Source organism: Nicotiana tabacum, chromosome 14 (assembly GCF_000715075.1).
Source record: "Nicotiana tabacum cultivar K326 chromosome 14, ASM71507v2, whole genome shotgun sequence".
Classification (NCBI taxonomy): Eukaryota; Viridiplantae; Streptophyta; class Magnoliopsida; order Solanales; family Solanaceae; genus Nicotiana; species Nicotiana tabacum.
This window is the reverse complement of record NC_134093.1, coordinates 5,017,679-5,089,767: the sequence shown is the minus strand read 5'-3', so window position 1 is coordinate 5,089,767 and position 72,089 is coordinate 5,017,679. Positions and strand designations below refer to the sequence as shown.

The window sequence follows — 72,089 nt, the reverse complement described above, 5'->3', positions numbered from 1 at the left end:
ACTTCTTTGCTAATATCCCTTTAATAAATGACGTATTCCCTCCTGTGTCTATACATTGTGATTGCCAAGCGGCAATAGCTATAGCAAAGAATAAATCTTATAATTATAAAAGTAGAAAGATGAAATTAAGACATGATGTCATAAAACAGCTGTTGAGAGATGGAATAATTTCCATTAACTATGTGAAGTCAGAGATAAATTTGCCCGATCCTCTGACTAAACCTGTGAGAAGAAAATTAATTCTTCAAACCTCAAAAGAGATGGGGTTAAGGCCGACATATTGTCAATAGAGATGGTAACCCAACCTATGTGATTGGATATCCCATGAGGTAGGTTCATATGGGTAATAACAAGTCGATATTGGCACTGAAGTACTAAAAGAGAGTGCTTGACTACTACTAATTGAGAGGCTGAATTATAACTCTTAATGAAATTCATTGTCCTTATGGATGGTATATTTAAAAGCAGTATACACTTGATGAATTTTCCTATATGAGAGTGGAGTGGGCCACTCCTATAAGATTTTGGCCTAGTCTCCAGAGCTCTCATAAATAACCAGGCACGCGCATGGCCTAAGTGGCGCAAAATCGCGTTAAACAGCAAAATTGTGAGGGTCGAATTGTGATTAATAAAATCTCTTACAATAAGAATTATTGGTTCATAGAAATATTATATTTCACCAGTAATTCTGTAAGTTATGTTTTATTGGTCTATATTTGGTTCATAGTCCAAAAGACACCAAACCTATTACATTTGGACCATACAAATCCAGCAAGTTTATTTTTAAAGGTCTGTACAATAGTGGGAGACTGTGGCAATATTTTAAAGACTTTTTATCACGACCCAAAATTCAACTAGTCGTGATGACACCTAACCCAACCCGCTAGGTACGCCAATTAATAATTATCCAATTCCAATAATATTAATAAAATAATTAAACAAAAGAAATTATCTGAATCTTATACATTTTTCAAGGACTGATAGTACAAATCATGAGCTTCTAAGAATAAAGTTTACAAAGCTGAAATGAAGTAAATACATCATCTGTTTGAAAAATACATTAACAGAGTTTTATAGATCTAAGGCTACCATGAACAAGAGACAGCTACAATCGGGACGCAGGTAAATCTTCAAATCCAGCTCCCATCGAACACAGCAATATCAGCAGCCAACATCTGCACACAAGGTGCAGAAGTGTAGTATGAGTACAACCGACCCCATGTACTCAATAAGTAACAAAACTAACCTTAGGTTGAATAGTGACGAGCTAACACTAAGGTCGGGTCTAGCACCAATATTCCACAACAGTTCATAAAAGCATAGTACAAGTAACAAAAGAGATATCTCAGAAATAAAATGCTCAGTTCGTTCACAGTTCCAGAAAAATAGGCATTGCTTTTCAAGTATTTCAGTGAAAACCCAAATCTTTTACCAAAAATTCCAAAATACGAGTAAGTTTGAAAACTGTGATTTTTTCCAAAAAATAATCGTTTCAATAATCAATAAGATGTATCATTTTCCTATCAGATAGCAAGTGTAAAATATCTCTCTATGACCATATGTCAAAATGTATGAGAAGTCATAAATGATGTGATACTATACAGAATGAGGAAAGATGCATCTCTATGCCTGTATGTCAAGTGTGCATGCCAAATGCGATGCAAGTCAGTGATAAACACCATATGGATACTCTCAGAGTATTAATTCACTCAGTCCTCCTTGTCACTCAGTCCTCCCAATCACTCAGTCCTCACAGTCACTCAGTCTTCCCAATCACTCGGCACTTGGCACTCGACACTCGCACTCAGTAGGTACCTGCACTCACTGGGAGTGTGTACAGACACCGGAGGGGCTCCTACAGCCCAAGCACTATAATCTGCACGGGCAACTCACTTGCTATAGTATCAATATCTGGATCCGCACGGACAACGCACGTGATATAGTATCAACATCTGCATCCGCACGGACAACTCATGTGCTATAATAAGCCAATCTGGCCTGCTGTGGCGTGCATCCCGATCCCATAATTATCCTCAAAATCAGGCCCTCGGCCTCACTCAGTCATCAATGTGTCCAGTCTGTCGGGCTCTCAGTGTCATGAAAAGAATCACCCCAAAAATAATTATGTGATGTATTAATAAATGGTAACAGAGACTGAGATATGAAATGCATATGAATACGTATGACTGAGTATGTAAATGCAATGTAAGCAGATAACTCAACAATAGAAATGACCTCAGTGGGTCTCAGCAGAAGAGGCACGTAGCCTAAACATGGTTTCTAACATGGATCGCAACTCAATAACTCTAGTACGTAGAGATTTCATGGTTACAGATAAGACCAGGTAATTACACAGTACCACATAAGTAATATTTTATAATTCCCATGGTGCACACCCACACACCCGTCATCTAGCATGTGCGGCACCTCCAAATAATTCACATAACACATACAATCAGAGTTCATACCCTCAGCTCAAAGATTAGAGATGTTACTTACTTCGAACAAGCCAATTCCAACACCGAGCAAGCCAAGCGATGCTTCACAATGCCATCCCGCGCGTTCCGACCTCCGAACGGCTCGAAACTAACCAAAAGTAACTCAAATACATCAAATGAAGCCCAAGGAAACAATTCCAAGTGATAAAGATCGAATCCTTAATCAAAATCCAAAATTGGCCAAAATCCCAACCCGGCCCCGCACCTCAGAACCCTACAAAATTTACAAAATCCAATAACCCATTCAATTACGAGTCCAACCATACTAGTTTTACTCAAATTCGACTCCAAATCGATGTTCAAAACTCAAAAATTCACATTATGATACTTTAGGCTAAAACTCCCAATTTCACTTTAAGATTTATCAACCAATAGCCAAAAATGAAGATAGATTCATGGAATAAGATCAAAACCAAGTGTAGAACACTTATCCCAATTTTTGTGATTAAAATTTCTCCAAAAGTCGCCTCAATCCGAGCTTGGAAATGTTAAAATGAAGCCCAAATCGCGAACCCTTGTATTTATCATTCTTCCGAGCACTTTCGCATATGCAGTTAAAATGTTGTATCTGCGACCTTCGCTTTTGCGAAAAAATTTCACTTCTGCGAAAAATAGCCTTGCCTAGCAACCCCCGCCCCTGCGATATTAAACTCCGCATCTGCAAAGACCCTCGCACCTACGCTTCCACTCGACGCACCTGCGCCCCTTTCTCCGCTCCTATGGGCATCCTCATCCAGCTCTCATCCCGCTTCTGTGATGGCATTGTTGCTTCTGTGACCATCGCACATGCGCAAACCAGCCGCATGTGCGATCACACCAGAACCAACAGCTTAGCAATTCTCCAAAAATGTAACGAAATAATCTGAACCTCGTCCGAAACTCACCCGAGCCCCTCGGAACCCCGTCCAAACATGCCAATAAGTTTCATAACAAAATACGGACCTACTCGAGGCCTCAAAACATGCATAACAACATCAAAATAACGAATCACATCTCAAATCGAAATCCATGAATTTTGAACTTTAAAATTCAATAACTTGTGCCGAAACATAGCAAATCAATACGGAATGACTTCAAATTTTGCACACAAGTCCTAAATGATATAACGGAGCTATTCCAATTTCCATAATCGGATTCCGACCCCGATATCAAAAAGTCAACCACCCGGTCAAACTTTCCAAAAATTCAACTTTAGCCATTTCAAGCCTAATTTCACTACGGACCTCCAAATAATTTTCCGGACACGCTGCTAAGTCCAAAATTACCATATAGTGCTATTGGAATCATCAGAATTCAAATGCGAGGTAGTTTACACATAAGTCAATATCTGATCAATATTTTCAGCTTAAGTTTTCAATTATGATCATTTCACTCCAAAATCCTTCCGAACCCGAACCAATTATCCCGGCAAGTCACACAATAACTGTAAAGCATAAAGTGAACAGTAAATAAAAAAACGAGACTTTAATACTCAAAACGACCAGTCGGGTCATTACATTTTTGGACAAATGTCTTAGCCCTTCTATAAGGCTATGTTAAGTGACAAAAGAAGGGTAAAAAGTGGCAAATCCTCTGCCACGTTTTTGCCATGCAAAAACAAAGTTCCATGCAATTACAACTATAAATAGCCACCATTGGTTACATAATTCTCCATCATGAGAAACAAAAAGCTCTTTCTACTTAGCTTTCTTCTCTTTCTCCCCTGGCTTCTCTTATTTCCAATTTTATTTATAAATTTTCTTTTTCCTTATTCTCTTTTCAATCTTGTTGGATTATTGTAATATAAATATTTTGCTGATTCCTGTATTCTCTAAATAAATAGAGGTAAGCTTGTTTAATCATGGAAAAATATTTCACACTGCTGAAATAGTTTCGTAGGACAGTGCCCAGCACGACTCAAGTTAATTCGTGTAACTGCTCACAAATAATATTATCGCAGCATTGTTGTAATTTTTCGGTGTCATTTCTCTACAGAATGCTTGACATAACTCCAAGATTATGTCTATGGTATAATTTGGTATGACGTTTATTATGTCTACGGAATAATTTGGTATTACGTAAGTGACACATTGAGATTTAGAGTCACTATACACCTCGTTTACACATTTGCTAATGTTTTCAACAAAATGTTCACCTTCCTGCTACACAGACATTATTTTTTTCTTATGCGATCAACTAAATATGCATTATTTGATTAATTGAAATTTTATGTTGAACTTTGTGTTTATGCAATCAGTCAACTCCTAACATCATGAAACCACAATAACAATAACACAGTGAAATTTTATAAGTGGGATTTTAGGAGGGTAATATATATGTATATTTTACCCTTACTTCGGAGAATAGAGAAGTTGTTTCCGATAGACTCACGACCCAAGAAGATGAAAAGGAAAGATCGTGAAACAAAAGAAAAGAGTTCATTCTCTTGTCATGTTGTGCAAACGTATTTCTCGTCTTAAATGCTGTAGATACTATTGTCATTGCTTATTAATTAATTTTAGGCTAGTTGAGAGAAAGAAATATTATACCACATTGATGCTTTATATATGTTTGATTCATAGTATTAGAAGTTTAATTTAAAATAAATATTGATTTTAAACTGAATATATAAACTCTTGTTTCAATTGTATAACATTAGGAATACTAATATATATATATATATATATATATATATATACTCCCTCCGTTTCAATTTATGTGAACCTGTTTAACTGGGCGCAGAGTTTAAGAAAAAATGAAGACTTTTGAAATTTGTGGTCCTAAACAAGTCAAAAAGGGATCTAGAGTATTTGTGTGGTTATAAAAGCTTCTCATTAAGGATAGAATTGGAAGTTTAAGCTAAATTGTTTCCAAATCTAGAAAGGAGTCATTTTTTTTGGAACGGACCAAAAAGAAAATAGGTTCACATAAACTGGAACAAAAGTTATATATATATATATATATATATATATATATATATATATATATATTGCAGTTGGATCTTTTTATCCAAGTATAACTAATTATATTATTATTATTATCACAGATTGAATGTGGAATAAAATAATATAACGATTCTTGTACAAAATAATACATATATTGACCATATATTAAGTGGCAACCAAATAATGTATAAAAGAATACTCTTTTGTAACGAGATTACTTTACCCGATATTGGTAACCAAACGTGTCCTAAGACTCCTATTATAGAAATACAAAAAGGAAAAAGTTTCTTTTGCATTTATCTTTTCACGAAAAACAAAAGTGATGAACACTCAGTGTTATGTTTTCCTCTTTTTTTTTTTTTCCTGTTTCGTTATCAACTCATATTAAAGAAGACTTTTCTTGAGCGATATAAAGCAAATGAAGAGAGTTGTCTTGTGCCTATAAGAATTGTGGTAGAGTTATAAATAATTATTTATTTTTAATCAGATATCTCAAATTCGAATTCGAAATATGAATTTGCCTTCATTAGAAAGCGGTGAAATGCTTTATCTGTCAAAGTAGAAATTTTCAGTGTAAATTTAAATTTAATCGGGCTCAAATACGCGTATAGAACACTAAGTGATAAATCTGAAAGACAAGTTGTCCTTCTTGTTTGACTTGAAACATAGTCATTGGGTACGTCATTTAAGCCTATGCGTATTGAACAGATCAAAAGAGTATATATGCACCACTATTTCAAGATATTTTAGGATAAGGTAGTCCTACAAGTTGAGCAAACTTAAAAATTCTTTATTGCGTGATTTTCCAGTAATATATCAATATTCAATATATTATGATATTATCATCCCACAAGTTCTGTCGTCTCCCCTGATGCCTTTGTGTTTAATTTAGATATCTTTGTTTACACGTAAAACGATATAATTGAATTTGTTGCGAGGTTCATAGATAAGCGAACTGATTTGATCCAAAATAATAAATAAAATAAATTAAAATAAGATTTAGCGTTAAAATCAAAGGAAATGGCAAGCCTCGCTCCGGGAGCAATGCTTTCGAGGACAGCAGTAAGAATAATATCAGGCAAAAAGTAAAGTTGTATTATTTAGCTTGAGAATAAAGTATGACATTAGGTTTATCATAGATTTCGTGTCTTATAATGGTTGTTGAAGCCACTATTTATAGCTATACCTAGTGAGCAACATCCTAGGATCAAACCTCTCTTAAATGACAATAAAGGGGGTCATTGATGAATATGTAATGGCAGACCATGAATGCCAAAGTTCTCTACAACGGGTGCATATTTAATACTGAGGAATATTCTTCATTAAATGCCATATGGTGACAAACATTCGTTTGCTTCCGTTGACTGTGTTTCCTTTGGGATCTACCCGGTACCAATAGAAGTTGTTGTCCTTGGTCTTGGTTTCCACTCAGTTTATCTTCTGTCTGTCTTCGGTTCCACCTGTCAGGCAATCATTTGAACATTTAATATAAATCAATTTTACCCTATACAATCTTACGCTTGAATTATTATATACCTATAACCAATAAGGGTCATGGTAGAATGATCGGTAATTATTTTTTCATTCTTACTTAAGCGTTTTAGTTCGAATTCTAAATATAAAGTAGTCTTTATTAAAGAATATTTTCAATGTATAACTTTTCGGCGCAAATTTGATTTTAATCAAGCCCAATAAGTACTAAATACTGGGTGTACATTACCCCCAAAGGAAGATACCTTCACGTTTTATTTTAATTTAATATTCTTTGATATAGTTACGTACCATACATCTTTTTTTTTTTAGTTTGGTTTGTAGGTCGGTGTACGTAAGCCACTTGGTCATACTAAATGGTTAACCATTAATATGGATTATGGACCCACAAAAATAAGGTTGAGAAGTGTTTTGCAGTTTGAGATTCTATACAGGTTGGATTTTATACAACTTGGGGTATTTGTGACTAATATGTATGTCACGACCCAAAATCTAACCCGTTGTAATGGTGCTTATCGTGATACTACGCAAGCCGACATTTTCAAAACACTTTCAACATTGAACAGAAATAAATTAAGACATTTAAAATAATCGGAGTTTTTCATAAAAACGGAGTAAAATCCAAAACATAAGTGCGGAAAAATAGCCCGACATCGGGATGTCACTGAGTACATGAGCATCTCTACCAGAAGCAGTCTAATACAACATTTAAGGAATAAGAACTGAAATGCGAATAAGATAATGAAGGAGAGACAAGGCGTGCGAACGCCATGCAGCTATCTTGATAGTCTCCGGAATTAGCTGCTCAATATCAATACCCACTAAGACCGGGAACACCTGGATCTGCACATAGAGTGCAAGGTGTAGCGTGAGTATAACCAACTCAGTAAGTAACAAAAATAAATAAGGAACTGAGAAGGTAGTGACGAGCTATACAAATATAATTCATTTTCAATAATTCCAGCAAAGAATAGACATGCTTTCAAATCTGGTAGTTTAAGTCAAATCAGTTTTTATACAGTTAAAGTTCAGGTAATACGGATATAGAATCTTTCAGAAATTTCACAACAATAACAGATAGCAACTAAGTGCATCAACAAATGAATAGCAAGTACAACCTCTCAGGGCAACGGTTACTCAACTCGTCACAATAACTTAATCACTCGGCTCTCAGCCCTCAGTACTCACACTCAATAGGTACATGTGCTCACTGGGAGTGTACAGACTCCGGAGGGGCTCTTTTCAACCCAAGCGCTACATCGCTGCGGCGTGCGTCCCGACCCAATCATATAAGTAACCATAAGGCTCGTTGCGGTGCGCAACCCGATCCATATACCTCACATAGCTCACAGCTCGGCACTCAGGCCCAATCTCAGTCACTACCCTCTACAGCCCTCTCGGGCTTTCATAAATCATACAAATCAGCCAAAAGTGATAATAACAAGTATCAACAAGAAAATAAGAGGAAATAGAGATATGACATGCAAGTAAAACTGTGACTAAGTTCAAGACAACAAAAAGCGGCTAATTCATCAAGAACCCGAATGCTGAGGGTCCCAACAGTGATATCATATGGCCTAAGCATGGTTTCTAACATGAATGACAGTCAAATTTCTAGATGACAGAGAAAACATGTAATTAACAATAGGCTATTCGACTCTACAGTCTCACGGGACGGACAAGGTCACAATCCCCCACGATGCACGCCCATACGCCCGTCACCTAGCATGTCTGTCACCTCTGAAATAGTCACACCATACCAAAATCGGGGGTTTCATACCCTCAGGACAGGATTTAAAACTGTTACTTACCTCAAACCGTGCAAAATCCTACTCTGAAATATCTTTGCCCCTCGCATCAATCTCCAAACGCCCCAAATCTAGTCACAAGTAGTACAATATAATTAATATAGGCTAAAAGAATCAATTCCACAAGAAAAACATGAAATTATAAGCCAAAATCCAAAATAGGCTCAAACCGCCCACGTCTCGAAATCCTACAAAAATAACAAAATGTGAACACCCATCCACTCACGAGTCTAACCATACTAAATTCTTCAAAATCCGACATCATTTGATCCTCCAAATCCCCAAAATCCACTCTCAATACTCAATCCCTAAACCCCCAAATTCCACTTCAAAATCTCGCTAATTAGGTGGGAAAATCAGTGGGGAATCAAGATTTATGATAAAAAATGAGTACTAGAAGCTTACCTCAATAATCCCTTCCAAAATCGTGAACCCTTGCTTTTAAACCTTCTGCCATGACTTTTCGCATCTACGGACCTACTGTCGCATCTGCGATGCCGCACTTGCAAAAAATCCATCACGGGTGCGGATTTCACTTAAAATCCCAGATTCCACTCCTGCGGCTACAAGACCGCATCTGTGTTTATCGCCGGTGCAGAAACCCATCGTACCTGCTGCTAAAACTCGCACCTGCGCCCAGCTGCCCGCCTTTACGACCATCGTAGGTGTAGGAAAATCTTCGCACCTGCGGCTTCTGCTCAAATCATCCTTGGCCGATTACACCAGTAACAATAGCACTTCAGCTGCCCTTTCAAATTCAAAACCAAGTCTAAATCCTCCCAAATTCCACCAGAGGCCCCCGAAACCTCAACCAAACATGCCAAAAAGTCATATAGCCCAATACGAACTTAGTTAAACCCTAAAAATCAGTCAAACAACAACAAAAACATGAATCACCCTCCAATCCAAACTTAATGAACTTTGAAATTTCAAAAATCTACAAACGATGCCGAATCATACCAACCCACGTCAGATTGACCTCAAATTTTTGCACAAAAGTCATATTCAACATTAAGGATCTACTCCAACTTTCGGAATCGGAATCCGACCCCGATATCAAAAAATCCACTTCCAATCAAAATCTCCCAAAAATTTAACTTTCACCATTTTAAGCCTAAATTAGCTTAAGACCTCAAATTGACAGTCTGGACATGCTCCTAAGCCCAAAATCACCCAACGGAGCTAACGGGACCGACAGAACTCCATTCTGAAGCCGTATTCACACAATTCCGACTACGGTAAAAATCTCGAGACTTAAACCAAAAACAAGACCTCCTGACAAGCCATATAAGCAGAAACAGATAGGGGGAAAATATTAAATAGGGGATCAAGGCTAATACACTCAAAATAACCAGACGGGTCGTTACATCCTCCCCCTTTTAAAATAATCGTTCGTCCTTGAACGAGCATAGAGACATACCTAAAGTGGTGAAAGGATAAGGTTAACGGCTACGCATATCATGCCCGGTCTCCCAAGTCGCCTCCTCGACCGGCTGACCCTTCCACTGAACCTTCACAGAAGCAATATTCTTTGACCTCAGCTTTCGAACCTGCCTATCCAAGATCGCCACCGACTCCTCAACATAAGATAAATCCTTGTCCAACTGGACTGAGCTAAAATCCAACACGTGAGACAGATCACCGTGATACTTCCGGAGCATAGAAACATGGAATACTAGGTGAACTCCCGCTAGACTGGGAGGCAAGGCAAGCTCATAAGCAACATCCCTAATAGGCCGCAACACCTCAAATGGGCTGATAAACCTCTGGGTCATCTTGCCCTTCTTTCCGAATCTCATAACACCCTTCATGGGTGACGCCTAGAGCAAGACCCACTCTCCAACCATGAATTCAACATCGCGAACCTTCTGATCCGCATAACTCTTCTGTCTTGACTGGGATGTGCGTAGTTTATCCTGAATCACCTTAACCTTTTCCAGAGCATCTTGAACCAAGTCTGTACCCTATAATCTAGCCCCGCCCTACTCGAACCAACCCACTGGAGACCTACACCGCCTACCATATAGAGCCTCAGATGGTGCCATCTGGATGCTCGACTGATAACTGTTATTGTAGGAAAACTCTACTAGTGGAAAAAACTAATCCGAGGAACCCCCAAACTCCATCACACATGCACGGAGCATATCATCAAATATCTGAATAGTGCACTCGGACTGTCCATCCGTCAGAGGGTGAAATGTTGTGCTCAACTCCACTTGAGTACCCAACTCATGTTGTATGGCCCTCTAGAACCGTGATGTAAATTGCGTACCCCAATCAGAGATGATAGATACCGGTACGCCATGAAGCCTAATGATCTCGCGGATATACACTCGAGCCAGCTGCTCGGAAGAATAGGTAGTCATCATAGGAATAAAATGAGCTGACTTGGTCAGTCGGTCCATAATTACCCAAACTGCATCAAACTTCTGCTTAGTCCGTGGAAGCCCAACAACGAAATCCATAGTGATCCTCTCCCATTTCCACTCCGAAATCTCTAACTTTTAAAGCAACCCACATGGTTCCTGATGCTCATACTTCACCTGCTGGCAATTTAGGCACCGAGCTACATACTCCACTATATCCTTCTTCATTCTCCTCCACCAGTAATGCTGTCTCAAGTCCCGATACATCTTCGCGGCACCCGGATAAATAGAATACCGCGAACTGTGAGCCTCCTGGTGAATCAACTCACGCAAACCATCTACCTTGGGCACACATAGCCTGCCATGCATCCTCAATGCACCATCATCCCCAATAGTGACCTCCTTAGAATCATCGTGCTGGGCCGTGTCCTTAAGCACAAGCAGATATGGGTCATCATACTGATGCTCCCTGATACGAACATTAAGAGAAGGCCGAGAGACCACACAAGCCAATACTTGACTCGTTTCAGAAACATCCAATCTAACAAACTGCCTAGCTAATGCCTGAAGATCCAATGCCAATGGCCTCTCTGATACTGGAAGATATGCTAAGCTCCCCAAACTCTCTGCCCGGCGACTAAAGGCATCGGCTACCACATTGGCCTTTTCGGGATGGTACAAAATGGTGATATCATAGTCCTTAAAAAGCTCCAACCACCTCCGCAAACGAAAGTTAAGATCCTTTTGTTTGAACAGATGCTGCAAACTCCGATGATCAGTGTAAACATCATAATGGACCCCGTACAAATAGTGCCACCAAATCATCAAGGCGCGAACAATAGTTGCTAACTCAAGGTCGTGGACATGATAGTTCTTCTCATGGGGCTTCAACTAGAGCGAAGCATAAGCAATCACTCTACAATCCTACATCAGAACACACCCAATGCCGATCCGCGAGGCATCACAATACACCGTGTAAGAATCAGAAGCTGATGGTAAAACTAGAACTGGAGCCGTGGTCAAAGCAATCTTGAGCTTCTGAAAGCTCTCCTCGCACTCCTACGACTACCTGAAAGGAGCACCCTTCTGGGTCAATTTACTCAAGGGTGGCATAATAGATGAGAAACCCTCCACAAAACGATGGTAATAACCAGCCAAACCGAGAAAACTTCGAATCTCCGTGGCTGAGGACAGTCTACGCCAACTCTGAACCGCCTCTATCTTCTTTGGGTCTACCTGAATACCCTCACTAGACACCATGTTCCCCAAGAACGCCACTAAACTAAGCCAAAACTCATACTTAGAGAACTTTGCATAATGTTTCTTCTCCCTTAACCGTTGTAATACAATCCTCAGATGCTAGGCATGTTATTCTTGGCTACGAGAGTACACCAGGATATCATCAATTAATATAATAACGAACAAGTCAAGATAAGGCTGAAACACATTGTTCATCAGATGCATGAACGTTGCTGGGGCGTTGGTCAGCCAAAAAGACATCACAAAGAACTCATAATGGCCATATCGGGTCCAGAAAGTTGTCTTAAGAATATCTAAGTCCCGAATCTTCAGTTGGTAATACCCTGACCTCAAATCAATCTTGGAGAACACTATCGCTCCCTGAAGACGGTCAAACAAATCATCAATATGCGGCAAAGTATACTTGTTCTTGATTGTGACCTTGTTCAACTATCTGTAATCAGTGCACATCCTCATACTACCATCCTTCTTCTTCTTCACAAATAGAACTGGTATACCTCAAGGTGACACGCTAGGCCAAATTAACCCCTTATAAAGGAGTTCCTGAAGCTTCTCCTTCAATTCCTTCTGTAACGACTCGACTGAGCGTTGACTACTTGATAAGGGGTCTATTCGTCCTAGCGTATCACGTTGGGGTGCACCAGTTCTATTTATAAAGAAGAAGGATGGTTCTATGAGGATGTGTATTGACTACAAGCAGTTGAACAAGGCCATAATCAAGAACAAGTATCCTTTGCCGCGTATTGATAATTTGTTTGACCGGCTTCAGGGAGTGAAGGTGTTCTCCAAGATTGATTTGATGTTAGGGTATCACCAACTGAAGATTCGGGACTCATATATTCTTAAGATAGCTTTCGGGACCCGATATGGCTATTATGAGTTCCTTGCGATGTCTTTTAGGCTGACCAACGCCCCAACAACGTTCATGCATCTGATGAACAGTGTGTTTTAGCCTTATCATGACTCGTTCGTTATTGTATTCATTGATGACATCATGGTGTACTCTCATAACCCGGAGGAGCATGCACAACATCTGAGGATTGTGTTACAGAGATTGAAGGAGGAGAAGCATTATGCAAAATTCTCCAAGTGTGAGTTTTGGCTCAGTTCAGTGGCGTTTTTGGGGCACGTGTTGTCCAGAGAGGGTATTCAGGTGGATCCTAAGAAGATAGAGGCGGTGCAGAGTTGGCTCAGACCATCCTCAGCCATAGAGATTAGGATCTTTCTTGGTTTGGCGGGCTATTACCGTCATTTTGTGGAGGGTTTTTCATTTATTGCATCGCCTTTGACCAAATTGACTCAAAAGGGTGCTCCATTCAGGTGGTCGGATGAGTGGGAGGTGAGCTTTCATGAGATCAAGACTGCTTTGACCGCGACTCTAGTTCTAGTTTTGCCATCAGCTTCTGGTTCCTACACAGTGTATTATGATGCCTCGTGAATCGGTATTGGGTGTTTTCTGATACAAGGGGATAGAGTGATTGCTTATGTTTTGCGTCACTTGAAGACCTATGAGAAGAACTATCCTGTCCATGATCTTGAGTTAGCAGCTATTGTTCATGCCTCGAAGATTTGGCAGCACAACTTGTACGGGGTCCATTGTGAGATCTACACTGATCATCGGAGTTTGCAGCATCTATTTAAGCAGACCGATCTTATCTTGCATCAACTAAGGTGGTTGAAGCTTCTTAAGGATTATGATATCACCATTTTATACCATCCCAGGAGGGCCAATGTAGTGGTCGATGCCTTGAGTCACCGCGTGGAGAGTTTGGGGAGCTTAGGATATCTTATAGCAGCAGAGAGGCCATTATCATTGGATGTTCAGGCCTTAGCTAGGTAGTTTGTTAGATTGGATTTTTCTGAGTCCGAGTCGAGTATTGGCTTGTGTGGTCTCTCGATCTTCTCTCTATGATCGTATCAGGGAGCGCCAGTATGATGACCCTCATCTGCTTGTCCTTAGGGACACGGTCCAACACGGTGATGCTAAGATTGTCACTATTGGGGATGATGGTCCATTGAGGATACACGGTAGGTTATGTGTGCCCAATGAAGATGGTTTGTGTGAGCTGATTCTCAAGGAGGCTCACAGTTCACAGTATTCTATTCATCCGGGTGCCGCAAAGATATATCAGGACTTGAGGCAGCATTACTGGTGGAGGAGGATGAAGAAGGACATAGTGGAGTATGTAGCTCAGTGCCTAAATTTCCAGAAGGTGAAGTATGAGCATCAGGAACCAGGTGGGTTGCTTTAGAAGTTAGAGATTTCAGAGCGGAAATGGGAGCGAATCACTATGGATTTCGTTGTTGGGCTTCCACAGACTCAGCGGAAGTTTGATGCAGTTTGGGTGATTCTGGACTAGCTGACCAAGTCAGCTCATTTTATTCCTGTGATGACTACCTATTCTTCCGAGCAGCTGGCTCGAGTGTATATCTGCGAGATCGTTAGGCTTCATGGCGTATCGGTATCTATCATCTCTGACCGGGGTACACAGTTTACATCACGGTTCTAGAGGGTCGTACAATATGAGTTGGGTACTCGAGTGGAGTTGAACACAACATTTCACCCTCCGACGGACGGACAGTGCGAGCGCACTATTCAGATATTAGATGATATGCTTCGTGCATATGTAATGGAGTTTAGGGGTTCCTCGAATTGGTGTTTGCCACTAGCAGAGTTTGCCTACAACAACAGTTATCAGTCGAGCATCCAGACTTGGTTCGAGCCGAGCGAGGCTAGATTATTGGGTACAGACTTGGTTCAGGATGCTCTGGAAAAGGTTAAGGTGATTCAACATAGATTACGCACATCCCAGTCCAGACAGAAGATTTATGCGAATTGGAAGGTTCGTGATGTTGCATTCATGGTTGGAGAGAGGGTCTTGCTCTGGGTGTCACCCATGAAGGATATTATGAGGTTCGGAAAGAAGAGCAAGATGAGCCCGATGTTTATTGGCCCATTTGAGGTGTTGCGGCGTGTTGGGGAGGTTACTTATGAGCTTGCCTTGCCTCCTAGTCTAGCGGGAGTTCACCCAGTATTCCATATTTCTATGATCCGAAAGTATCACAGCGATCCGTCTCACGTGTTGGATTTCAGCTCAGTCTAGTTGGACAAGGATTTATCTTATGTTGAGGAGTCGGTGGCAATCTTGGATAGGCAGGTTCGAAAGTTGAGGTCAAAGAATATTGCTTCTGTGAAGGTTCAGTGGAGGGGTCATCCGGTCGAGGAGGCAACTTGGGAGACCAGGCATGATATGCGCAGCCGTTATCCTTATCTTTTCACCACTTCAGGTATGTCTCTATGCTCGTTTGAGGACGAACGATTGTTTTAAGAGGAGGAGGATATAACGACCCGGTCAGTCATTTTGAGTGTATTAGCCTCGATCCCCTATTTACTATTTTCCCCGTATCTGTTTCTACTTATGTGACTTGCCGGGAGGTCTTATTTTTGGTTTCAGAGTATTTTGGGACACTTAGTCCCTAAAACGGAAGCTTAAGTCTTAGGATTTTGACCGTAGATAAAATTGTGTGAAGACGACTCCAGAATGGAGTTTCGTCGGTCCCGTTAGCTCCGTTGGGTGATTTTGGACTTAGGAGCGTGTCTAGACTGTAAATTTGAAGTCTGAAGCTAATTTAGGCTTAAAATGGCGAAAGTCAAATTTTTGGGAGATTTTGATCGGAAGTGGACTTTTTGATATCGGAGTCAGATTCCGATTCCGAAAGTTGGAGTAGATCCTTAATGATGAATATGACGTGTGTGCAAAAATTAGAGGTCAATCAAACGTGGATTGGTATGATTCGGCATCATTTGTTGAATTTGGAAATTTTGAAGTTCACTAAGTTTGGATTGGAGGGTGATTCGTGTTTTTGTTGTTGTTTGACATATTATAAGGGTTCGACTAAGTTCGTATTGGGCTATATGACATGTTGGCATGTTTGGTTGAGGTCCCGAGGTCCTCGGGTGGAATTCGGTAGGTTTCAGACTTGGTTTTGAATTTGAAAGGGCAGTTGAAGTGCTGCTGTTGCTGGTGTAATCGGCCAAGGATGAGTTGAGCAGAAGCCGCAGGTGCATCATGAGTTGGGTACTCGAGTGGAGTTGAGCACAACATTTCACCCTCAGACGGACGGACAGTCCGAGTGCACTATTCAGATATTAGAGGATATGCTCCATGCATGTGTGATGCAGTTTGGGGGTTCGTGGGATCAGTTCTTGCAACTAGCGAAGTTTGCTTGCAACAACAGTTATCAGTCGAGCATCCAGAGGGCACTGTATGAGGCTCTGTATGGTAGGTGGTGTAGGTCTCCAGTGGGTTGGTTCGAGCCGAGCGAGTCTAGATTATAAGGTACAGACTTGGTTCAGGATGCTCTGGAAAAGGTTAAGGTGATTCAGGATAGACTACGCACATCCCAGTCCAGACAAAAGAGTTATGCAGATCAGAAGGTTCGCGATGTTGCATTCATGGTTGGAGAGTGGGTCTTGCTCTGTGTGTCACCTATGAAAGGTGTTATGAGGTTCGGAAAGAAGGGCAAGATGAGATAGAGGTTTATCGGCCCATTTGAGGTGTTGCAGTGTATTGGGGAGGTTGCTTATGAGCTTGCCTTGCCTCCCAGTCTAGCAGGATTTCATCCAGTATTCTATGTTGCTATGCTCCGGAAGTATCACGGTGATTATTCTCACGTGTTGGATTTCAGCTTAGTCTATCTGGACAAAGATTTATCTTATGTTGAGGAGCCGGTGGCGATCTTAGATAGGCAGGTTCAAAAGCTGAGGTCGAAAATTATTGCTTTTGTGAATGTTCAGTGGAGGGGTTAGCCGGTCGAGGAGGCGACTTGGGAGAGCGAGAATGATATGCGCAACCGTTATTCTCATCTTTTCACCACTTCAAGTATGTCTCTATGCTCGTTTGAGGACGAACGATTATTTTAAGAGAGGGAGGATGTAACGACCTGATCGGTCATTTTAAGTGTACTAGCCCCGATCCCCTATTTACTATTTTTTCCGTATCTACTTCTGCTTATTTGGCTTGTCGGGAGGTCTTGTTTTTGGTTTAGAAGTGTTTTGGGACTCGTAGTCCCTAAAGCGGAAGCTTAAGTCTTAGGATTTTGACCGTAATTGGAACTGTGTGAAGACGACTCCGAAATGGAGTTATGTCGGTTCTGTTAGCTCTGTTGGATGATTTTGGACTTAGGAGTGTGTCCGTATTATAAATTTTAGGTCTACAACTAATTTAGGCTTGAAATGGCGAAAGTCGAATTTTTTGGAAAATTTGACCGGGGGGTTGACTTTTTGATATCGGGGTCGGATTTCGATTTTGGAAGTTGGAATAGGTCCATAATGTTGAATATGACTTGTGTGCAAAATTTAAGGTCAATTAGACGTTGTTTGGTAAGTTTCAACGTCGTTTGTGGAATTTAAAAGTTTAGAAGTTCTTTAGGCTTGAATCCGGGTGTAATTGGTGTTTTGATATTGTTTTGAGTGATTCAAAGGCTCGACTAAGTTCATATGGTATTTTAGGATTGGTTGGTATGTTTGGTTGAGAACCCAGGCACCTCGAGTGTGTTTCAGATACTTAATCGATTGAGTTTTGGACTTATGAAATTGCTGAAACCTTCTGATATCTGGTAGTTTAGCACTTGCGGTGGGGAGGCCGCAGGTGCGTACTCGCACGTGGGGAGGCCGTAGGTGCGTACTCGCACGTGTAGAGGAAGGAGCATAGAAGTGGGAGTTGAGGAGATGGTAATGGGTCGTAGGTGCTAGGGTGTTTCCGCATCTGCGAGCCCGCAAATGCGCCTGAAGCTCCGTAGATGCGGAAAGTGAATTGGAGGGGAGGATCGCAGAAGCGGACTTTGGTCCACAGGTGCGCACACGCAGGTACGACCAGTTGCACGCAGATGTAGACCCAGTCCTTTTAGTCATTTCCGCAGGTGCGGCCTCGCAGATGCGACAGAAGGACCGCAGGTGCGGAAGAACTGGGTAGGAAAATGGGATTTCGAGGGTTTGATTCGCATTTCGATTTTGGAACTTTGAGAGCTCGGTGTGAGGCGATATTTCGAGGTATCTTCAAGAAGATTGTTGGGGTAAGTGATTCTAACTCGGATTGGACTATATTTCATGAATCTATTGCTATTTTCATCATCTAATTAGGGATTTGAGTGGTAAATTTGGGGGAAAATGGGAGAAACTTCATAGGCTAAAACTTCAAGTTTTTGAAGGTGATTTGAGGTTTGATTCGAGTAATTTTATTATGGTTGGACTCGTGAGTGGATGGGTGTTCATATTTGGTGACTTTTTTCGGATTTCAAGACGTGGACCCGGGGACCGGTTTGAGCCTATTTTGTATTTTGGCTTATAATTTCGTATTTTTCTTTTGGGATTGATTCTTTTAGCTTATATTAATTATATTGTACTGCTTATGGCTAGATTCAGAGTGTTTGGAGATTGATTCGAGGGGCAAAGGCATTGCGGAATAGGAGTTTTGCACGTTTGAGGTAAGTAACAATCTTAAATCTGGTTTTGAGGGTATGAAACCCCGAGAATTGGTATGATGTGAGTGCTTAGAGGTGACGCACATGCTAGGTGACGGGCGTGTGAGCGTGCACCATGAGGGATTGTAACTTGGTCTGTCCCGTTAGACTGTAAAGTCAAATAGCCTTTGTTATTACTTGCTTTATCCTTGTCTTTGAGCAATTGACTGCCTTTCACGTTAGAAACCATGCTTAGGCCATATGATATCACTGTTAGGACCCACATCGGTCGTATACCTGTTGAATTGACTGCTAATTATTGTCTTGTACTCAGTCATAGTCTTACTTGTGTGTTATATCTCTGTTCCCTCTCATTTCTTGTTGATACTTGTTGTAATCCCTGTTTGGGCTGATTACTATGATATTCTGTGAGCCCGAGGCATATGGATCGGGTTGCATGTGGATCGGGGTATACACCACAACAATATTGAATTGGGTTGCATGCCGCAACAAGATTGGATTGGGCTGCACGCCACAACAATATAGCTCTTGGGCTGAAAGAGTCCCTCCGGAGTCTGTACACCCCCAGTGAGTGTAGGTACCTATCGAGAGTGTGTATTGAGGGCTGAGAGCCGAGAGTATGAGATGTTGAGATGAGTTAAGTGACTTCTACCTTGAGAGGTTGTACTTGCTTTTAATTTATTCCTACACTTATATTGTTTTCTGTTATTGTTATTAAACTTCTGGAAGATTCATATTTGTTTTACTCGAGCTTTAACTAATTTGACTTATACCACCGAATTTGAAAGCATGTTCACTCTTTACTGAAAACTTTTGAAATGAACTGTATTTTTATAGCTCGTCACTACTTCTCAGTTCCTTATTTAATTCTGTTACTTGCTGAGTTGGTTGTACTCATGCTACACCTTGCACTTCATGTGCAGATTCAGGTGTGTACGGTTCTGATGGTTGCTGCGTTCGTGCGCGAGCTGATTATCGGAGACTTACGAGGTATCTGCCGGCTCCGCAATCCTTGTTTCTCCTTTCTTATTATCCTTTCTCTCTTGTATTGGCATTTGGCACAGACTGTAGTAGACTCTGTTTCTAGATTGGTTATTAAATGCTCATGACTTAGTGACACCCCGATGTTGGGCTACCATTTTGCACTTGTATTTTGAGTTTTTACCCTGTTATTATGTAAACCTTCAGCTTATTTAATTGCATTAGCTCTTTTCTGTCATATATTGAAGCTTTACTGAGATAGGCGGCTTGCCTAGTTCCACGATAGGCTCCATCACGACACCTTCAACTCGGTCGGTGCCATACAGTACGGTGGAATAGAAATGGGCTGAGTGCCCGGCACCAAATCAATAACGAAATCAATATCCCTGTCGGGCGACATGCCCGGCAGGTCTGCAGGAAACACATCCGGAAACTCTCGCACCACCGGAACAAAATCAATAGCAGGGGCCTCTGCACTAACATCCCTCACAAAGGCCAGAGAAGATAGACAACCCTTCTCAACCATCCGCTGAGCTTTCAAGTATGAAATCACTCTACTGGGAACATAGTCTATAGAGCCTCTCCACCCAACCTTCGGCAACCCGGGCATCGCCAAAGTCATGATCTTAGCGTGACAATCTATAACAACATGACATGGAGACAGCCGATCCATACCCAAAATCACATCAAAATCGACCATACTAAGCAACAAGAGATCCACTCTAGTCTCCAGACTCCAAATAGTCACCACACATGACTGATATACGCGGTCCACAATAATAGTATCACTCACTGGAGTAAATACATGAACAAATGAAATTAGAGACTCACGGGGCATATCCAGATAATGAGCGAAATACGAGGACACATAAGAATAAGTGGAAACATGGTCAAATAATACAGAGGCATCTCTATGGAAAACTGAGACAATACCTGTAATTACAGCATTCGAAGCAATGGCATATGGTCTGACAGGAAGAGTATAGAAATGGGCCTGGTCGCCCCCTGATTGGCCTCCCCCTCTCGGGGCGTCTCCTAGCTGATTGGGCTCCACCCCGAGCTGGCAGATGGTGAAAAAACTGGTGCTGATGTCATAGACTGGCTCCTATGCTGGGCCGGACCTCCCGTAAAGTGGGGATAATATATCCTGATATGGAAAAACTCTCCACAACCATAGCAACTCCCCGGTTCTGGTGCTGGGGACTGAAGGGAGACCCAAGCACTGGGATAACTGGTCGAAGGACCTAGAATAGACGAGCCCTGACCCGATAGAGCACGAGACAAACTTTGAGCTGGGAGGGCGCTCAGAGATGAATGGCCATGCTGATAACTGTGTGAACCATGGTTAGATGATGCACCACGGTGAACTGGGCTAGCCGTCTGAGCATGTCTGAAAGGACGACCCCTACCGTGGTGGAACTGCCCCCAAAAGGAACACCGCTAAATCCACCCTATCCACGAGACCTTTTGGCCTCCCTCTCGACCCACTCGTGGCTGTGAACCATCTCAATCTGACGAGCAATGTCGACAACCTCATAAAAAAAGTAGCACCAGACACTTTCTCTTTAGTCATAAGCAATCGCTGTAGAAAAGTTAGGCCATCTATGAACCTCCTGACCCTCTCCCTGTCCGCGGGAACCAACCAGATAGCATGATGGGCCAACTCTGAAAATCTCATCTCATATTGTGTCACGGACATATCACCTGGACGAAGCTTCTCTAACTTCCTACACAGCTCCTATCTGCAGGACTGTGGCACGAACTTCTCCAGGAATAGATCGGAGAACTGGTGCCAGGTAAGGGGTGCTGCGCCGACTGACCTACGCCTCTCGTATGTCTCCCAACAACTGAAGGCATCCCTAGAGAACTGAAAAGTAGTGAACGAGACCCCACTGGCCTCAAGAATACCTGTTGTACTGAGTATCCTCTGACACCTGTCCAAGAAGCCCTATGCTTCATCTCCCTCGGTACCACTGAAAGATGGAGGCTGGAGTCTCCCAAACCTCTCCGATCAATGATGCTCATCATCAGGCATGACAGGAACCACATAGTCCTGAGCAGCTGCAACCAGTTAGGCTGTTGGTACCCCTGGTGTCTGGAATCCCTGTACCACCTGCTCTGGTGTGCGGGCGGCGGGAGTTTGAGCACCTCCCCCAGCCTGAGAAGTGCTGCGGCCAGAACAGAAACTGCCTGAGCAAGACTGGTACACGCGGTCAGAATCTGAGCTAAGGCCTCCTGAAGGCCTGGAATCATAATTGGCAGGGGAGGTGCCTGAGCTGGTCCCACAGTCTCGTCCACAACTGGAGCCTGCTCCTGAACTGGGGCAATTGGTGGGTCTGCAAGTGCTGCCCTAGCTGCGGTGCGAGCTACACCTCTGCCCCTACCGCGGACTCTACCGTGACCTCGGCCTCCTGTGGCCCTGACTGGTGGTACCGGTGGCTATCCATCCTGCCCCGTAGTATGCATCCTCACTATCTGTGAGAGAATTAGAAAAACAAAAATTTAGTTAATAGAATCAAAAGATTCGCATGACAAGAATTCCAGAATGTGAAATTTCTTAAGGGTTCGGCAGCCTATCGAAGATAAGTACAGACGACTCTGTACGGATCCGTAAGACTCTACTAAACCTGCTCATGACTCGTGAGACCTATATAACCAACGTTTTGATACCAACTTGTCACGGCCCAAACCCTAACCCATCGTGATGGCACCTATCATCATACTAGGCAAGCCAAAATTTCCAAAACACTTTCAACATATAACAGAAATGAATTAAGACATTTAAAATAATCGGAGTTTTTCATAAAAATGGAGTAAAATCCAAAACATAAGAGCGGAAAAATAGCCCGACATCGGGGTGTCACTGAGTACATGAGCATCTATACCAGGAGCAGTCTAATACAACATCTATGGAATAAGAACTAAAATGCGAATAAGATAATGAAGGAGAGCCAAGGCCTGAGAACGCCATACAGCTACCTCGATAGTCACCGGAATCAACTGCTCAATATCAACACCCATTACGACTAGGAATACATGGATCTGCACACGAAGTGCAGGGTGTAGCGTGAGTACAACCAATTCAGTAAGTAATAAAAATAAATAAGGAACTGAGAAAGTAGTGACGAGTTATACAAATACAGTTCATTTTCAATAATTCTAGAAAAAAATAGACATGCTTTCAAATCCAATAGTTTAAGTCAAATCAGCTTTTATACAGTTAAAGTTCAGACAATCCGGATATAGAATCTTTCAAAAATTTCACAACAATGACAGATAGCAACTAAGTGCATCAAAAGATGAATAACAAGTACAACCTCTCAGGGCAACAGTCACTCAACTCGTTAGAGCAGCTCAATTACTCGGCTCTCTGCCCTCAGTACTCACACTGAATAGGTACCTGCGCTCACTAGGGGTGTGCAAACTCCGAAGGGGTCCTTTCAGCCCAAGCACTATATCGCTACGGCGTGCAGCCTGGCCCAATCATATAAGTAGCCATAAGGTTCGTTGCGGCGTGCAAACCGATCCACAATCCATAAATATCCATAAGGCTCATTACGGCATGCAACGTGATCCATATACCCCACATAGCTCACAGCTCCACACTCAATCCCTATCTCAGTCACTACCCTCTCCAGCCCTCTCGGGCTTTCAGAAATCATGCAAATCAGCCAAAAGAGATAATAACGAGCATCAACAACAAAACAAGAGGAAATAAAGATATGACACGCAAGTAAAACCGTGACTAAGTTCAAGACAGCAAACAACGGCTAACTCAACAAGAAACCGACCGCTGAGGGTCCCAACAGTGATATCATATGGTCTAAGCATGGTTTCTAACATAAATGACAGTCAAATTTCTAGAAGACATAGAAAACAGATAATTAACAATAGGCTAATCTACTCTACAGTCTCATGGGAGGGACCAAGTCACAACCCCCCACGGTGCATGCCCACACGCCCGTCACCTAGCATGTGCGTCACCTCCAAAATAGTCACATCATACCAAAATCCGGGGTTTCATACCCTCATGACCAGATTTAAAATTGTTACTTACCATAAACTACACAAAGTCCTACTCTGAAATGCCTTTGCCCCTCTAATCAATCTCCAAACTCCTCGAATCTAGCCACAAGCATTACGATATAATTAATATAGTTTAAAAGAATCAATTCCACAAGAAAAATATAAAATTATAAGCCAAAATCTGAAATAGGCTCAAACTGGCCTCCGGGCCCACGTCTCGAAATCCGACAAAAATCACAAAATGTGAACACCCATCCACTCACGAGTCTAACCATACTAAATTCCTCAAAATTCGATATCATTTGGTCTTTCAAATCCCCAAAATTCACTCTCCAATTCACAAGCCCTAAACCCCCAAATTTCACATCAAAATCTCGCTAATTAGGTGGGGAAATTAGTGGGGAATCAAGACTTATGATAAAAAAAAAATGAGTACAAGAAGCTTACCTAAATAATCCCCTCGAAAAGCTTCTCCAAAATCATCTAAGTTCGAGTCTCAAATGGTGAAATAAGACTAAAATCGTGAACCTTTGCTTTTAAACCTTCTACCCACACTTTTCGCATGTGCGGACCCACTATCGCATCTGCGACACCGCACCTGCGAAAAATCCATCGCAAGTGCGGATTTCACTTAAAATCCCAGATTCCGCTCATGTGGCTACAAGACCGCATCTGCACCTATCGCAGGTGCGGAAACCCATCGCACCTGCAGCTAAAACTCGCACTTGCGCTCAGCTGCCCGCCTTTGCGACCATCGTAGGTGCAGGAAAATATTCGCACCAGCGGCTTCTGCTCAACTCATTCTTGGCCGCTTCTGCGAGCTCGCACCTGTAGTTCCCACTCCACAGGTGCGATTACACCAACAACATCAACACTTCAACTGCCCTTTCAAATCCAAAACCAAGTCCGAAACCTCCCGAATTCCACCCGAGGCCTCCGGGACCTCAACCAAACATGCCAACAAGTCATATATCCCAATACGAACTTAGTCGAGCCCTCAAAACACGTCAAACAACAACAAAAATATGAATCACCCTCCAATACAAACTTAATGAACTTCAAAATTTCCAAATTCTACAAATGATGCCGAATCACACCAAACCATGTCCGATTGACCTCAAATTTTTGCATACAAGTCATATTCAACATTACGGACCAACTACAACTTCTGAAATCAGAATCCGACCCCTATATCAAAAAGTTCACTTCCGGTCAAAATCTCTCAAAAATTCAACTTTCTCCATTTCAAGCCTAAATTAGCTTCGGACCTCAAATTTACAGTCTGGACACGCTCCTAAGACCAAAATCACCCAACGGAGCTAATGGGACCGACTATGGCTGTCCAAGGGGACGGGAAGGGACAAAATTAATGGAACGGGACGGGACGACATTTAGCCGGGATGGTGGCGGGACAGGACGAAACAGGACAGGACAAACAGGACGAAACGGTAGGCCCATCTGGTCCCTCTAACAAACAGGATGGGATGGGACAGGACTAGACGGGACAAACGGTAGGCCCATCCCGTCCCGCTAACAAACGGGATGGGACAGGATGAGACGGGACGGGACGGGTTCGCGAGTCTTAAGTGCCATTTTAAAAAGCATTTATTTAAGCATTAAGTTTGGCAACGACTAATTTTTTGACAATGACTATGTTTTTAATGTTTGCAACGACTAATTTTTTGACTTATTTAATAAACTTAAAAATTAAACGAAAATTAGAAAACTAGGTAAAGAATTATAAAATATTAAAATAAAAGATTTGTAATGAAATATTCTAGTAATTATAAATTTATAATAGAGTTATAATTTATTTAATATAATTTCAAGTTATTAAGTAACTAAGTAAGAGTGTAAGACAATTCATAAAAATAATTTAATGCTTAGAGCCTTTTATTTTATTAATAGAACTTTCAAATCTCACATACAAATATAATTCTTTTGAAGAGCACATAATCTACGCAGCCACCTTCTAGGAAGGGTTCTATTTGAACTAGGCCTCTTAGTAACCAATTACAAATTATCATACTAATATTTGTAAGCTCCTATATAATTTCGTTGTAACTTATCTATAATTTCTCCCGGACATTGTTCTGGAATTGGCAATGTTAATTGATGTTCCATGAGTTCCATGCCATCATCGCTCCCAGTGCTAAGTATCTCATTGTATTCTTCTTCTTCCCTAGTGGTTAATTTTTTAAAACCATGATTTCTTCTTTCTGAATTAATCCAATCTCTGAATAATACGGAAATCTCTAGGCTGTCCTCCGCTAATGAATGTCTATGATCTCCGATTTGAAATCTTGCTGCGCTAAAAGCACTCTCCGATGCTACTGATGATGCTTGAATAGCAAGGATATCTCGGGCCATTATTGAAAGTGTTGGAAAAGTCTTGCCAAAAGTTGTTTATTGCCTTCTTCGCCTTTATACTTTCTAATCCTTGATTAAGATAAGAATCAAGGTCATCATCAATAGAGGAATCAAAACTTGTTATATCATCCATATTTTCCCATAGAACTTCTACTCTAAACTTAGAAGTAGAAGGAGCAGTTTCACCACCTGTTATTTTTATATATTTATATTTATCAAACATTGATATAACATAAGAATATATGTTAGCTTGGCAGTCTTCGAGAGATGGTTGTTCATTTTGTTGAATTGCTAAATTCTCATAAATTTTACGAACAAGTCCCTTTGCACCTCTTAATTTTAAAGATGGGTTAAATATAGTAGAAATTAAATAAACTTGGGGAATAGGGTAAAAATATTTTTTAAATTTTACAATCATTTCATTAATAGCCGGTGCGTAAATTGGATTAGTTTTATACTTACCAAATACAATAGAAATTCCACAAATATACCATAATATTTGTGAACAGTAGAATAATATATACCAGAGTGTAATTTAATAAACTTAAGGGTTATATTAAAAGTTTGGGGGGAGGGGGGGGGGGCAATTATAGCCGTTTTTGGCCGTTAGGAATAACTATTTTTGCAATTGGAGCCGTTGCCCAACAACTAAAATTTAAAAAAAAAAAAAAGGGACGCGGGACAGGCGGGACGGGACAAACGGGACGAAATGGCCATCCCGTCCCATCCCGTGTCCCGTTTAACACGGGCCCATCCCGTTAAGAATTAAGTGGGATGGGACAGGACGGGACGGGACGGGACAGGACCGGGACGGGACAACCCGTCCCGTTGGACAGCCTTAGGACCGACGGAACTCCATTCCGGACTCGTCTTCACACAATTTCGATTACGGTCAAAATCCTGAGACTTAAGCTTCCATTTTAGGGACTAAGTATCCCATAACACTCCGAAACCGAAAACAAGACTTCCCGGCAAGTCACATAAGCAGAAACAGATACGGAAAAAATAGTAAATAGGGATTCGGGGCTAATACACTCTAAACGACCGGCCGAGTCGTTACAACGTACCTTTTTTCTTCCACCTGGTTTTCATATCTTATTAGAACTTGATTAATTTGCATTTGCAGTGAAAAGATCCTGTTTAGATATAAAGTCATTTTTTACTGAAGGCGATTTTATTTTTAAGTTTAAACTCGAAACTTAAAATTAAAAATAAATATATTAAATTTATATTATTTAATTGATATAAATATCAAATTCGGACTGATATTTACTGGTTGTGGCGTGGTGTGTGTGAATGCAATTTGGATTTTGGGAAATAAATATATTAAAATTGTATTATTTACGTAATTGATATAAATGGCGTCTGTGAATGCAAGTTGGGAAAAGGCCAAACATGAACAGCCGTTGATAAGTCAACAGATAAGTGACTGTTTGACATCTTCTGCTGCATTATCTGTTTCTTCACTCATGTTTAAATTTGTAGGTCAGCAACCCCTTGCACGTGGTTTGACGATTCCGATTCTCTCTCAAGTACTTGTTCTTAAATTAAAAATATGTATAAAGTATTAAAAATACTTTTTATGGCATAAAAGTTATTTTCTCCGTTTCAATTTAAATGATGTAAGTTGATTTGGCATAAAATTTAAGAAAAAATAAAGATCTCTTATATATATATATATACGGTCTTAATACTTTGAGAATTATTAATACTTTTAAAACATGTGATCCTAAGAAAATGAAATTTAAATTTATACTTTGAGAATAAGCGTGAGTTCAACTCTTCAAGAGAGACGTAACGAAGATTTAAAATTTAAGATCCGGTCATGACCATCAAATTGTTCCTTAGGTTATTTTTGATGGTCTAGAAAAATTTTAGGCGGTTAAGATCCGGTCTCGCGGATGCATGCAGATGAGGTAGGCTATAACACATGAAAATTTGAGAGATGGGCAGAATCCCAATTGTATGGCCATAAAACGATAAAAAATGAGGAACATTCGTGGTGAAGCGATATCTATTGTTCCTTAGGTCGTTTTTAATGGTCCAGCAAAATTGTAGGTTGTTCAGGTGATGACGTCCAAATTCACTACTAAAAAGTAAATGGACACGGTCGCATGCAATATAATTTTCTCAACTATGAGTTGGGGTCGAATCCCACAGAGAACAATATATAGGCGATTAGGAATGTAAGAGAATTATCACTTATTATGCAATGCCAAACAGTTAGAATGGTTGTTGAGAAAATATTATAGATAAATCCAAAAGCGTAAACTAACCTAGAAAGCAAGTAAAATGATCAATGGATACAAGCATGGGTGCATCGGAATTTACACTCAAGTAACGATCCAATATATTTCACGATTTTATAAATATGAACGAGTTTATTATTTATTAGCCTCAGATAACAATTCTATATTAGCTTCTCTCGAAGACTAACAAGACTTCCTAATTGAATTATCCCTAAAATAATTAAGAGATTAAGCACACCCGAATATGGCTACAAGTAGTTCATTCCTATCCCTAGGTAGAATCTATAAAGTGAGGGTTAACGCCTTAAGTTCTTGTTAATTAATCTTTTCCAACCCCGAATTATTTTTTTCAAAATTAATCCGAAGTGAATGGGCGAGTCCTAGGGTTAGCTAATCCCTTTGGAAATATTTAAGAACAAGAATAATTAAAGAAACAACAACTCGCTTCATAATAAATAAAAATCGTTCAATACATAAGCACAACAAGGTATTTAATCCACACTTTAAATATGAATATTTCCATAAACAAGATTCAAGTGTTGAAAATAAATACTACACACTTAAATATATAATACAAAGCACAAAAATGAAGAAATGAGCATAAAAGAGTAAGAAATTCTCAACCAAAAGCTTCAAATCTTTAAGGCCCAAGCGTGTGGGCAAGAACCCTAGCTTCCAAAACTTGTTCTATCTAGTGTATGGACTGAAAATAAGCCAAAGATGTTTCAAGATATGATTTTATCGTGTATTTGTGGGTTTGGAGGTGAGAAAATGTGAAATGTCAATACTGCCCAGGCCAGAAACCCGTTAACCGCACCTACAGAAAGATCCTCGCAGGTGCGGCTCCGCAAATGCGGGCCTTCAATCGCAGGTGCGTGAACTCAGGGGATTTTGCCTACTCCGCAGATGCGGACATTGTGGCGCAAGTGCAACTCCGCAGATGCGGATAAGCCATCGCAGGTGCGAGCCCATGTAGAATTCCCTTTCTCCGCAGATGCGAACAATATAGTCGCACCAGTGACTCTGCAGGTGCGGAGTTTTGCCGCAGATGCGGTCCCAGTGAAGCTTAACTCCGCAGGTGTGGCCTTCCAGCTCGCAGATGCGAGGTCGCATATGCGGACAGTGTTCCGCAGATGCAGAATCACTGAAGGATTTTGCACTTTTGTACAATATTTTGCTCAGTTCCACTTCACTTGAATTCAAGTCTCTTCGTGGCATCAATTACCTGAAAATCTAGAAGTACACACCATAAATAACCTCATATTATAATTAAAGGACTCAAAAACTAAAGAAAAGAGATTAGAATGAGTGGTAAAATCACCACTTATCATCAGGTTCGGTTGCCCTGATGCATCCAGATGGCGTAGGTTATAACACACAAAAATCTAGGAATTGGAAGAAATTCTAGTTTTATGGCCCTAAAATACCAAAAAATGAGGACCGCTCATGGCGAGGCTATGACTATTGTTCCTTAGGTCATTTTTAATGGTCCGAAAAAATTTTAGGCGATTCGGGTCTGGTCTCCTAGATGCACGATAGCACACTAAAATCTTAGAATCAAACGATATTCTAGTTTTATGGCCCTAAAACACCAAAAAATGAGGAATGGACATGGCGAGGCGATGACTGTTGTTCCTTAGGATATTTTTTATGGTCCAACAAAGTTTAAGGTGGTTTGGGTGCGACCACCGGGATGTATGCTGTAACGACCCGGCCGGTTATTTTGAGAATTTGAGCCCTGATCCCCTAATATCTGCTTTCCCCATATTTTTTTTCTGCTTTTGGGATTTGCCGGAGTGTTTGGTTATGGAATTCGGGGAGTTTTGGGACACTTAGTCCCTAGTTGTAAGTTTAGGCTTAGAGTTTGGACCGTAGTCGAAACTGTATGAAGACGCATCCGGAATAGAATTCTGTCGACTCTGTTAGCTCCGTTGAGTGAATTTTGGGGTTAGGAGCGCGTCCAGAATATGTTTTGGGGGTCTGTAGTAGATTTAAGCTTGAATTGGCGAAAGTTAGTTTTTCGGCGATTTCGGCCGATAGTGGAAATTTTGATATCGAGCTCGGAATGGAATTTCGAAAGTAGCTGTAGGTTCGTAATTTCATTTGTGATATGTGTGTAAAATTTGAGGTCATTCGGACTAGATTTGTTGTGGTTCGGCGTCGTTTGTAGAATTTGAAATTTTTTAAATTCTTAGGCTTGAATCCGTGCTTAATTCATGATTTTGGTGTTCTTCGACGTGGTTTAAAGGATCGACTAAGTTGAGGTCCCGGGGGCCTCGGGTGTGTTTCAGATGCTTAACGGGTGAAAGCTTGGATTTAGAGGAATTTCTGATTTTTGATGGTTCTGGTGTTTTCGCACCTGCGGTGGGGAGTCCGCAGGTGCGGCCTCACAGAAGCGAGGCTTGGATCGCAGGTGTGCTTTTAGGCCGGGGAGTCAGTGGTCGCAGATGCGACGAGCGAGCCGCAGGAGCGGAGTCGCATCTGCGGAAGGGCAGTCGCAGATACGGAGGTGAGAAGGACCCAAGGTTCCACAGAAGTGGGCGATTGAGCGCAGAAGCGCATCCGCAGGTGTGGACTCAAGCGCGCAGGTGTGGACCCAGCCCAGATAAGTGACCTTCACACCTGCGATGATTTTTCCGCAGGTGCGTGACCGTAGATGCGGCCCCATGAGTGCAGGTGCGGAAATAGCTGGGCAGAAAAGAGGATTTCGAGGGTTTGAAATTTCATAACACAAAATTCGATTTAGAGCTCGGTGGGAGACGATTTCTCGAGGGTTTTTGTAGGAGAACTATTGGGTAACAAATTCTAATTCTAATTTGATCATAATACATTTATCTATTATTGTTTTCCTCGTCTAATTAAGGAAATTGAGGGTAGAAGTTTGGAAATGGGGGAAAAGGATTCCCCAATTGAAAATCTGAGATTTGAATGGAAATGGGGGAAAAGGGTTCCCTTAAGGTGTTTGATATTAATTGATGTGTGGGCGCTGTGTACGTGAGGTGACGAGTACGTACACGGGCTATTATTGCAAAAATTCCGTTTTTCCTTTCTAAATCGTAAATTATTTTTCCTTATTAAATTGCACTAATACGTTTAATTGTGAAATTTAGACTAGAGAAGCATGCGTATGTGTTTTAACTGCCTAATTGACATTCTGTGTGTCATGTTTATTTAATTCCTTATTTGCCTTATCTGTGTCTAGTATAAACTGTATAACTCAATGTCATACCTGCCATTTCATCTTGCGTTGCATATTTAAATTGGGACTACGGACGTATTCCGGGAGATCCCCCTATACTGCATATTTACTTTGGGACTACGGATGTATTCCGGAAGATCCCCCAGCACTGCATATTTACTTTGGGACTATGAACGTATTTCGGGAGATCTCCCTGTACTGCATATTCATTTGAAACTACGGGACAGTATCCCGAGAGATTTTCCACTGTGTTTACGGGACGGGCTCCCTTAACTGTTAAATTTTTGAGAATTTCTTTAACTATGTTACCGTAAAGTTTACTTATATCTTTTACTTTTTAATTTAATATATTTGTTCCGGTAGGGCCTTGACCTGACCTCGTTACTACTCGACCTAGGTTAGGCTTGGTACTTATTGGGTACCATTGTGGTATACTCATGCCCTTTCCTGCACATGTTTTCATGTGCAGATCCAGGTACGAGCTATCAGCCTTGGAGTTAGCGCATGCTGCTGATTCTAGGAGACTTCAAGGTACTTCTGCTTTCGTCCGCAGATCTTCGGAGTCCCCTTCTACTCCCTCACCAAGAGACTTTCTTTATTATCTTCAAATTTTTGTATAGAACTATATAGATTATAACAGCTTGTGACTTAGTGATATTCCGGGTCTTGGAAAAATATTTTGTATATGTCGAGTGGTACTATTTTTGTTTGGCTATTCACAATACGTTGTTTATCTTTAAGATGTTGTGTTTTCTTTACATTTTTCGTAATATTAGGCTTACCTAGTCGTAAAGACTAGGTGCCATCACGACACCTTATGGAGGGTTGATTTGGGTCGTGACACATGTTGATGGCATGATTTACAGCACATGAAAATCTAAAAACCGGGCAAAATTCCAGTTTATTGACCTAAAACGCCTAAAAACGAGAAACAGACATGGAGAGACGATGACTGTTGTTCCTTAGGTCATTTTTTGTGGTCTGGAAAAATTTTAGGCTATTCAGGTCCGGTTGCCCGGATGGATGCAGATGGTGTGTGCTATAGCACACGAAAATCTGGGAATCAAGCGGAATTCTAGTTTAATGATCCTAAAATACCAAAAACGAGGAACGATCATCGTGAGACGATGACTAATTATTTCTTAGGTCGTTTTTTATAGTCCGGTAAAATTTTGGGCAATTCGGATCCGGTCGCCCAGATTCATGAAGATGGCGTGAACTATAACACATGAAAATCTGGGAATCGGGCCGAATTCCATTTTTATGACCCTAAAACACCAAAAAATGGGGAACGGTCATGGCGATGACTGTTGTTCTTTAGTTCATTTTTGATGGCTGAGCAAAATTTTAGGTGGTTTGGGTCCGATTGCCCGGATGCATGCAGATGGTGTGGTATAGCACATGAAAATCTAGGAATCGGGGAAAATTTTAGTTTTATGGCCCTAAAAAGCTAAAGCTACTGGATTCCTCCTAAATCTTCAGCAATACTCTCCCTCTACCCCTGATTTCCGGTGCGACTTCAGATTTAATCGGATTCCAATACAGATAAATAAAAAAAACATTTTGAAGGTGCTTTATGAAGTTGAGTTTAATAAACAATCTATATATCCAGCTTGCAGCTACCAACTTAATAACATGTCTGGTATTCCATTAATGTAATATTTAATCTTAGCCCCCAAAATATTCAGATGATGATGCTATAAATAGACGCAAAATGTTCATTAATTCCCTCATATCACAAACTAAAGTAGTACTACCTCCATTCAAGTTTATGTGAACCTATTTTCTTTTTGGTCAGTTCCAAAAAGAATGACCCATTTCTAAATTTGGAAACAATTTTACTTAAACTTACAATTCTATCATTAATGAGAAGTTTTTATAACAACACAAATACTCTGGGCCCCTTTTTGAATTGTTTTGGACCACAAATTTCAAAAGTCTTCATTTTTTTTTAAATTTCGTGCCCAATCAAACATGTTAACGTAAATTGGAACGGATATAGTAGTTTATATAGTTTTCAAGCAAGAAAAAGAAATGGGACTAAAAGCATTTATGCTTCTAAGCCTTGCTTTGGCTATTTTACTTGCGATAACATTAGAGGTTGTAGCTAGGCAGTTGGCTGAGAGCCCCACAAGTTCTATGGGCAAATGTGAGATTCCTTCCTTTTAAGACCTTTTCACTTCCTACAAGTAAAATATAAAGTTTACTCCATCCGTCCCATATGTAAACAGACTTTGACTAGTACGAAATTTAAGAAATAAATAAAGATTTTTGAAATTTATAGTCTAAAATAAAGGTAACGTATTAGGTAGTCGAGCGTTGTCCTTGTCTGTAACAATAGTTTTAGTACATGACTTAGTGTCATTTGTGTATTTTCGTATTCCTTGACATCTGTTATTACATCTTATTGCTTTTGTTTCGGCTTTTTGATTGTAGTGCCTAGTGTTAATTTTGTATTTTCTCTTCGATTTTTTGATTTGTGTGCTTGTTGTTGCCCTTCGTTTTACCTTTCCTAAGTCGAAGGTCTACCGGAAAACTGTCTTTCTGCCTTCTTGAAGGTAGGGGTAAGGTCTTCGTATACACTACCATCCCCAGACTTCACTTGTGGGATTACACTGAATTTGTCGTTATTCTTGAGAGCAGTACATTTCAAGAGTTTTATTTTTCATTTTAAACCAACCCCTCAAGTTATGAGGTAACTCTAGCTCTAATAAAGTAATTCATTATGTGTTCCACTACAAGAGAAGTGATTTTTAGCGAGGAAAAATTCAGTCGTTAAAAGTTCAAATATGGTCACTAAAGGTATTTAGTGACCGGACAAAAACTAGTCGTCGCCGGTCACTAAATGTGCCGTCGTTAAAAATTAATGAGCGGATTGGAGTTCGATCATTAAAGATTTTTTAGCGACGACATAGTTTATGGTCGTTATACTTACTCTTTTGCAGTCGAATTGTTCCCTCGTTGATTTGTCATCCGGTCATTAAAGCTCGTTAAAAACAACCACAAGTTCAATTACTATAATTACTTTTAGCGATCGGAGTTTCCTTTCGTTATTTGTATGTTACTTTTAACGATAATATTTTTATCGACCAATTTTTTCACTAATACCTGTTCAACAATCTGACAATCCAATTATTAAATAATTGTAAGGGCCATATTTTCCTTTGCTAATATGAAATTTTGATAAATGCAATTAGATAATTCATAACTTTTTCTCTGTGTTTGCGCAATATCATTCGTTATTTCATATACTTTTACACACACATCAAAAGAATGATAAATAACCACATGTATTAACATAAAATTAGTCAGTCAATTAGAAAGAACTAATAAAACAACACATTACTAGAATATATACCCATCTAAACTATATGGCTTTCTCATTATCAACTCCTAAAAGAGAGAAAATAAAATTGCAACATATGTACAAATGACAACATCCCTACACAATCGCTAAGAAAGCTATAAAATTTAATATGCATCAACTTGCTCTGTACTTTCTTCAATGACATCTTCATCCTTTAATTTTTTAATCTGTTAAAAGAATAAGCTCATGCCTGTATAGTAAAAACTTCTCTAACTATTTTATTTAAAAAAATAAATGAATAAATTTAATCACCATATTAATTGAAAAATTGGAGTAAATAAATCAAACTTGGTGATTATAAATTGTAAAGCATAAGACACAAAATTTTCTGCAATTCAAATAACCTTGATTAAAAAGTCCCAAAAAGAGCTAAACCATATGTAAGCACCATCTCCATTTATGATGTGCCTTTGTTGACACCTTTTTCCTTTTTCCCTAATATTATGGGGGTTGGGGGAAGGAGACAACAAGAATGAAGAGGCAATGTCACGATCCCAAATTCTCTCCGCAGAAAATCGTGATGGCACCTAGTCTTTAAAACTAGGTAAGCCTTCATGCAGAATAATTAAAATACCAACTTAAAAACTCAAAACTCCAACAACTACATAAGTAACATCTGTAATTCAAAATGTACAACTCCCAAAACCTGGCGAAGTATAAGTCACAAGATTTAATAACAATTCTGAACAACCCTATACATCACTGCCTAAGGTAGTGTAATGAAATAAGAAAAATTGGGATAGAAGGTGACTCCGATACCTGCGGACGCGGGCATGTGTACTTTGAAGTCTCCAAAGTAACCTCACCTGACTAATGCCGGAACTGATAAGAATTACCTGGATCTGCACAAAACGATGTGCAGAAGCATAGTATGAGTATACCTCAACGGTACCCATTAAGTATCAAGTCTAACCTCAGTAGAGTAGTGACGAGATTAGGTCAAGGCCCTACTGGAGATAATAAGAAACCAAGGAGAAAGATATAATGATATACTAATAAAGCCAATGGAAATCAAGCGATAAGGAAATTTACGGAAATTAACAATACATAATCAAGACAGTTAATACAACATGAAAGGAAGCAAGGATTAACATGTTAAGAAAACAAATAAATAAGGCAACTACAACAAATAAAGAAAGATCAACAAGGGCCATTACCGAGGTACCACCACGTAGTCCCAAATCATAAAAATAACTCACAATATTTTCTTATATCACCGCGGGAGCCTTTACATTTAGTTTTAAAAATTATTTTCTCGAAATAGCATCCGGCGATTTAGCCCATCTTATCACACCGCATGACTTCTAGTAGTTCCCCTAATAGCCACGTGTATGAAGCCCACCTTATCTCACCGCATGCATTTCAGCACCCAGACCTTATACCACCGCATGCGTATCAACATCACAATGTATCACAATTCGCACCTCAAGTGCCCAAATATCACAATTTGCCAGAAAACCAAACAATAATAAAATTTCACAATAAGGAGCCCACGACTCAACCACTATGTCCACAAGTCTCAACAATAACAACCGGAGAGTAACTCAATAAAATGATGTCTCACAACTTTCACTTTGCCTTAATAGGAACCGCGACCTTTGCAACCCAATACCAAATTCAACAACATGATATTTCAAGAATAGCAATTTCAAGTAAAAATTGAACAGTTAAATAATGAATACGGAATAAAAGAAAGTAAGTAATTGAACTAAATATGTAGGACAAATTTCAAATAAGAGATAAGTCAAGTAGACAAGTAAAATTAGACTAATTATGAGGACTACAACATGTTAAAGTAACTCAATTAAGGCATGAAAGAGAACTACATAACTAAAAACCGAAAATTTCACATTTAGCTACGCACTCGTCACCTTGCGTACATGACTTTCACATATCACAATTATCACAAAAATACCAAATCCTAAGGGAAGTTTCCCCCACACAAGGTAAGACAAGTCACTTACCTCAAACAATGCTAAATCAATCAACTAGAAGGCCTTTATCTCGATTTTCCAACCCCAAACGGCTCAAATCTAGCCAAAATAATTTCATACTATAAATATAACTATAGAAAACTAATTTAAACAGTGAAATTATGATCTTTGAAAAGAATTAAAAAAATTGAACCAAAATGTCACCCCGGGCCGCGTCTCGGAACCCGACCAAAATTATAAAATCCGTAGACCCATTCGATATCGAGTCCAACCATACAAGAATTATCCAAATCCGATTTTATTTTTCCTTTCAAATCCAAAAACTTAGTCTAAGAATTTCTACTACTTTTTCCCAATTTTTTCAACTCCAATCCTTAATTACATGATAATAACAAAGATAGATTAGTGTATTTTAATCAAAATCGAGTTAAGAATTCTTACCCCAATAATTCTTCTGAAAATCCCTTGAAATTGCGCCTCAAACGGAGCTCTCAAAGTCCCAAAATGAATTATGAAATCAAACCCTCGAATTTTCCCTTTTCTGCAGCGATCCTCGCATCTGCGGCCCTTGTGCCGCTTTTGCTACGCCGCACCTGCAGAAAAACTATCCAATGTGCGGATTCTAGTTGAGTCCAAGTCTTCTGCTTCTGCGGTCCATGGCTCGTACCTGCGAGCCCGCTTCTGCGGAGAAGGAGACCATACCTGCTGTCCTGTCCTAGGCCCCTCCTCAAATTCCGCTTCTGCGAAGAATAAGGCCACGCTTGTGGAAGTACATCTACGGTCAGAAGACCGCACCTGGGAACCGAAGCCTAGGCTGGATCCTCTGCTCCTTCGATGACCAAGGCGCACCTGCGGCCAGTCCCTCCGCAGGTGCGAAGACACTAAAACAACATCACTTCAACAAATCACTAAGTCCAAAAATGAACCGATTTTCATCTAATTCACATTGGGGGGGGGGGGGGCTCGTTCGAATATACCAACAAATTACAAAACACATGATGGACCTACTCGAGGCCACAAATCACATCAAACAGCACAAATTCTACGAATCGCAACCCATATTCAACCCTATGAACTATGAACTACCGAATTCCGAAACCAATGTCGATTTATACCAAAACAACTCCGATAGATACCAATTTTTACACACAAGTTATAAATGACATTACAGACCTATTCCAACCTCCGAAATCGTGATCTGACCACGATATCTATAACTCAACTCCCGGTGAAACTTTCCAAAAATCTTTCATTTTTCAACTTTCGCCAAATCATGCCGAAACGACCTACGGACCTCCAAATCAACACCCGGACACGCTCCTAAGAAAAAATCACCATACGGAGCTATTGGACCATCAAAACTCAATTCTAGTGTCATCTTCACACAAGTCAAACTACAGTCAACTCCTACGACTTAACCTTCCAACTTAGGAACTATGTGTCCCATTTCACTCTGAAACTCACCCGAAACTAAAACCAAACAACCCGGCAAGTTACGTAACTACAATATAACATAGACGAGGCAGTAAATAGGGGATCGACGCTAATACACTCAAAACGATTGGTCGGGTCGTTATATCCTCCCCCTCTTAAAATGAATATTCATCCTCGAACGAGTATAGAGACATACCTGAAGTGGTAAAAAGATGAGGATAACGGCTATGCATATCATGCTTGGTCTCCCAAGTCGCCTCCTCAACTGACTGACCCCTCCACTGAACCTTCACTGAAGCAATGTTCTTCGACCTCAACTTTCGAACCTGCCTACCCAAAATGGACACCGGCTCCTTAATATAAGATAAACCCTTGTCCAACTAGACTGAGCTGAAATCCAACACATGAGAAGGATCGCGGTGATACTTCTGAAGTATAGAAACATGGAATACTAGATGAACTGCAACTATACTGGGTGGTAATGCAAGTCTGTAAGCCACCTCTCCAACCCCCTCATGAATCTCAAAAGATCTGATGTACCTAGGGCTCAACTTGACCTTCTTCCACCCTTCATGGGTGAAACCTGGACCAAGACCTGCTCCTCAACCATGAATGCAACGTCGTGAACCTTCCGATCCGCGTAGCTATTTTGTCTGGATTGGGTTGTATAAAGTCGATCTTGAATCAATTTCCTACCCAATAGCCTAGCCTCACCCGGCTCGAACCAACCCACCGGAGATCGGCACCTTCTACCATACAAAGCCTCATATGGGGACATCTAAATCTACAAGACTCTACTAAACCTGCTAGTGATTCATAACACCTATGAACTTAGAGCTCTGATACCAACTTGTCACGACTCCAAATTCCCTCAGTAGGAAGTCGTGATGGCAACTTGTCTCTAAAAATAGGTAAGTCTATCAACATGCGAAATAATTGAAATAACAATGTAATATCTCAAAACTTTAACAACTGCATAAGTAAAATCTGTAATTCAAAATGTACAACTCCCAAAACCTGGTGAAGTATAAGTCACAAGATGTAATAACAATTCTGAACAATCCTATACATCATTGTCTAAGATAGTATAATGAAATAAGGAAAAAAAGGATAGAAGGGGACTCCAAGGTATGCGGACGCAGGCACGTGTACCTTGAAGTCTCCAAAACAACCTCAGCTGACTAATGTCAGGACTGATAAGAAGTACCTGGATCTATACAAAACGATGAGCAGAAGCGTAGTATGAGTACACCACAATGGTACCCAGTAAGTGCCAATCCTAACCTCGGTAGAGTAGTGACGAGGTCAAGTCAAGGCCCTACTGGAGATAACAAGAAAACAAGGTGAAAGATGTAATGATTTAATAAAGACAATGGAAATGAAGCAATAAGGAAATTTACGGAAATTAACAACACAAAATCAAGACAGTTAATACAACATGGAAGGAAGCAATGATTAACATGTTAAGAAAACAAACAACCAAGGCAACAACAACAAATAAAGAAAGATCAATAAGGGCAACTACCGAGGTACCGCCTCATAGTCCCAAATCATAAAAATAACTCACAACCTTTTCTTATATCACCGCGGGAGCCTTTATATTTAGTTTTAAAAATTATTTTCCTGAAATAGCATCCCACGTTTTAGCCTACCTTATCACACCACATAGATTCTAGTAGTTCCCCTACTAGCCACGCGTATCAAACCCACCTTATCTCACCGTATGCGTTTTAACACCCAGACCTTATACCACCACATGCGTATCAACATCACAACGTATCACAATTCGTACCTCAAATGCCCAAATATCACAACTTCCCAGAAAACCAAACAATAACAAAATTTCACAATAAGGAGCCCACGGCTCAACCACAATGTACACAAGTCTCAACAATAACAACCGGAGAGTAATTCAATAAAATGATGTCTTAGTACTTTATGGCTTTTTCAACCCAATATCAAATTCAACAACATGATATTTCAAGAATAGTAATTTTAAGTAAAAATTGAACATATAAATAATGAATACGGAATAAAAGAAAGCAAGTAATTCAACTAAACATGTAAGATAAATTGCAAATAAGAGATAAGACAAATAGGCATGTAAAATTAGACTGATTATGAGGACTACAACATGTTAAAACCAAAAGTTTCACATTTAGCTAGTGTACGCACTCTTCACCTTGCGTACACGACTTTTACATATAACAATTATCACAACAATACAAAATCCTAAGGGGAGTTTCCCCTATACAAGGTTAGACAAGTCACTTACCTCAAACCATGCTAAATCAATCAACTAGAAGGCCTTTCCTTCGATTTTTCAACTCTGAACGCCTCGAATCTAGCCAAAACAATTTCATACTATAAATATAGCTATAGGAAACTAATTTAAGCAATTCAATTAAGATCTTTGTAAAGAATTGAAAAATCGACCCAAAAAGTCACCCCAGACCCGCGTCTCGGAACTTGACAACATTTATAAAATCCGAACACCCATTTGATATCGAGTCCAACCATACAAGAATTATCCAAATTCGACCTCATTTTACCTTTAAAAACCCAAAAACTTAGTCTAAGAAGTTCTACTACTCTTCCCCAATTTTTCCAACTCCAATCCTTAATTACATAATTATAACAATGATAGATTAGTGTAATTTAACCAAAATCGAGTTAAGAATTATTACCTCAACAATTCCATAGATAATCACTCGAAATTTTGCCTCAAACCGAGCTCTCAAAGTCCCAAAATGAATTATGAAATCAAACCCTCGAATTTCTCCTTTTCTGCCCAGCGATCCTCATATCTGCGGCCCTTGCGTCGCTTCTGCGACGCCGCACCTGCCTAAAACCATCGCAGGTGCGGAGTTGACTTAAGTCTAGAGGTTCCACTTATGCGGTCCATGGCTTGCACTTACGAGCCCGCTTCTGTGGAGAAGGAGACCGAACCTGCGGTCCTGTCCCAGCCCCTCTCCTCAAATTCAGCTTCAGCAAACGGCCACGCCTGCGTAAGCACATCTGCGCTCAGAGGTCCGCACTTGTGAAACTAGGCCTGGGCTGGCTCCTCCGCTTCTATGATGACCAAGGTGCACCTGCGAGACTGCACCTGCGGCCAGACCCTCCGCACGTGCGAAGACACCAGAACAACAGTACTTCAGCAAATCACTAAATCCAAAAATGATCCAATTCACACCCAGGGCCCCCAGGACCCCATTCGAATATACCAACAAGTTCCACAATACATAACGGAGTTACTCGAGTCCACAAATGACATCAAAATGCACAAATTATAGGAATCCCAACCCAAATTCAAGACCATGAACTTCCGAATTTTGAAACCAATGCCGATTCATACCAAGACAACTCCGATTGACACCAAATTTTGCACACATGTCATAAATGACATTACAAACCTATTCTAACTTACGAAATCAGGATCCGATCCCGATATCAATAAAGTCAACTCCAGGTCACTCTTTCCAAAAATTTTCCATTTTCCAACTTTTGCCAAATCGTGCCGAAACGACCTACGGACCCTCCAAATCAACATCTGAATATGCTCCTAAGGCCAAAATCACCATACAGAGCTATTGGAACCATCAAAAATCCATTCTGGAGTCATCTTCACATACGTTAAACTGCGGTCAACTCCTATGACTTAACCTTCCAACGTAGGGGCTATGTGTCCCATTTAACTTCGAAACTCACCCGAAACCAAAACCAAACACCCCAACAAGTTACGTAACTATAATATAACACAGAGGAAGTAGTAAATAGGGATCGGAGCTAATACACTTGTCACGACCCAAAATCAACTGTCGTGATGACGCCTATCGTGGAACTAGGCCAGCCTCTACTTAACAACTCATCACAGTAAGAATAACCTTGAAAATAAAGACGGAAGCAGTTAACATTAAAGAAACCTTTTTGAAAATAGGCTAAATCCCAAAATACGATGCAATCCAACTCAAAACCGGGGTGTCACTGAGTACATGAGCGTCTAAATAAGAATACAGTACACTATAATGACAAGAGAAATAAACTAAAAATATATCTAGTGATAAAGAAGAAGAGTCAAGGCCTGCGAACGCCGTGCAACTACCTTGGTTGTCTCTAAACTCTGAAGCCTAAATCAGCAACCGCCGACGTGACCAGAAACGCCTGGATCTGCACACGAGATGCGGGGAGTAACGTAAGTACATCCAACTCAGTAAGTAATAAGTACAAACTTTGGACTGAAATTTAGTGACAAACTCATGTGGTACAGATAAAATAGAAATAACTGTAAATAAACGTAGGCATTCTTTCAAATTAAATAGGCAACTCAAAACAGTAAAGTACAGCAGATCCGAACAGTGTAAAGAATATAACTCTGCTATCTCTACATGCTAATGCACATGTTGTATATGATGCACCATGCTGTCAGCCTCATGTGCTCACCCTCTCGAATGCTCAACCACTTCGTACTGTATATGCACTATACGACCCAGGGAAGATCCATCCCGAAATATACACATCACTGACTATAAGTCACCCAGTACCGAGGAAGGCCAATCCAGCCCTGTGGAGAAGATCCATCTCCAGGTATCAAGTACTTCGAACAAGATCCATGTCCTGTGAAGATCCATCCCTCAATAATATCAATCGCGCTCACTAGGGGTGTGTACAGACTCCGAACGGGCTCCTACAGCCCAAGCGCTATCATAAGATCTATATAACCATTGCGGTGTGCAGCCCGATCCCATAACTGTCACTCATAATCAGGCTCTCAGTCTCACTCAGTCATCAATCTCTCCAGTCTCACTCACGGGCTCACAATATCATGAAAACTAGCCCGAAACAATGATGTGATGTATCAATAAATAACAACTGAGACTGAGATATGATATGAAATGCATAAACATGACTGAGTACATAATATCAATGAAATCAGTGAGATGAGAGTAAGAAACGACCACTAGGGGTCCCAATAATACCGCCATAAAGCCTAAACATGATATCTAGTATGATTGACAGCTTAATTACTTTATCACATGATGAAAACACGGATATCAACAAGATAGAGTCACTATATAGTGCCATGGAATCAATCAGGCCACAATTCTCACGGTCCCGCATGCCCGTCACTTGGCATGTGCGTCATCTCAATACCAATCACATAACACATAATTTGGTGTTTCGAACCCTCAGAACCAAGTTTGAAAGTGTTACTTACCTCAAACCGAGCAAATCTCTACTTCAAAATGCCTTTGCATCTCAAATCGGTCTCCAAATGTCCCAAATCTAGCCACAAGTAGTACAATACAATTCATATAAGCTAAAGGGATCAATTCCACTAGAAAAGTACTAAATCATAGCTAAAAATCCGAAATCGGCTCAAACCCGACCCCCGGTCCCACGTCTCGATATCCAACAAAAGTCACAAAACCCGAAATCCCATTCACTCACGAGTCTAACCATACCAAATTTATCAAAATCCGACATCAAATGGCCATTGAAATCCCTAGCGTCAAATCCCCAAATTTCACCTCAACACCACACAATCTGGGGGGGGGGGGGGGGGAGGGGCAATGGGGAAACAAGGTTTATGATAAAAAAAATGAGTACAAGAAGCTTGCCTCAATAATGCCCTCGAAAATCCTCTCCAAAATCGCCTAAGTCCGAGTTCAAAATTTTGAAATAAGACTAAAATACCGAACCCTTATTTTTTAAACATTCTGCCCAGGCTTTTCGCACCTGCGGAGCTGCTTCTGTGGTAAACTTTCCACTTCCGCGGAAGTCACTTATCCATCTGCCTCCGCTTTTGCGATCACCGGACCGCATCTGCGCATATTGCAGGTGCAGGAAATCCATCACATCTGTGCCCTTCTGCCCGCTTCTGCGACCATCGCAGGTGCGGAAAAGTTTTCGCTCCTGCGACCTCTGCCTAACTATTCTTAGTCGCTTCTGCGATTCATGCCACGCTTCTGCGTGCTCGCACCTGCGGTGCCAACTCTGCAGGTGCGGTTACACCAGTAGCAACAACACTTCCAGGTCCTTCATCACTCAAAATCAAGTTCGTTAACCACCCGAAATTAACCCGAGGCCCCCGGGACCTCAACCAAACAAACTAACAAGTCTCATAACCCGATACGAACTTAGTCAAGTACTCTAATCATCTCAAACAACATCAAAAAAATGAATTACACATAGATTCAAGCCTAATGAACTTTGAAATTTCCAAATTCTACAAACGATGTCAAAACCTAGCAAATCACGTCCGATTGACCTCAAATGTTGCACACACGTCATAAATGACACCACGAACCTACTCCAACTTCAGAAAATCTAATCCGGCCCCGATATTAAAAAGTCCACTCCCGGTCAAACTTTTTAAAATTCCATCTTTTGACATTTAAAGCCTAATTCCACTACGGACCTCCAAATCACAATCCGGATGTGCTCCTAAGTCCAACATCACCTAACGGAGCTAACATAATCATCAAAATTCAAATCCGAGGCCGTTTGCACATAAGTCAACTTCCGATCAACCTTTCTAACTTAAGCTTTCAAATAAGAGACTAAGTGTCTCAATTCATTCTGAAATCACTCCGAACCCGAACCAACTAACCCGATAAATCATAATACAGCTTTAGAACACAAAAGAAATAGAGAATTGGGGGGGGGGGGGCTACCACTCTCGAAACAACCGGCCGGGTCGTTACATCCTCCCCCTCTTAAACAAACATTCATCCTGGAACGGGTCTAGAAACATACCTGGAGCCATAAATAGGTGTGGATAGCTGCTCCGGATCTCCCGCTCGGTCTCCCAAGTAGCCTCCTCAACTGGATGACCTCTCCACTGCAACTTTACTGAAATTATATTCTTTGACCTCAACTTCCGAACCTGCAACCCAGAATAGCCACCGGCTCCACATCATAAGTCAAATCACCATCCAACTGAACTGTGCTGAAATCCAAAACATGAGACGGATTGCCAATGTACTTCCAGAGCACAGAAACATGAAATACTGGATGAACACTCGACAATCTAGGTGGCAAGGAAAGCTTGTAAGCTACCTCCCTAATCCTCTAAAGTACCTCAAAAGGCCCAATGAGCCGATGGCTCACCTTGCCCTTCTTTCTGAACTGCATAACACCCTTCATGGGTAAAACCTTCAGCAGAACCTTCTCCCCAACCATGTAAGACACATCCGGGACCTTCCTGTTGGCATAGCTCTTCTGCCTAGACTGTGCCGTGTGAAGCCGCTCCTGAATCATATTAACCTTGTCCAATGCATCTTGAACCAAATCAGTACCCAATAGCCTAGCCTCACCAGGCTCAAACCAACCCACTGGAGATCTATACCGTATCCCATCTAAAGCCTCATACGGAGACATCTGAATTCTCGATTGGTAGTTGTTATTGTAAGCAAACTCCACGAGTGGCAGAAACTGATCCCGAGAACCCCCAAAATCAATAACACAAGCACGCAACATATCCTCCAATATCTGAGTAGTGCGCTCGGACTGTCCGTCGGTCTGAGGGTGAAATATTGTACTCAACTAAACCTGTGTACCTAATTCTCACTGCACTGCTCTCCAAAACTGTGATGTAAACTGCCTGCCAAGAGTTGTTCCTAAACCTTCGAATCATCATTCCACCTTACCATACACATACCCAGGGGTGATCCCACGTCTCCTATTCCATATAGGCCTTACAACACAACACAATTGATGATCATTAATTTAACCTTAGTCCGTAAAACTTAGAACCCAATTTCCAACATCCAAAATTTCTTACAAGACCCGAGTCTAACATCTACACATTGTATGAGTTTGAACAAGCTGTATCAAGCCATAACCATAACTCCAGATATAATCGCATAACATACTACACAAGTCGCATACTCGCAACACCATTCTCAATCACCGTAACTACTCAAACCAACCAAGTACTAGTAGAAAACCCCACATTCAACAGAACCTCATTCCAAAATCTTCGTACACCACCGATAATGAAAGAAACATATAGGAACTCACAATCACTAACCAAATCAATAGGTCTTGGAGCTCATTCGTTCAACAAGTACCATAGCCATTTATTTAAGCCGAATTCTAAATTATTCCCCCAAACATGCCGTAGTCAAACTTGATAGTACTTATTCTAGATCCAATGACCTTATATTATCGAACACAACTATTCCAGAGACATGCCACACCAATATAATTTAAGCCACAAACTGAGCAATCTGTGTACCTAAAAATGGAAAATGTCTCAAAGAAGAGAGCCGTTTTGCAGATTCAACAAGAACCACCACAACCGTAATGTTATGAGCTCATCTCATATAGTAGAACCAAGACACACGAATCTAATAACGGTAGCCAGCTCTCCCATAGCTCACATTAACATCACCCGCACGAACAACTCACATGCTATAGTATCAATATCTGGACCCGCACGGACAACTCACGTGCCAATAATATCAGTACATAGATCTGCACAGATAATTCACGTGCCAATAACATAATCCACCTGGCATGGTTACAGGCCTTCAGTCTAATCATATCATACAGGAGCAATCAAATAAGTACACATGTACATGATAAATGAAATAAGATTCACATGCTCCTGGACTGGTATAAATAACACGCCATAGAGTAGGCATGTTCAAAGTGTGCTATCACAACTCAAATCGGCAGGCTAATGCAGAAATAGTAACTACCCAGTTTATTGAGGGAATCGGCCTTTTTGTAACCTCAAGTATGTCCTAGATAGTTCTCAACAAAGGTATGAATATGAGAAACGTTATAACTTTACACTTAACAGTCAACTCTAGGCAGATCATAGCCTAAGCATTCTTCCAAGTATGAATACTCGCTCCGATGCCCGCACATGGGCTCAAACCCCACATATATGCAAACTCATAGCGCGTAGCTATCACAAATAATTAGCGCAACTAGTGCCTCCACTAAGTTTAAATAAAACACTCACCTCAAGCAGGCCGTAACCCTGAAACAATATACTTCGGAGAACTCCCAGTCTCCAAATTCATAGAACACATGAACCACCATAACTGATCCCAACTCCAACACTCGAATGACTAACACGTCTTTCATGCACGATCATCCCACGAGGAATACTTTCATAATTCTTTTGTGCCACATAGAAATAATTTGAATGTCAGCAGTCTATCAACCAGGTGAGTACCGCAATACCAATGAACATCCGTAAGTCAAAACACAATTCGCCTACTGAAATGCGCACCCTTCTCAAGGATTACCGAGCATATATAACATTCATCTAAACATCTGAAATTGACCATTCTGTCCATAATTCGTGATCTTCCTTTTAAGACTGAACTGTCACCTTGTACATGTAAATCTTAATCCCACACAACACACCACATTTATCATGACATCATGTGACAAGCACAAGAATCTCGTTATCAACTCTAGGTAACTAGCAAATTACATACCCGGTCATTTAGAAACCTTCCTCTTGCTTCCTTCCAGGGGAAAATCATAATACACAACACGTTCCCCACACCGGTAGAAAATATCCAGTTCAAACCATGGTAGAAACCATCAAGAATACTTAAAAATCCATTTTCACCTAATCAAGCCCTCAGAACTAAATTCTTCTGACTCGACCAAGCCACGTAGATCACCAAACCCAAGAATATTGCCACCAAAACATTCGTAGATCTCACCACATTATAATTACCCTCAAGTTGACACTTCTCCTTGTCAGAACACAATGATCCTTACCCAAAGCTCACTACAAGACATCCTAACATAAAATGACACCGTCCTATGGCCCATAAGCCATTGTATTCTTCTTAAGCACCACGAAGTACCACAACCGAGACACCCACTTTGCTCAATTCCAAATTGCACCTACCAAACGGGCCGAAAGACACATGCCCCGTTAGCACAACAACACCCAAAAAGGTAACCCTGCTTTAACATCACCAATAAAATTTATACTTTGTGCATACTACATTCTTCAAAATAACAAATTATTCATTCGATGATTTTTTTTTTATAAAGTGCAATGTAGCCCATATTCAGAAATTTCCTTACTCGAGCCATCCTCAATCTTAACCTCTACAAGTCATAACTAATCCAGAAGTATGCCTGGGGCAAAGACCAATACAACACATAATCATGAAATCAAATCGTAGATAGCAGACTCCCCCACTTGGCTCAAAGTCATATAATAAAACATCTGATAACTCACCATACCCATACTCTACTATTGTCATAATCCCGCAGTCGATTCAACGAAAATGCTTCATGAGCTCAGGTAACACAAACCATAAAGTACCTCAATTACCCACTAAGCTCGCATTTATTCTCTTGACAGTCAAGTCAACTTTCTCACCCAGATTCAAATTCAAATCTCAACACATACACTCCGCTGGTAGAATAGAAGCTCTCCCGCTCAACATTATAAGGAACACACCTACATAGATTACTCTGCAAGAGATTACCCCCTGCTTAGCTTCAAATTGGCACCTTGCTATACCCTTTCGCAGCCACAATTACTACACAAGCACTTAATCTTCCTGAGTCCAAACTCATTAACAAGACATGGGAATTTTATTTGTTCCACAATTAAACAACGTTAAAGATCCTTCAATACACTCACAACTCGACACTATACGTCAAATCAAGACAGAAATCAAATACCCCATAGCAAAGTCTTGAGTCAAGAGTAAACTTTATTCGTCATATTCAATCCATCTGAACACACCCGCAGTCACATGACACTCATCATATAGCCATTCGACAGCTCATCGAGCCACAATTTTCCACTTATAGGGACACTACCGGTTGCATGAGTCCAAACTCACAAGTTCTCATAACCGAAACTACCAAACTTAAGCAGCGGTCCAACCCTGGCCTCAAGTCCTCTAGACTGGCCCATTACCAAAACACAGAATACTCATCTCGAACCTCGTTTATGGAATCACAAGCCGGTGATTCACAACCAATACCGAGCGCTCACATGCGCACACGAATGTGTGGAAGGAATTCAAGGAGTTATGTTTCAAGCTGAATCAATTCTGCATGATAGAATACAAGAAAGTGAAATCTTCCTAAGGGTTCGACAGCCTCTCGAAGATAAGTACAGATGTCTCTGTACCGATCCGCAAGACTCTACTAAACTTGCTCATGACTCATGAGACCTATATAACCTAGGCTCTGATACCAACTTGTCACAACCCCAAATCAACCATCGTGATGGCACCTATCGTGGAACTAGGCCAGCCTCTACTTAACAACTCATCACAGTAAGAATAACCTTGAAAATAAAGACAGAAGCAGTTAACATTAAAGAAACCTTTTTGAAAACAGGATAAATCCCAAAATACGATACAATCCAACCCAAATTCGGGGTGTCACTAAGTACATGAGCGTCTAAATCAGAATATAGTCCACTATAGTGTCTATAAAAATAAACTGAAAATACATCTAGTGATAAAGAAGGAGAGTCAAAGCCTGCGAACACTGTGTAGCTACCTTGGTAGTCTCCGAACTCTGAAGCCTAAATCAGTAACCGCCACCGTGACGAAAAATGCCTGGATCTGCACACGAGGTGCAGGGAGTAACGTGAGTACATCCAACTCAGTAAGTAACAAGTCCAAACTTTAGACTGAAAGGTAGTGACGAACTCAACCGATACAGATAAAATAGAAATAACTGTGAAGAAACGAAGGCATGCTTTCAAATTAAATAGGCAACTCAAAACAGTAAAGTACAACAGATCCGAACAGTGTAAAGAATATAACTCTCCTATCTCTACATGCCAATGCACATGCTGTATGTGATGCACCATGCTGTCAGCCTCATGTGCTCACACTCTCGAATTCTCAATCACTCGGTACTGTATATGCCCTATGCGACCCAGGGAAGATCTATCTCGGAACATATATATCACTGACTATAAGTCGCCCAGTACCGAGGAAGGCCAATCCAACCCTGTGGAGAAGATCCATCTCCAGGTATCAAGTACTTCGGACAAGATCCATGTCCAGGGAAGATCAATCTCTCAATAATATCAACCGCGCTCATTGGGGGTGTGTACACACTCCGAAAGGGCTCCTACAGCCCAAGCGCTATCATAAGATTCGTATAACCATTGCGGCGTGCAGCCTGATCCCATAACTGTCACTTATAATCAGGCTCTCAGCCTCACTCAGTCATCAATCTCTCTAGTCTCACTCACAGACTCACAATATCATGAAAACTAGCCCGAAAAAATGATATGATGTATCAATAAATAACAATTGAGACTGAGATATGATATGAAATGCATGAACATGACTGAGTACATAATATCAATGAAATTAGTGAGATGATAGCAAGAAACGACCACTAGGGATCCCACCAGTACCGGCATAAAGCCTAAACATGATATCCAGCATGATTGACAGCTTAGTTACTTTATCACATGATGAAAACACGGATATCAACAAGATAGAGTCACTATATAGTGCCATGGAATCAATCAGGCCACAATTCTCACGGTGCACACTCGCACGCCCGTCACTTGGCATGTGCGTCACCTCAATACCAATCACATAACATATAATTCGGGGTTTCGAACCCTCAGAACCAAGTTTGAAAGCGTTACTTACCTCAAACCGAGCAAATCTCTACTTCGAAATGCCTTTACCTCTCAAATCGGTCTCCAAACATCCCGAATCTAGTCACAAGTAGTACAATATAATCAATATAGGCTAAATGGATCAATTCCACAAGAAAAGTACTAAATCATAGCCAAAAATCCGAAATCGGCTCAAACCCGGCCCCTAGGCCCACGTCTCGAAATCCGACAAAAGTTACAAACCCGAAAGCCCATTCACTCATGAGTCTAACCATACCAAATTTATCAAAATCCGACATCAAATGGCCATTTAAATCCCCAAAACTCACTTTCCAAATCCCTAGCCTCAAACCCCAAAATTTCACCTCAACACCACACAATCTAGGGGGGAAAAACAATGGGGAAACAAGATTTATGATCAAATCCGAGTCCAAAATGTTGAAATAAGACTAAAATCGCAAACCCTTATTTTTTTCAGGCTTTTCGTACCTGCAGCCATCTATCTGCACCAGCGGAGCCGCTTCTGCGGTAAAATTTCCTCTTTTGCTGAAGTCACTTATCCAGGTGCCTCCACTTCTGCGATGACCGGACCGCATCTGCGCATATCGCATGTGCGGGAAATCCATCGCACCTGTGGATGAAACTCGCATCTGTGCTCTTCTGCTCGCTTCTGCGACCATCGCAGGTGCGGGAAAGTCTTCGCACCTTCGACCTCTGCCCAACTCTTCCTTGGTCGCTTTTGTGATTCATGCCACACTTCTGCGTGCTCGCACCTGTGATGCCCACTCCGCAGGTGCGGTTACACTAGTAGCAGCAGCACTTCATCTGCTTCATTAACTCAAAATCAAGTCTGTTAACCACTCGAAATAAACCCGAGGCCCCCGAAACCTCAACCAAACATACCAACAAGTCTTATAACCCGATATGAACTTAGTCAAGTCCTCTAATTACCTCAAAACAACATAAAAACACGAATTACACACGGATTCAAGCCTAATGAACTTTGAAAATTTTAAATTCTACAAACGACGTCAAAACCTACCAAATCACGTCCGATTGACCTCAAATATTTTACACAAGTCATAAATGACACCACGAACCTACTCCAACTTCCGAAATTCTAATCCGACCCCGATATTAAAAAGTCCACTCCCGGTCAAACTTTTCAAAATTCTAACTTTCGGTATTTCAAGTCTAATTCTACTATGGACCTCCAAATCACAATCCGGACGCGCTCCTAAGTCTAAAATCACCTAACGGAGCTAACAGAACCATCAAAATTCAAATCCGAGGTCATTTGCACATAAGTCAACATCTGGTCAAGTTTTCCAACTTAAGTTTTCAAATAAGAGACTAAGTGTCTCAATTCATTCTGAAATCACTTCGCACCAGAACCAACTAACCCGATAAACCATAATACAGCTGTAGAACACAAATGAAGCAGAAAATAGGAGGGGAAGAGGGGAGGGGAGGGGACGGGACTATAACTCTCGAAACGACCGGCCGGGTCGTTACAACACTCAAAATCGTTATAGACAAGTTCCTAAAAATAGAAATTATTAAAAGAAAACAAAATATATCATTACACATAATTACATTGAGAAAAAAATATCAAACACGCTAATTCATGAAATTTCAGTTATCTTTTATCTACTATTGTTCTGTTTGTTTGTATCTTGAATGATACTATCTAATGCTTCTTAGTATCAGAAAGAGTTGAAAAGAAAAATAAAAAAGGTCGCTACTTTTGGGTTTCATGAAAATTTAATTTTTGGACCATATATGATATGCAGGTGGATACAAGTTGAGTGTTGATCCCGGAAAATCTTACTTGTTGCGAATTATCAATGTTCCACTCAAAGAAGAACTCTTTTTCAAGATTGCTGGCCATAAAATGTCTGTAGTTGAAGTAGATGCTACCTACCGTAAAACCTTTCAAAATAGACACAATTGTGATTGCCCGTGGCCAAACCACAAATTAATTGTCACAGCTAATCAAGGTTTAGGAAAATACATGGTTGTTGCTTCTCCATTCGTGGATGCACCCTTTACAGTCGATAACGCGGCTGCAACAACAACCACAAAATGTGGTACCCTAACAAACACTCCGCCCAAAAATGCGACCCTGTGGCTAACAATTTTATTCACTCTCTTCGAAGCCTCAACTCGAAAACAATACCCTGGTAAAGTTCCACAAAATGTGGGCCATTCATTGTTTTTCACGGTAGGGTTAGGAATTAATCCATGTCCAATTTGCAAACAGGCTAATGGAAGCAGAGTTGTTGCTAGTATAAACAACGTTACATTTGTCATGCCAACTACAACAGTTTTACAAGCACATTTCTTTGGCATCAAAGGAGTTTACACAACAGATTTTCCTCAAAATCCTCCAATTAAATTCAACTATACTGGAACACCACCAGCAAAATTGGCTATGATCGATGAGCGGGATGAAGGTTTATTGATCTACCATATCTAACACATATGGTAGAGACACTACCATTTCTTTTTGTACCTAGAAGAACTTGCTACTGCTTTTTATATATTACTGAAACAATTATGTGCTAAAGCATATATGAAAGTTACACTTCTGAAGAACAAAATAGAGATCTCTGTAGAAATTTAGGAGCAGAGGTATCTGATTACTTAACTAATATCTAGTAATATGCCAGTGAATTAAGAATTCTCTGAATACTTGAAATAAGTTCACTATCTATGCATAAATATTTGTGAAAAATTTATAGCACATTCTTGAGAGTAGAAAAGTACCAAAGTTAGATAAAATACTATATAATCGTGTCGATTTAACATAAAAGAAAAGGAAAAAGTTTAGCTAAAGAAAAATAGATTCTATAAGTGATCGATAAATAAGAGATTGAGAAATATAAAATCCTTTCATAGTGAAGTTGGATGGTGATCAACAAGTTCATGCATAGCAGTTATTTATTTATTTCATCCTTCAACAAAAAAAGACAAGGCACCTGAATTGTTTACATGAAAAATAGTAGAAAATTCTATTTATTCATTTGATATAGAAATACTCATCATATTATAGTAGAACTATAATTTGTATAAAGAAAGCCATGGCAATAGAAAGTGATAATGTCGCTAAATAAATGAATATAACATGTGATAGTTATAAAAGATTGGTAAAAGTTTTCTAACCTTTCAAATGCTTGTATCTGGTTCAGTTGAAGATGGTGTTGATGAAGGCTCACTAAAGTATGTGCTTGCAAGTTGTGTGACTATATCCTCCAAGTTATCCGGTCGTCGTTTTAGTGATAGATTTTCTTTTCGAGTTGTATTTAGCTCATCCAACAGTGCAGCCTTAGAGGAATTACCATATTTTAATTCCTTACCGGTTATCCCACCCCCAAAACCAACCACAATGCTCTTGCATTGAGGTCCAAAGCACCTTTCTACAACCTCAATATTTGAAAGAGATGACTCGGATTGTACAAGTTCTTGAATTTCGTCCTAAAAGATTATAATCATTGAAATAATGCAATACTTTGATAAATGGAAGGGTGTAAAATGAAATTTAACAATCAACATACATATTTTCCATTGGTTTTAGGTTCGACAAGCTTATCGTCCTTCTTATGAGTCTAAAAAAAAATAGTCGCTATATCTAGTGGATTACTATCTTTGCCTCCCTTCCCATTTAAATAAACAAGTCAAACAATTTCTTTTAAACAAAGACGGGGTTTCTTAATACAATAGAAGTTTAGCTACTCATATTCATAGTAACAATTTTTCAAGTAATTTGCATAAACAAATTACAAAAAAAAGATGAAGGAATGAAGCACTCGATGATTCTCTCCTCCAAAAAGTGTTCCACGTGATGTTCTTGCCTCTGGTCGCCAAAACCTCTTCTAAAAATGGTGTTTAATGACTATTTATATGTGTAGGAAAAAGACCTAGACAAAATAATCAAGTCCAAAACCAAAAAGGAGACAAAATAAGCTTTAAAACCCGGAACACACGAACACCTTGCCACAGACCGTGCGGCGCCAGCTCAAATGCGCGCTCCATCTCGCCTCAGGCCTCGCGGAGCGAGCTTCACCGCGCACCTCACCTCGCTGTACACTATGCCTTGCAAGCTCTAACGCGAGCTTGATCTCGCTTTAACCCAGGCGACGTGAGCTCTCCATCTCACTTTCCACTGTGCGACACGAGATCTGTTGCGAGCAAAATCCCTCGCTACGCCTGTTCCTGCTTCGCTTTTCATTCTGTTTCTTGTCTTTGTCCTCAATAATTACCTTATCATTATATAATCATAATCCCATTGTTTTAGTGCATTAATTACACTTTAAATATTTACTTTGCTCCAATTTCATCTCCAATGTAACTACACATAAAATTAACCCAATTAAGCACACATATAATATAGTTTAGCATTAAAGCACCTAAAATGTAAGGTAAGTAATGCACTAAAAATATGGAATTATAGCCAAACATCACTACTCCACACTTAAATGTTGCTCGTCCTCGAGCAATCAAACTACACTTTATATAGACACGACCTTTTTAAATAATTCTCCTAACTCATCACACCAAGAATCTTTAAAATAGACTAAGCACAAGAGTGTAATATCTTCACCTCAAAATTTGGCTCACAAGTACCATGCATTATTTATAACTCACTTACTTACTCCAACATAGAGGTCAATGATATTATCTTTTCTTCATGAATCAAGTGCCCTCACACAACAAAAGAAATTAGTTCCACACACAATAAAATTTAAGAACATAGGAACTCAAGATAGGAAGAATTCACTCACTCTCAGAAATAACATTCATATGCCACAAAGAATGCAATATAGGCTTGCCCGTAGTGTATTACTCTATTAATCGAGCTCATTCAGTCTAGGATCAAATAGGACTTTAATTGGTTGTAATGTAGGTTGCGGGTCGGGTAAGATACATTTGGATATAAGAGTCGCTACACCTCACTAAGTACTTTAATACATATACTTTAACATTCAAACCCATACTTATGTCAAACCATACTCCACCATCACATCAATGTATATTAACTTCATACATCTTTAAGTACAATTACATCAAGAGTCACCACTATCAAGGAATATTTTTCATGCAATACAACTATTTTTTTCTTTTCTTTTTCACTTCAAGTGGCTCTTATTTTTTTCAAAACAATGCACCTTTATCCTTATTTCATTAATTCCACTCAAAAACCAAACCAACCACCCCACACTTTAACTTTTACAAAGTTCATAAGAATTCAAGTGCTTATGAGAGGTTAAAAGGTTCAAATAGATAGTTAATTCAAACAAATGGGTAAAGCTTGTAATGTGGTTGCCAAAGAAGCAGGATTACAGGCTCAAAGGGTTAACTACGATACATAACAATTAGGTGGGTAAAAGCATATAACTGGCTCAACAAAGAAACGCCTATATCACTTCCACGACTGAACAAAACTACTATTTCGCTTTGCAAACATACGGGGCAAGTTCTAGACATCAAATGCAATGCACAGAATTACACACAAATCTCACACACACATGGCACATAACTCACTCAGGATTAGATTCATCAAGACACTCTAGTCAAAGCAGTTAAGCAAATTTAAGGTACTTATACAAGAGTCAAAAATTGAGCATAAGCGTCACAACTAAAGTACTCACTATTCTCAAGATATAACAAAGTCAAGAGATATTTCTTCAATTCAATTCATCTCACAATGGATCCAACTCCTAAAATAAATAAAACTAACTACACCACACCCGGTTCAAACAAAATCCTTGAAAAAGAACTGCGGCACGAAGAAAAATCAAGAGGAAATTACTATACTACCTACAAAGAAAATCTTTTTGTCCTTTTTCTTTAGACTTAACTCCCTCAAGAAAACTGTCTAGGAGATCCATCGTCGGGAAAGGTCCAATCTTTCTACTTGTTTTTTTTTTTTGATTTTTCATAGCTACTAAAATACTACACAACTACGAAAATAGAAATAAGATGTTAACATTTTTCTATATCCCACTACTAATTATCTAGAGAATTCTCCCACCCCATACTTAAAAGAGTGCAGTGTACCCAATGCATAAATAAAGCAAAACAATAATGAGGGTGGACAATAAACTCCCTGAAAGGCCAAGGGCGAAGCAATCATGGCTCACGGGGTACTCAGACTTCTCCCAGGCATGGTCCTTAGTGTGACATCTTATCTAACTCGCTTTTGCACTCTTCCAATGGCTTTTTCTCCCATGCGTATAATCCTACAAAAAAAAACAAATACTACGCCAATTATAATATAAAAATAAAAATAGAAGAAAGCAGTAAAGATGGGTTGCCTCCCAACAAGCACCCGATTTCACGTCGCGGCACGACACAGACAATCAAATTTAAGGTTCACTCAACATTTTTGGCTCTTGCAAATGAGTCATCGATACCACATTTTCCTCATTCATGCCCAAGTAATGTTTCAACCTTTGACCATTGACTCTAAACTTGCGAGAACCATCTTCTGATGCAATTTCTACGGCTTCGGTGGGATGCATCTCTCGCACATGGAATGGTCCTGACCATATTGACTTCAACTTTCCCGGAAACAACTTCAATCTCGAATTGTATAATAATACCATATCTCTAGGTTTAAAACTTTGCTCAAGAATGTTTTTGTCATGCACCAGCTTCATTCTTTCCTTATATAACCTTGTACTCTCAAAAGCATGGTAATAGAACTCGTCAAGATGCAGCTCGGTGACTATACTCGTTCTAGCGGCCTCCAAGTCCAGATTTAATTGTCGTAATGCCCAGAAGACTTTATGCTCTAACTCCACCGGTAAGTGACATACTTTTTCAAACACCAATTTGTACGATGACATGCCAATCGGAGTTTTGAATGCAGTGCGGTAGGCCCATAGCGCATCATCCAATTTTCTCACCCAATCAGTCCGAGTAACATTTACAGTTTTGGTCAAAATACTCTTGATTTCTCTGTTTGACACCTCCACTTTCCCACTTGTTTGTGGGTGGTACGGAGTAGCAACCTTATGGCGAACGCCATATTTCTCTGACAACTTTGCAAAGGCCCTGTTGCAGAAGTGGTGCCTCCATCACTGATGATCGCTCTTGGAGTATCAAATCGGGTGAAGATATTTTTTCTCAAGAAACCAATAACTCCCTTCGCATCATTTATTGAAAGTGCCACGGCTTCTACCCATTTCGAGACATAGTCCACAGCTACCAGTATGTACTTGTTACTATATGAGCTGACAAATGGTCCCATAAAATCGATTCTCCATACATCAAATACTTCCACCTCTTGAATTGGGTTCATGGGCATCTCATGTTGGCGTGAAATATTCCCTGTCCGTTGGCAGTCATCACAGCTTTTCATCCAGAAGTGTGCATCTTTAAACAACATCGGCCAATAAAAACCCGACTCTAACACTTTAGCAGTTGTCCTTACTCATCCAAAATGACCTCCATACGGGGAAGCATGACATGCCTTCAAAACAGAAGGTTGGTCTATCTCGGGAATGCATCTCCGGATCATGTTATCAATACAAATCCTAAACAAATATGGTTCATCCTAGAAATACATGCGACAATCACGAAAGTACTTTTTCTTTTGCACAAAGGACATGTCATAGGGAACAATACCGCTTGCCACGTAATTTGCAATATCTGCATACCATGGCGTTACCTTAAGGCTCGTGGCTAAAATTTGTTCATCTGGGAAAGTCTACATGATCTCTTCCACCTCAACCTTCTTTTCAGCTCCTTCAAGCCTGGACAAATGATCAGCAACTTGGTTTTTCGTTCCCTTTCGGTCACGGATTTCCAAGTCGAACTCTTGCAGCAGTAGCACCCATCGAATTAGGCGCAGCTTTGACTCCTTCTTTTCAATTAGGTACCTGAGAGCAGCATGGTCAGTATAAACAATTACCTTTGAGCCTATCGGGTATGACTTGATTTGGTCAAAAGCGAACACTACTGCTAGTATCTCTTTCTCTATCACTGTGTAATTCAGTTGGGCACCACTCAAGGTTCTATTTGCATAGTTGATTGGATGCATGACTTTATCTTTTCTCTTCCCAAGAACTGCTCCCACAGCATAGTTGCTTGCATCACACATCAACTCAAAAGGTTGTCCCCAGTCGGGTGCCACTATGATTGGTGCAGTCACCAGTCTCTTTTTTAGCTCCTCAAACGCTACCCAACAGTTATCAGAAAACACAAAGGGGTGATCTTTTTCAAGCAATTTACATAAAATTTTCGCAATTTTGGAGAAATCTTTTATAAACCGCCTATAAAAGCCGGCGTGACCAAGGAAACTTCTTATAGCCTTGACAGAAGTGGGTGGAGGTAACTTCTCAATTATATCAACCTTAGCACGGTCCACTTCAATACCCTTACTTGACACTAGATGTCCCAAGACTATACCTTCTTGTACCATGAAATGGCATTTTTCCCAGTTCAGTACCAGATTAGTCTCCATACACCTCTTCAATACTCTTTTCACGTTCATGAGGCAATCATCGAATGCGTTCCCCACCACTGAGAAGTCATCCATAAAAACCTCCATTATTTCCTCTACCATATATATGAAAATGGTCATCATGCACTTTTGGAATGTGGCGGGTGCGTTGCATAAGCCAAACGGCATTCTCCGAAAGGCATAGATGCCATACGGGTAGATGAACGACATTTTCTCTCTATCCTGTGGGGTAATAGAGATCTGGTTATACCCTGAGTATCTATCTAGGAAGCAAAAATGGGACCTCCCCGCTAATCTGTCTAGCATCTGATCAATGAATGACAGTGGAAAATAGTTTTTTCGAGTGGCTTTGTCTAATCTTCTGTAGTCCATACAAATTTGCCATCCTGTGACTGTTCTTGTTGAGATCAGCTTGTTGTTCTCATTTTGCACAATTGTCATTCCACCTTTCTTTGGCACACACTGAACTGGGTTAACCCAGTTGCTGTCGGAGATGGGGAAAATGATTCCCGCATCTAACCAGTTGATCACCTCCTTTTTCATGACTTCTTTCATGTTGGGGTTCAACCTTCTTTGATGTTCTCTGGATGGTTTGTGCCCATCTTCCAGAAAAATTTTGTGCATACAGAAGGCCAGGCTGATCCCCTTAATATCTGCAATGGTCCAACCAATTACAGTTCTGCACTCTATTAACACCTACAAAAGTTGTTTTGCTTGTACATCTAACAAACCAGATGAGATAATAACAGGTAAAGTCGAGTTAGGTCCTAAGAAAGCATACCTGAGGTGAGATGGTAGTGGTTTCAATTCCAACTGTGGTGGCTCTTTGATCGATGGCTTAGCTGGAGGAGTCTGTCTCTCTTCTAAGTGTAAAGACTCGAATTCAAGCTCTCTTTTCCAGTATCCTTGGCCTTCAAGAGCCAACACCCACTCTGCCATGTCCTCACCATTTACCTCTTCTAAGTTCATGAGGCAGGCCGTAAGAGGATCTTTTTTATTAAGTGCCTCATCATCTTCCTCCATGATCACATCCACAACTTCTATCAAAGAGCAATTTTCAAACTCACTGGGTCGCCGCATAGACTTTTGCACATTAAGTGTTATCTCTTCATCATTCAGTCTCATCATTAGCTCCCCAGTTTCATAATCAATTAGAGCTCTTCCAGTGGCCAAGAATGGCCTTCCCAAAATTATGGGAATCTCCTCGTCAACCCGGCAATCTAGAATGACAAAATCTGCTGGAAATACAAACTTTCCAAACTGCACCAGTACATCATCAAGTATACCTGATGGCCTCTTCACCGTTCGGTCGGCTAGCTGTAGTAACATGGACGTGGGTCTTGCTCTTCCAGTGCCTAACCTTTTATAGATATCCAAGGGCATCAAGGTTATGCTCACCCCCAAATCACAAAATTCTTTAGCAAAAGCATAGCTGCCTATTGTGCATGGGATTGTGAAACTCCCTGGGTCGGACAACTTCTAAGTTATGGCTCTTGTCACGACAGCACTGCATGTCTGAGTTAGTGTAACAGTGGCGAAGTATTGAATGTTGACCTTGCGAGACATCAAGTCCTTCATCAATTTTGCACACAGGCATCTCCCACAAGGCGTCAATCAATGGAATGTTCACCTGGATTTTATTCGACATCTCCATGAATTTCTTATACTGCTAATCCTTCTGATATTTGGCTAATCTCTGTGGGAAGGGTGTTGGAGATCGCTTCTTTCCTGTGACTTGAGTTTGATCCTGCTTGGGCACTGTTTCTAATGCCTTCTATTGCACTACCTCAGTCTCCTCCGCAACCTCTTTTTCTTTGTTTGTTTCCTCTTGTGCATGTTGTACTGTTACCTCTGTTAACCCTGTTGAATCATCTAACCCAATTGGTACTGGCATAAGTATCTCAGTTGGTCAGCTTCCTCGAGCAATTGCTTGCTCTAGATCAAGATCTCTACCATTTCGTTGACTCACTGCCATAAGCTGCTTCGGGCCCTGCACTTTTGGATTGACATGTGTATCTGCAGGTAACGTCTCTTGGGGACGATTATTCAGAGCCATTGATATCTGCCCTAATTGAATCTAAATACCTTTTATCACCGAGTCATGTGCTTCCACCTTCTCTTGCATTTTTCCATTGGACCCAATCAGTTGTTGCAGCATACCTTTAATTTCAGACAACCCATCATCTTGTCTCACTATCTGTTGTTGTTAAGGCTGTTGATAAGCTAGCTGTTAATTTTGCTGATTGTATCTTTGGTAAGGCACAACTTGACCCTGTGGTCGCATAGCTCCAGGATTGTTGTTATTATTATACTGATGTTGTGCCGGTCTATACTGCTGATTTTGCTGCCCCCAATTCTGACCACCTTGCCTTTGTCTTCCATAGTTGCCCACATAGTTCATATTTTCCTGATATTTCTGGTTATCACTTTCACCACTTCACGAGCCCACATATGGTTGGTTAATACATGGTGTACATAAGCCTTCATTAGTCATGTCAATTATATGTACCTGCTTCTGGCCTGATTCGTCAATCTTCTTGGTGAGGATACTCATTTGCATCATCACAGTGGCCATATTCTTGGCTATGGAGTTTTTTGGGTCCAAAGCCACTGAGTGAACTACAAGGGTGATTATAGTGTCTCTTGTCATCCATCCTGAGTTTTGAGCCATTTTATCTCGCAGGACCTTACACTCTCTAAATGATTTGCTCAAAAATGCTCCTATTGCTGAAGCATCAACATTGGCCTTCAAGCTATCTGCCAATCCCATATAAAACCTTTGTCCCAACATCTGATCTGGAATGCCATGATGTGGACACTTAACCAGCATCCCCTTGAACCTCTCCCACGTTTCTTGTAGTGTTTCAATTGGTTTCTGCCTGAAGCTCAATATCTCATCAACTTGCTTGGCATTCTTATTTGGTGGGTAGAACTTATTCAAGAACTGCTTGACCAATTCCTCCCATGTGGTGATGGAATTTATGGGGAGCGAACTGAGCCAAGTCTGAGCCTCCCCAGTGACTAAGAATGGAAACAATAACAGTTTGATTGCTTCCGGTGTCACATTTGGTTGTCTTTGAGTGACACAAATTGACAAAACATTTTTTAGATGCTGCTGTGGATCTTCAATGTATGACCTTGAGAACAGTCCCTTGTTCTGCAGCAGATGTAGCATGTTGTTTGTGAATTGAAATGTCTCCGCTTGTATGTTCGGGACTGCAATTGCGGATGCCAAATTTTCAGCGGTGGGTTGTGCCCAATCATACAAGGTCGTTTCTGGAACAAGAGGTGCTACACCCTGATTGTTCAGGCCAGTCACATTGTTTCGGTTGTTTTGGTCGTCTATTACGTCACCCATGTCTAGTTTGATTCGTTCTGTTGAGTTCTGTTGCCGTTTGTTCTTCTTGTTTGCACGATTTAATGGCTTGAAAACTTTCTCAGGATTCGATAATGCTTCAAATAGTGCACCAGTTCTTGAGGAGTTTCTAGGCATGCACCTATAACACCCAAGAGTACAAACGTTAGACTTTCAATATAATTAATTTAAAATGAAAAAAATTGATTAAACTAAGAATCCTAGAAATTCTTCTAGTTGTAATTAATAACACCGTTAATTCCCCGGCAACGGCGCCAAAATTTGATCATGCCCAACTATGCCTCCTAAGAGGTCTAGCGGTCGTTACAAATATAATCTGGTTTACAAGTCCGGAGTCGAATCCCACAGGGAATTAACCTACTAATTACAACCACTAGACTCGTATGAATTCAAGTAATCAACCTTCAAAAATATTAAATAATGAATTGAGTGTTTAATAACTAAGAGCAAAGTAATTAAAATGTAGTAATTTATAACTAACAGAGGAAAGGTTGTGGACAAGATTTGGAACAGTCTAAGGTTATGATTTCCCCTATTGTCGGAATCCTCCTCGCTACGTTTCCTATAAATTTGCCTAAGTATTCTCTACCGATCGTGAGTATTTTGAGTATCATATTTCTCTTCAGAGTAACTACCACAATTTACTAGACGTATTCTTCCAAACTACGCTAGCTGGTTCTAATTCACCGCTCACTAGGATCGCACCAAGATTTTGTTATTCCTAATCCTACCTTTAAACCCTCTGTATTAAGTGCTCACGTACGTTAGGAGTGATGTTGTTCAACAACTACCTAAATATGTATTCTTTTCCCAGCAATACATACTAAATAGGCACAGTCGATTGAGAGCTCTTCAATCAACCACAATGTAAACGTAGTTGAATAAGTAGAGAAAAAGCAAAGGCAAATCTATATTAAACCTAGTAGAAAATCATCCTCCAATAGGTTCCATCAAACTCTAGATTAGAAGTTTAGCTACCCATATTCGTAGTAACAATTTTTAAGTATTTTGCAGAAACAAATTACAAAGAAAAGATGAAAGAATGAAGAACTCGATGATTCTCTCCTCATAAAAGTGTTCCACGTGATGTTCTTGCCTCCGGTCGCCAAAATCTCCTCTAAAAATGATGTTTAATGCCTATTTATATGTGTAGGGAAAAGACCTAGATGAAATAACCAAGTCGAAAATCAAAAAGGAGACAAAATAGGCTTTAAAACCCGGAGCACGCGAACACCTCGCCACAGACCGCGCGGCGCCAGCTCAAATGCACGCTCCATCTCACCTCAGGACTCGCGGCGTGATCTTCATTGCGTGCCTCACCTCGCTGTATACTGTGCCTCGCAAGCTCTAACGCGAGCTTGATCTCGCTTTAACCCAGGCGACGCGAGCTCTCCATCTCGCTTTCCACTATGCGACGCGAGAACTGTTGCGAGCAAAATCCCTCGCTACGCCTGTTCCTGCTTCGCTTTTCATTCTGTTTCTTGTCTTTGTCCTCAATTATTACCTTATCATTATATAATCATAAGCCTATTATTTTAGTGCATGAATTACACTTTAAATATTTACTTAGCTCCAATTTCATCTCAATATACCTACACATAAAATAAACTCAATTAAGAACACATATAGTATAGTTTAGCATTAAAGCACCTAAAATGTAAGGTAAGTAATGTACTAAAAATATGAAATTATAGCCAAACATCACTATCCTATAACAACAACAGAAAATAGAAGGTGTGATCTTCCGCTTAAAAAATTAAGATGCTGTAAATATTTATGAAGCCATACCTTAAACTTTTCAAATAAGAAGTGCTCCTTGAACAACCATTCTCAATCACTCTTGTCGACCTCTCTGGCACATCCTTTAGAACGTCGCGCAATGGCTTAGACTTCACAATCATGCGCAACGACCCTTTCCAGTTATTCCATAACCTTTTTTTTATGTTTCAAGACATTATCTCTTTGACCATTTATGTCAGCACTATCAAATTTGTCCTATAATATTTTAAAAATATCATCAAACAGGTGTAACTCAAAAGTTTTAAATAAACAAAAAAATAAAAACTGAACCAACAATATGAAATTAAATATTTGAGAGTTACTAGTAACAAATTAATTTATCTCTTAAGATGACATGATTATTAAATGTGAAAACATGCTCGACATCATAATTTGATATTATATGAACATTTCCAAAACAATATGAGAGGAGAGTAGATTCATCGATATGATTTATAGATGTGTTCTTTATATTTATAGATTTCCATCTCTAGCAAATACTTTCATTAGGAGGAAAAATCTCATTCTGGATCTTAATTATTACTCAATAACGAAACTGATCTTTGGATGCTATCCTTAATCATTTCTATTTGTACTATAACTTAAAGCCTAAATAGACGAAAGCATTAAAGATTATCATTGGTCGCTAGGTTTATGCACCAAACTATCATACAAAAAAATAGTTTACTCACAGCAACGTGAATCTTAAGGAACAAATGTTAATAAATGAGAAAAACTCTATCGAAAGGAGAAGGCACATATTCATTAGTGGTTGTACAAAAAGCTCAACGTTCTCTAAGCACATGCATGCTCTATCTGATGTAGGAAAGCAGGCTGCTAAAAGATTTAGCCAACAAAGCCTTATTTTACTAATTGACAAATTTGTTAGGCAAAGTATCAGTGACAAGTTTCCAAGCTAAACAAAACGACTGCACCTATATATGCCGAGGAGTTTCCACTTTTGCATATAGAATTCCTAGTGGAATTCAGTATTAAGTAATGTCGAATGTCAATCAAGTCACCTGAAATAACTATAAAGAATCATGTCACCTCAAATATACTCTAACATTGTACCAACTGACAGCTTACTATAAATGAAATAGAAGACAATAACTATATATGCTGATGAATTTCTACTTTCAGTTTATTATTCCTAGTGGTATTCGGTATGTCTTGGAAGGCCATAGTTGATTTACTCTCAGTGAGAGTACACCATTTATAACTTGTCCAAGAAAAATTATTGGATATGACTACAGAGAGTGAAATCAAATTTATCTCATTCAGTTTGCCCAAGAAAGTTTGATGTGTCATTCTTGCTGGATGACTACTATGGAAAAATGTCATTACAAACATATCAAACTTATCTTACACAGTTGCTTGTCCATCTCCCTAAGTATCACTTCCTGCCCAGCGAGGAGGAATTTCATATTTTTATTTATTTATTTATTTACCTTTGGATGCTAAAGAGAAATGGATATTTTTCTCAGTTTATGATGCAGAAGAAGTAGGATATTGGGGTTTTTCTGGAAAGCACAATAAACTATATGTTTCTACTCATTTAATTTTCTTTTCGAATTCTTACAAACCAAAAAAAAAGAACTCGATAGATGCAATGATGTAAAGTCACTAGTATTTTCTTTTCATTTGTGAAAGAAGAAAAGGAGAAGTCAAAACAACAAGGTAATACTTTAAATTCTTACAGTAATAGCTTCCCACATATGGTCCAGCTTATATTCTTCGATGTCCGCCCATGAGTGTACGCACAATGGACACATATTACGGTCACGAACTAATATACCTAAGTGTCTCACAAATGAGGTCGAATGCTTCTTCAACTTTTCTCCAACTTGAAGTCCTAGAACATTTTTACACATGTTCTTTCCTCTCACTTTTTTTGCCTTTTCAGACTCACATGGACCTGCTAATTTCAAATTTAAGTCAAACAATAAAAAAGTGCCAGTGCAATAACAACAAAAAATATATTACAACTTGAAACAGTGAAATACTTATTTCGTTTCTCGGAGTGTCTTGCATCACTTCAACTTCTTGCGGGAGGAAAACATCATCTTCTATAGGATCAAAACCAAAAGGTGCAAGACTCTTATTCTGGGCTAGCTCGTTCAGATAAGAAACTGCTGCATTACGATTTTTACTTTTGCCAATCGGGAGTCTCTGTTCAGCATTTACTCTTACCGAACCCAAAGTTCTAAAGCTTTGCCCTCGTCCCCTTGCTAAGGCGCCAGGTGCAACGTGTGAATGCTTAACCGTCTTCGTTGTAGATTCCATTTCAAACTTTTGAGATTTTGATGGATTCATCTCAACCTAATACAACAAAAGAAAGCAGAATATTATCGTCATAGATACACTTATAACGATCGGTTTCAAATCCTTTCATTAGAATTTGGTGGTTAAAAGTCAATGTTCTTGTAGTGTTCCATTTATTATCATACTTAATAAGTATTCAGGTGTCACTTTTAATTTTATTGTGCGCGTGTGCGTTTTCTTTCTTAATAAAATTGATGTTTATGCTCGATACTTTTGCTATCCAACTTCTAAGCATATTGCTTGTGGTTATATATATATATGGTCGTTATGGATTCGGTTTAATTTTCTTATCACCTTAATAATGTAAATAATTATTACGCTATCAGTAGTACAATTTAACCTGTTGTTTAAGCTTCACGAATAATGCAGTCCCTTGATATCAGTTAAACTGATGTTTTTGCTCCAGTACTTTTACTTTTTCCGTTTTAACACATATATTCTACTTGCTAATGATTATGGTCGTTAGACTCGGTTTATTTTGCATTTGCTTATATTCTTAACAACTTCACTACTATAAAAGGAATTAAAAAAACCACACTGCCCATCAACCTGACATGCATATGTATGATGGATTACAATGACAGCATAATTGTTTTATCTATCGATATAATTGAATCGTCTATAATAGGTAACTACTCTACTTTTTTATCATGCATATCAGCCTTGCTATGAAAAGTACTTACTAATTATTGTATGTCAACTTAATTAACTCGATGAGGTAAACCATGTGTAACGACCCGACCAGTCGTTTCGAGAGTTGTAGCTCCGTTCCCCTTTTTTCTGCTCATTTTTGTGCTTCGCTATTGTTTTATGACTTATCGGGTTAGTTGGTTCGGGTCCGGAGAGAATTCAGAGTGAATTAAGACACTTAGTCTCTTAATTGAAAGTTTAAGTTGAAAAAAGTCGATCGGATATCGACTTATATATAAACGACCTCGGACTCGAATTTTGATGATTCTGTTAGCTCCATTTGGTAATTCTGGACTTAGGAGTGTGTCCGAATTGAGATTTGGAGGTCCGGAGTAGAATTAGGCTTGAAATGGCGAAAGTTAGAAGTTTATAAAGTTTGACCGGGAGTGGACTTTTTGATATCGGGGTCGGATTCCGATTCCGGAAGTTGGAGTAGGTTCGTGGTGTCATTTATGACTTGTGTGCAAAATTTGAGATCAATAGGACGTGGTTTGATAGGTTTCGACGTCGTTTGTAGAATTTGGAAATTTCAAAATTCATTAGACTTGAATCCGTGTGGAATTCGTATTTTTTTATGCTGTTTGAGGTGATTTTTGGATTCGACTACGTTCGCATAATGTTAAAGACGTGTTGGTATGTTTAGTTGAGGTCCCGGAGTCCTCGGATTGATTTCGAGTGGTTAACGGACCAAGGATTGAAGTTAAAGAATTGCTGAAGATTTGCAACTTCTAGTGTAATCGCAGCTGCAGATTTGGAACCGCAGATGCGAGTTCGCAGAAGCGAGAAATGGGACGCAGAAGTGAGAAAGGGGACGCAGAAGTCGCCAAGAAGAATTTGGGCAGAGGCCGCAGATGCGGGCATATGGGCGCAAAAGCGCTTGCGCAGAAGCTGGAGGACGCGCGCAGGTGCGATGGAATTTCCGCACCTGCGAAGGCGCAGATGCGGTCCAGGGATCGCAGAAGCGGAGGCAGCTGGGCTAAGTGACTTCCGCAGATGTGCAGTTTTTACCGTAGAAGCCGATTTGGGACCGCAGGTGCGGTTTGACTGGGCAGAACATATAAACATAAGAGCTCACGATTTTCTTTATTTTCTAACATTTTGAGCTCGGATTTTGGCGGTTTTTGAGAGGGCTCTTCCAAGGGAATTCTTGAGGTAAAATCCTTAGGATCATTTTTCTTCAATGATTATGTTTACCCACTGATTTTACACCTAGTTGGTGAGTTTTTGAGGTGAAATTTGGGGTGTTTGAGGCTAGGGATATGAAGAGTTAATTTTGGGGATTTGAAATGCGATTTGATGTCGGATTTTAACAATTTAGTATTGTTAGACTCGTGAGTGAATGGGCTTTCAGGTTTTGTAACTTTTGTCAGATTTCGAGACGTGGGTAAGGGGCCGGCTTTTGACCAATTTCGGATTTTGGCTAATAATTTCGTATTTTTCTTGTGGAATTGATTCCTTTAGTCCGTATTGATTGTATTGTACTGCTTGTGGCTAGATTCGGGATGTTTGGGGGCCTATTCGCGAGGCAAAGGCATATTGGAGTAGAGTTTTTCTCAGATTGAGATAAGTAATGATTTTAAATCTGGTCATGAGGGTATGAAACCCAGAATTTTGGTGTTATACGATTGTTTTGGATGTGACGCACATGCTAGGTGACGGGCGTGTAGGTGTGCACCGTGAGAATTGTGACTTGGTCCATTCCGTGAAACTGAAAAGTTGAATAAACTTGTTGTTATATATATGCTCTTCATGTGTTATAGAAATTTGATTGTGAATCATGTTAAAGACCATATTAAGGCTATGAGTTGGTACTTTTGGGACCCACAGAGGCCGTGTTACATGTTGAATTACCTACTAAATTCTATTTCTACTCAGTCTAAGTTTTATTCGCATATCATATCCCAGTCTCTATTATTCTTGTTGATACATCATATTATTGTTGTTTGGGCTGATCTTCCCGATTTCTGTGAGCCCGAGAGACTGGATTGATACAGCGCTTGGGCTGAAGGAGCCTCTCCGGAGTCTGTACACACCCCCAGTGAGCGCAGGTACCTACTGAGTGCGAGTGTCGAGTGCTAAGTGACTGTGAGGAATGAGTGGTTGTGAGATATGAGTGATTGTGAGGTTGGAGTGAATGGGAGGACTGAGTGATTGTTGCCCTGAGAGGTTGTATATGATTTCATTATTGTTGCACATCATTGACATACTTCACTATTTGTTTTGAAAAAACTTCTGAAGGATACTTTAACTGGTTTTTACTTGAATTTGGCACGAATAAACTAATTTGACTAAATTTGCTGGATTTGAAAGCATGTCTATTTTTCTTGTTGAGACTACTGAAAATAAATTATAACTGTGTAGCTCATCACTATCTTTCAGTTCCTTATTTATTATTGTTACTTACTGAGTCGGTTGTACTCACGCTACACCATGCACTTCGTGTGCAGATCCAGGAGTTTTTGGATGCGGTGAGTGTTGATATTTCGCATAGCTGACCGTTGGAGATATCAAGGTTGTTGTGTGGCGTTTGCAGTCCCTGATTGTCCTTCCTTATCCTTTCTTTCGTTGTATTTGGATCCAAACTATTACAGTCGTTTCATTTCTAGACTGATTATGTATAGATGCTCATGGCTTAGTGACACCCCGATATTGGGAGCTATTTTCGCACTTGTGTTTTGGGTTTTATCCCCTGTTTATGAAAACTTGCCTATTTCAAATGTCTTGATTTACTTTTCTGTTAAATATTGGAAGTATTTGGGAAATGACGTCTTGCCTAGTACCATCGATAGGCGCCATCACGACAAGTTAGGATTTGTGTCGTGGCAAGTTAGTATAAGAGCCTAGGTTACATAGGTCTTACGAGTCATGATCAGGTATAGTAGAGTCCTTGGATCAGTACAGAGACGTCTGTACTTATCTTCGAGAGGCTGCCGAACCCTTAGAAAACTTCACATTCTTGAATTATTGTCGTGCAAATCTGTTGATTCCGGTAACTAAACTTCTGTTGTTCTATTCCCTGGGTAGGATGGACAGCCACCAGTACCACCAGTCAGGGTCGCGAGAGGCTGAGGTCGCGGTAGGGGCAAAGGTGCAGCTCGTACAGCAGCTAGAGCAGCACCTGCAGATGCACCAGTTGCCCCTGTTCAGGAGAAGCTTCCAGTTGTGGAGGAGCCTGTGGAACCATCTCAGGCACCACCTGTGCCCATTGTGATTCCAGGCCTTCAGGAGGCCTTAGCTCATATTATGATAGTTTGCACAGGGCTTGCTCAGGTGGTTTCGGCTCAGGCCGCACCTGCCACTTCTTAGGCCGAGGGAGGTACTCATACCCCTGTTGCCCGTACTCCAGATCAGGTAGAACAGGGACTTCAGATACCGAGGGCACTACCAGTCTAGCCAGTTGTATCTACTGAGGCCCATGTGATTCCTGTTATGTCTGATGATGAGCAGCGGAGATTGGAGAGGTTTGGGAAACTCCAGCCTCCATCTTTCAGTGGTAAAGAGGCGGAGGATGTCCAAGGTTTCTTGAACAAGTATCAGAGGATTCTCCATACAACAGGTATTCTGGAGACCAGTGGGGTCTCGTTCACTACTTTTCACTTATTTAGGGCTGCCTTCAGTTGGTGGGAGGCTTATGAGAGATGTAAGTCAGTCGGCGCAGCACCCCTTACATGACAGGAGTTCTCCGATCTCTTCCTCGAGAAGTTCATGCCTCAGTCCTGCAGAGAGGAGCTGTGCAGGAAGTTGGAGCCACTTCGTCAGGGTGATATGTCTGTGACGAAGTACGAGATGAGGTTTTCTAATTTGGCCCGTCATGCAGTCTGGTTGGTTCCCACATATAGGGAGAGGATCAGGAGGTTCATTTATGGCCTCACATTTCAGCTGCGGTTGCTTATGACAAGAAAGAGGGTGTCTGGATCTACGTTTGATGATGTTGTCGACATTGCTCGTCAGATAGAGATAGTACGCAGCCAGGAGCGGGTTGAGAGGGAGGCCAAGAGGCCTCGTGGACAGGGTGGATTCAACGGTGTTCCTTTGGGGGTTAGTTCTACCACGGTAGGGGTCGTCCTTACAGGCATGCTCAGACGGCTCGCCCAGTTCATCGTGGTGCATCATCTGGCCATGGTTCACACAGTTATCAGCAGGGTCACTTATCTTTCAGTGCCCTTCCAGCTCAGAGTTCGTCCCGTGCTCCATCGGGTCAGTGCTCGTCTATGCTAGGTCCTTCTACCAATTATCTCGGTGCTCTCTTGAGTCCCCATCACCCGCACCGGAGAGTTGTTTTGAGTGCGGGGTGTTTGGGCATGTGTGGAGGTAGTGTCATCGTCGTCAGGGAGGTCAAGTGCAGCAGAGGAGTCAGACTGCATCTTTTGCACCAGTTGCTGCACCACCCACTTAGCTAGCTCGGGGTGGGTCCCAATCAGCTAGAAGTCGCCCTAGAGGGGGAGGCCGATTAGGTGGCGGTCA

At 40.4% G+C, this 72,089-nt stretch overlaps 1 non-coding gene and 1 pseudogene across 1 annotated transcript; both read left to right on the top strand.

The window, feature by feature from the left end:
• Positions 1-27,565: 27,565 nt before the first annotated feature.
• LOC107811936 (laccase-4-like) lies at positions 27,566-54,420 on the top strand (annotated as a pseudogene).
• A 7,836-nt stretch (positions 54,421-62,256) lies between these two features.
• On the top strand, positions 62,257-62,363 carry LOC142169255 (small nucleolar RNA R71). The gene has a single exon (XR_012698965.1). It is a non-coding gene; the product is annotated as a small nucleolar RNA R71 (small nucleolar RNA).
• The last annotated feature ends 9,726 nt before the right edge of the window (positions 62,364-72,089 follow it).